The sequence below is a fragment of the Raphanus sativus genome, chromosome 1 (assembly GCF_000801105.2).
Source record: "Raphanus sativus cultivar WK10039 chromosome 1, ASM80110v3, whole genome shotgun sequence".
Taxonomy (NCBI): Eukaryota; Viridiplantae; Streptophyta; class Magnoliopsida; order Brassicales; family Brassicaceae; genus Raphanus; species Raphanus sativus.
Window position 1 is genome coordinate 9,704,995 of NC_079511.1, and position 69,949 is coordinate 9,774,943.

A 69,949-nucleotide genomic window follows, 5' to 3' on the forward strand; every position below is an offset into this window, starting at 1 on the left:
TTTAAATTATATTTCGGGTAGTTGAACATAACTTTGGATAATTTCAGATATTTTTTTGGATATTTGAATATTTTCAGATATTTAAATTATATTTTCTTCCTCTAACCTTAACCAATTTTAAATTTAAAAAAATACAAGTATGTAATTTCTTACTTTACATGTAAAATATATAGAATTTTTTTACATAGGATATGTTTTTAAAACTTAAAAACATGCATATATATAAATTTTATATATTACATAAACTGAGTTTTAAATTTATATAATATTATACATTTGTATAATATAGTTCAATTCTATCTTTGTTTTTGAAACTAAGGCTAGTTCAATTCTATCTTCATATAAGATTATGTTTCATTATGTTATGTTCTTTTTAGAAAATATATAATATAAGTGTAACTCTACTAATTCTCTATCTTTTGATTTGTTGTACTTTATAGTCTTATAAAATTCTCCATTTATACACAAAAATAGAATAATATCATGTACTTACATCATAAACTCTATAGATGATATTCTATAAATTAATAAACACGGTAAAAATAATTTTTTTTGGTTCCAAGTTGGACTGGTCTAAAATATGACATAATTCAATAAAATAATAAGATAATAATATTTATAAAACTCCTATGTAAATATATGGTCTCATTGAAATCAAAAATTAGTAAGTACGATGTAATTTTTTTATATATTCATAAATAAAGTATTTAATTGTTATTAATATTCAAAATGAATTATATCTCTAATTTTATTTTTTATTTATATTCTAGTGTTACTTTATCAAATTACATATGAACCCATTTGTATTCTTCCAAATATATATATTTAACATACATAAAATGTATCAAATAATCTCATAAAATAGATGAAATTTAAATCTATAAAGTATGTAACATTATAAAATAATTTTTTTCTTTCTTTTGACTAGAAATATTTATAAAAATATAAATCTAAAAATATTTTTTAATTAATAAATTATCATATTTTTAATATTATTAATTTATAGAGTTTTAAATGTATATTGATTGAGCTCACTACACATATATTATTATATTCGACACGATCACTTAGAGAAGAAGAAAAATATTTTTTAATAAAAGATTTGTTGTATTTTTTCTGGTTTTCATTTGGTTTTCGATTTGATTCGATTATTTCAGATATATAAATATATCTTGAAAGTTTATCGGATTCCAATTTCGAGTTTTGGTCCAGTTTTTCAGTTCTAGTTTTTTCTTTTTTTGTCCAAACCTTATAGCTATAGGGATTTGATTGGTTTAGCTACAGAAACTAAAGAAATCACCGGCTAATACCGGTTTTCCTCATTAACCCTCGGTTCGAACAGCAGGCGGCGTCTAGCATCAAGTCACCCTGCCGTCTCCACCTATTCAACCGGTAACCCCTTCCATTTAACCATTTTCTCATTATTCATTTTCATTATTCATTAATTTCCCACAAACTCTCCTCTTCCTCCCCATCCATCCATCCGAAGAGATCCGAATTCGATTTCCTCTTGGGTTTTTGATTTTTTTTTAGGGTTTTCTCTCAATTTGGATGGAAAATTCAACCTCTTCACTACCTAACCCTAAAAGAAGCTTCCTTTGTCTCCGCCGCCACACCTCCTCTCACCTCTGTTGCTGTTGATTCCCAAAAAGGAACAAACTTTCGATCATGGACCGTGCAGCTCAATCAGATCTCTCGTTGGGATTCACCAGCAGCTCCCACGCCTTGCCTCCACCTCCCCCGAGAATCCCCATCGCTGACGACTCGATCACGCTCCAAATCGACTCCAGCTTCCGCCCTTCCTCTAACCCCACGCCTCCCGTTCCTCTCCAGCTCCTCGAGCAGAGATTCGACTACGACGCCGGATCATCTCGCGGCCGTGTCGTGATCCATAAAGACGAAGACTTTGAAGCTGATGATGATGATCAGAGGGAAGAGTTCATCTTGTTGGGTCAGTCTCTGAAGCTAAAACGCTGCAGAGGAAGCATCAGCAGCAGCTCGAGCCCAAGCCCTTGTAAGCGATTCGCAGTTGATCCGGAGAGCAGACGAGCTGCAGTCAAAGCCTGGGGTGACCAGCCGCTCCAAGAAGCTGATCCCGTGATTCACGAGATTATGGAGAAGGAGAAACAGAGACAGTTCAGAGGGATCGAGCTCATAGCTTCCGAGAATTTCGTCTGTAGAGCTGTGATGGAAGCTTTGGGAAGCCACTTGACTAATAAGTACTCCGAAGGCATGCCTGGAGCTAGATACTACACAGGGAACCAGTACATTGATCAGATTGAGAATCTCTGCCAAGAACGTGCGCTGCAAGCTTTCGGCCTTGACCGTGACCATTGGGGTGTTAACGTGCAGCCTTACTCCTGCACTTCGGCGAACTTCGCGGTTTTCTCTGGTCTTTTGCTCCCTGGTGAAAGGATCATGGGGTTGGATTCTCCCTCGGGGGGTCATATGAGTCATGGTTACTACACGCCTGGTGGGAAGAAAGTGTCGGGTGCGTCTATCTTCTTTGAGAGCTTTCCGTATAAGGTGGACCCTCGTACGGGGTATATTGATTACGAGAAGCTTGAGGAGAAGGCGCTTGACTATCGTCCCAAGATACTTATCTGTGGAGGGAGTTCGTATCCGAGAGACTGGGACTTTCCTAGGTTTAGGTATGTTGCTGACAAGTGTGGTGCTGTTCTCATGTTTGACATGGCACAGATTAGCGGTCTTGTGGCTGCCAAGGTATAATGTTCATTCTCTCACTCCTTTGAGGCTTAATCATTTAAACTTGAGGCTTTATTGGTTTCTTTAAATGTTTGTAGGAAAGTCCAAATCCGTTTGATTATTGCGATATAGTTACCTCGACGACACACAAGTCTCTCCGTGGACCTAGGGGCGGTATCATATTCTACAGGAGAGGGTTGAAGGGCAAGAAGCAAAGCATAAATCTTAATCACTGTGAGAGCAATATACAGTATGATTACGAAGAGAAGATAAACTTTTCTGTCTTCCCATCGCTGCAAGGAGGTCCTCACAATAACCATATAGCTGCTCTAGCCATTGCCCTCAAGCAGGCAGCTTCACCAGAGTACAAGGCTTACATGCGACAGGTCAAGAAGAATGCTAAGGCTTTAGCATCTGCTTTGATTAGCAAAAACTGCAAGTTGGTAACGAATGGCACCGATAATCATTTGATGCTCTGGGATCTGACCCCTCTGGGCTTGACAGGTATCTGATCAGTCTGAGATCTATAATCAAACTTGTTTGAGATCATAACAAAACTTGTATGTCTGTACAATGCATATGTTTAGTTGTGTGTCCAAAGGCCACTCAGATACTTAAGCTTGTGATTTTCAGGCAAGGTGTATGAGAAAGTATGCGAGATGTGCCATATCACGGTCAACAAAGTCGCCATCTTCAGTGAAAATGGTGTTATTTCCCCTGGAGGTGTGAGAATAGGTAACTTTCAGTACTATAGATTCTAGAATTAGGATTAAACTCGTATCTTTCTTCCCGTGTGACTCATGAGATGGGCTTCATGTAATCTGTGTTTCAGGTAGTCCGGCTATGACTTCGAGGGGTTGTCTGGAACCAGATTTTGAGACAATGGCTGAGTTTCTGTATAGAGCTGCTCTGATAGCAAGTGCTGCACAAAGGGAGCAGGGGAAGTCGCAGAGGGAACCACTCAAAAGCATCTATCACTGTAAAGACATTGCAGATCTTAGGAACCAAGTCGAGGCTTTTGCTTCTCAGTTTGCAATGCCTGCGTTTGAGATTTGAGTCAGCCTGCAAAGAATGTGACAGCACAAACCTCCCTCATTTTTTTGTCGCCAAGGTAATCTAAATCCACCCACCCATTTCTCTATTTTACAGTGTCAAGCTATTTACATTATGCTAAAACTTAGATCAACATTTGTGGGAGAAAAAACAAACTTCCCTGTCTTGCTATGGTTATAAACTTGTAATTCTTCAAGGCTTGTGTACATAGTCATTGGAGGTGTGTTGGGTCTTTAGTGTATCCCTTTATAATCTTTTTAAATGGTAATAATAATGATAGAAAAAGAAAAAAACATACAAAGTCTGGAAAATTAGCTGTAATTTCAAGATGTTTATATGTTGGGGAACACAAATAATGTCTGTAACCAGATGAAAACTTGCTTCTGGCCTCAATCATTGCTTTTTCCTTACGGAAAATCATTACATTCTGAGGAAGAAAGAAAAAAGAAACTGTGACAAAAGGAATAATACATAGTTTTTGTTATGAATATGTTTTGTTATTATCATTGCATTTTGGTAAATTGTAATGTTTATTTGGTAAATCAGCTGAGAAAGTTGGTGTCCTACTTGGGAGGCAAAGCATGGATTTCTGGTGAGAGTCTCTAAAAGCATTTAGATTCTGCATGTTTTTGGTTTTGGATAGTGACTTGTGTCCTCATCTAATATTATATTGATATATATTTCTGTCTTCCATATTGTGTACTTTTAATTTTATTAATGGGGGTTTTCAACCAAATTCTTTTTCAAAATAAATAATTTTATTGTTGCCAATAATCTTGATGATGTTCTTAGAGCTAGTAAGCCTACAGATGAAAATTTTGTTTTTTTTATATTTAGTGATGGAGTTTTCTAGACTCAAACAGGATTTACAAAAATCATGTCGATTCTATTGTGTTTTATGCACTTAGTGAAGTTAGGTTTTTGGGATGATTGTTATTATGGCATATAGAGTAGATGGTTGAGCAATTTTGTAGCCATATATTAAATGCATTGTTTTTGGACTCGTTTTTGACATTATTGGTGTTTGCAATAATATTTCTAGTGGGTTCAACTGTTTTTCACCAAGGAATACCAAGTGAATTGACACTTTTGGTACTTGATTGATGCACATATACCAAGTGGTTCTCAAGGGTTGAGATTTACTCATTGATACAAAAAATGAATATTTTGTCAAAGATGTTCTTTTGTGTAGTAAAAGGAGAAAGCAAAGATGGGTGAATTGTGTGTAAAGCAAATATTAAAATAAGTATTAGAAACTTAAAGAAGTAAAGATGGAGTGTTTTAAAACAGTGTGGGGATGGATTTAGGGTGTGAAATTGGTATTAATCATAATTAATTGACACAAAAGCCACCAAAGGTGTGCAAAGCATATAAACTTAGATGAGAGTGCCAAAGAATCAAAAGGCAAATCTGCTTTAGAAAGGATCCATTTTCATCATTATTATTGACTAACACCAAAATATCACCATTCAAATTAATATCTCTCTACTTCCTCCTCTTTGTGAATCAAATCAAATCAAATTCTAGTTTTGATCATTGGCTCTGTTCACTACTTTTTTCTCGAACTATCTCAAAGAGACAACTACAACAAGCACTCCCTTTTGACTACCTCTTTTTTAACCAATTGTTTTTAATTAAGTTGTGATAGTCCAATGATATATGGTCCTCTTAGTGGATGATCAGAAATTACTCGCTGAACTATCACTCTCAGACATGACTGTTGTAATCTAGTCATATACTTAAATCAACGATGTTTAATATACCGTATTGTAAGATTTTTATATGTATTTGTAAATCATGTTCAAAATATTTTTAAATTTTGTGTTGATTAAAATTTCATATACTTTTATAAATATTCAGTTGTTAATCAAGTCATTTGAAATGATTCATGAATGAAATAATATGCAATAATTATAAAGCATACTATAGCTGTTCATATTACTATATGAATCCCATAATTCCATGACAAGTCTAATAATATTTACAGCTTAAAATGTCTTAGTGTTGTGTGATAAACATCAGACCGCCATCCGGTTATCTTCTCATGAATCCACCTATAAAATTTAAAGGTTTTTAATATCCATTCACCATTCTGCTAACTCGAAACAAAGTTTTTTTTTTGGGTAAGATGTTAAGATAAACTGTAATTTCAGTTTGACTCGAAACAAAGTTGATAAAAGCAATTAAAATAATATTTATCTAGAAGATAAGAATTCATATTTTTATTAAAAATATTAGAAATTTGTTTATTATTGTTGGAACGAGAACAATTAATAGTATACTTATTTTTGAAACAAGATCGGTTTATGATAATGTTTGTCCTTGTTAGTTTCCAATGTAAAAAAAAATCATTAAATTCTCATTATCTTTTGATTGTAATCTTCTACTATGGAATATGTTTTAAATCAGTTTTAATAAAACTAACTGTTAGAAATAAAACAACTCCATCTTTGAGTATATGATTTTGAAAAAGAGCTAACATTGTTTTTTTTAATGTGTTGAACAACAAACATCCCCAACGGGCTGGAACCAAAACTGAAAAGCAGACATTTACTTTAGCTATGATTCAGAGAATAAACTCCATTTCTAGAATTATAAAAATAAACATCAAAATACTAAAATAGAGCAGATTGACGAATTAACATTTTTGTTTTCATAAAAAAGTGTCACAACTTACAACAACTCCTACCAAATGATTCGTCGAAAGCCTAGAGTCTACCCAGTTTTCTTCTTCTTCTTTTTTTTTCTTGATTTTTCCATCTTTATGAAACTGAAAAATGTCAGCTTTTGATATTTTCATCTATGGCTGCAGAAATCCAAAAGCTTTTTCCTCCCTTCAACAATTTCATCAAAGAAATCATCGATTTGCGACACTATACTCTCTGTCCCGTTCCTCAAATTACCAAAATACCCTCTCAGATTCTCCACTCTCTCTCTCAACTCCCTCTCTCCCTCCTCCTCGCTTTCCCCTCCTCCTCCTCCTCCTCTCCGCTCAAGCTCCGCCTTCAGCTCTTCCAACGCCGCCTTGCTCCTCCTGTACTCATGCATCAGTATCCCCTTCCTCATCCCCGTCCTCCCCACCTCAGCCGCAACTCTCTGCTGCAACCGCCCCATCGCTCCGGCGAATCCGCCGACCTGATTCTGCGTCGTCTGCGTTTGCGTTTGCGACAGCGTTGTTGCGTCGCTGGGAACGCAGTAGACGAGACCGTTCATCAGAACCATGAGCAGAAGCGAGCTCATGTTCCTCGTCGCGTACAGTACGCCGCGGAAACCACTGAAACCGTTCTGCAGCTTCGTCGACGACTCCATCACCGTCGCCGCCGTCTGCTCCGACCAAAACGGAAACCTTTGAACTCTGTTCTCCATCAACGCTCTGTTCTCCGCCTCTATCCCGATCGCCTCTCTCCTGCACCCCGTGATCGCTCTTATCACCTGAACCACCGTTAAAACAGAGTAACTTTAAAAACAGAGTAATTGAAAAACAGAGTAACTGAAAAAAAACAGAGTAATTAAAGATTGAGTTTTTACGAGTACCCACCTGACGAGAAAGCTGAGGGGAGAGGCGGCGGTGGTGATAGTGGCCGTCGAGGGTGGAGGCGATTGAAATTCCGGCGGAGGAGAAGTTCTCGATGGAAGAAACGGCGGACTTGATGACGAGGCAAGCTTCCCAAAGCTTGGAGCTTTCGTCCATATACTCATCGAGCCATTTGTCTCCGACGGGGAGGTTGAGTTTCTGGACGAGGAGAGTGAGATGGGAGTGGGAGGTGCGGAGGAGACAGAGAGCTCTCTGTAAGAAGTGTAGGGACATGAAGTTGTTTGAGAGATAAACCCTCTCGAGATCATCCATTGATCTGTTTAGAAATGAATAGTATCCGTTCACTGAGCTTGCAGAGGACGGATCCATGTTAGAAAGATCTGATTTTTTAACTTGTTTGTTTCTTTGGTCGGTCGATGATCAAATTGAGAAGATATTAAGAGAGAGAGAGAGGAGAGGTGAGGAAATTGGAGGAGAGGGAAAAGGGAAAGAGGAGAATCAAAAGGTTATATAGAGAGTGGGAGTATGTATGTATGCATGTATACGTGTCGTATGTATATATGTATGAGTGTAAATGTAAATGAAAGGAAGAAGAAGAAGGAAGGAAGCTGAAGTTTTTGATTCTAAAGGATGAAAGTGATTGTTGGGTACAATGATGAATGTTTCCTACTGAGGAGGGAAGATGATTGGTAATTTTGTATGATTTTTTTGCCTCAGCCATTTTTTTTTTAAAAAGGGAAATATACATGAAGAAGAAAAAAGGTTTTGAGAATTGAAAATGAAAGGAAAAAGGGTATGGAGAAGAAATGTTTTTGAAGAAAACAAGACATATTGGGCAACGTTTCTTTCATGAGATTAATCTAATTTTGTGGGTCTATTGTTTCTTATACTTGAGAAATAAATTGAAAATGGGAGAAGAAATGTTTTTGAAGAAAACAAGAAAGTAAGACATATTGGACAACATTTGTTTTCATGAGATCTATCTAATTTTGTGGGTCTATTGTTTCCTACACTTGAGAAAGATATTGAAAATTTTAATATGTTTGTTCCTCTGTGTAGAAGCTGCTCCATCAGTTCTCCTTTTCGGGTCTTTGGAAAAATTGATTCTTTCTCTGAATAACATTTATAATGGTTCGATATAAACATACAAGAAAATAATGGAGAAAGAAAAGAAAAAAAAATCTTGAGCCCAAATACCTAGTATTTGAATGCATATATGGTTATAGGACTGCATAGTTTTCATTTTTAGTTTCTAATACCCTCTTCAACATCTAGTATTTAGGTTTTGTTATAAAACTCTTGATGTCAAGCAACTTTAAAAGTATGACATTTTGTATCTAATATATCGGATTGTGATGTTTAACCAATTCTTGTATGCTTTTCAGTAATAGTATGGAATACTATTATCACAAATTACATAGACTACAAGGCTGCTTGTTTGTCATTTGTTGAGTTTATGCATTGGAAGTACTTATATATTAAGCTCACTGACTCAAAAGAAATAAAGATAGGGGAACCAAATCTCTCTGTCTATTTGGTGGTTCTTGAGGTCTTTTCAAAAGGCATTTTACATTGACATTGAAATTTCATGGTTAAGTTTATATACTGAGATTCCAACGATCAACATTAAAACATACTACTACTAATTATTAAAGTATATTTGGTCCCTTCCTTTGCTAAAGATTAATATAAGTAAGGAGCCATTGAATATTTAGGGTTTTGAGTGGGGTTTCAATTAATTTTATATATTTTTTACAAATTTTTGTGGGTTTAGTGTTCACCTTTGATGGTGCTTCTTCCCTCTTTTCCTCCCTCGAGCTACTGATTTTGTGGGTTTTTCTCCAAGAATATAGAAATAGGAAAAATGACTAATACTTAATAGTATCATTTTTATTCACCCAATTCGTATTATTTTTCGTCTATGCCTCCTTTTACAAAGTTTGCAACATTTGCCAAAAAAGAATAAATAGGAATGATGAGATTCGTTGTATGTATCCTTTTAGTTTCATGCACATAATCAAAATTCTTTTTAGGACATAGGTCTCTGTGATGTTTGCAAGCCATCATCAGTCTAGAAAAACTTATCCCAGCCATTAATTGTTTATTTTTCCTTAACAAAATAGCTTCTTCAAGTTCAACATAAGACGACGTTCTAGCACCACAATTAGAGATATTAACTGAGTAAACCTTGCTTGGTATATTAAAATATTTACCTTAAGATTGTATTGTAGAAACTAATAAATAAAGATGCCGCACTAGTGACTTAGTTGATCGAGATTGATTATGTAGTAGTACGACGATAGATTCGTTGGGAACTATTTTATTGAAATCATAATTGATTTATATAGAATAAATCATAAACTTTGAAAGTGCCATTTCGGACCCATTTAACGGCGGATATATCAAAAGGAATGTTATCTAATAAATGAGTTGGTGTGCAAATTGTATATATAATAAATGCAAAAGGGAGATTACATAAATTTAATACATCTTTGAATGAACTTTCAGTGTGTAAAAAATGTAAGGTAAGGGTATACGTTTCTTAGTTTTTTTTATTTACGAACTGATTATAATCTATTTTTCGGAAATTAAGCCTTAAAGATTGGCGCTTTACATGAGTAGTGGTCTACAAGCAGTAGTTTTTTTTTGGAGAACTAGTCTACAAGCAGTAGTTGCTAGAGAACCAATGATCAAGTCTTAAAAGGCGCTTTACAAACCGGTTTGACAAATTTCTAAGAGAAAAAACCTCATCGAGACGAGCTTAACTGGATGAAATGAACCCATCCGCATCAAGACTAAAACATGCTTAGTAATTAGTTTATATAAAACATAATGATATGATTAAAAATGAATGATTAGTGTACATAATACAAAGGATGGTGCGAGAGAAATGAGTGGTGGCAGTGGAGGAAGGGGACCATGAAATCTATGGGAAGCGTCGGACAACTCAAAACCTCGGTTTTATTTTATAAAGAGACTTTCCCTTCTTTCTTCAGTTTTAATTAGTCGTTCTTTTTAGATTATTAGTTTTCTTAATTGTCTACCCTTTCATACTCTTACAGAAGGATTTGATAAGATTTTAATTTAAATGTCACCAAAACTTGCATAGAAATTTACCAATTAACATATGAAACATAAAATAAAGTTGAATGGAAGGAGAAACATACTATCTATGTTGATTACTTTTGTCTATGAATGTTTTCGCCTACACGTAAGATAACATTACAGTGAGAAACTGATGTGGAAACTATCCAAAAAGGCTGATGGTGTAACACTTGTAAAACATTCCAGTAGAGAATCATTGAATTTATAACGCTTCTAACCATCTACGGCTATAATAAGCTTTTACATCCGCTTATTCGGCATGTTGATCTCAAGTTTTGCAACCGCCGATTCGTTAGTTTTGTTATTATGGTTAATTTTAGCTATGAATGTTTTAATTTATACAAGATAAGAAATTGAAGTGGGAACTATTCAGACGATGATGGTATATATATTCTCATAAAAAGTTGACATTTCCTTTGTAAAGCCTTCAATCTAACTTTACTCGATTTGTGAAATTTTTTAAAAAGTAATATGGTTGTAGTTTTAGTAAGTTTATAATTCTTTTACTGATCGTACAAATATCACATGATGTCTTTTCATATTTTGATTTTATTTATACGATATCGTGATTTCTTGATAAATCATCAATACTTCAATAGAAGTGATTATGCACTATGGTAGAAAATATTTAAAATCAAAATGAAAGCATATTGGAAAATCCGAGTTGGAGACATAAAAACACAATTTTAAGATTTTAAAACAACTTTCGTTTTTTTAGCATTTCTCTAATTGTTATTAGTAGTAATTCAATGTAGCGACTACGAGTCTACGACTACTGATATTTTTTACCTGTCTACCCAGGAGGAGAACTTATGATTGTTAATTAATTAAGGTGGCAAGCAACTGATAAGTACTGCTTAATCTTTGATTCAGTGATTTCTAATCGGACGGTGGAAAGCGAGAGGTAGAATAATTGATTCTTTTAAGAGGGTCAACTAGCCCCCACTTGAGATCTTGAGATATGCTATTTTCTAAAAAATTCCTTGTTTCCACTATGTAAGTTCGTGATAAGACCTGTTACAGAAAAAAAAAGGGAAATTGCATTGCATACACATAGCAACACAAAAAAAAGTTTATAACCATAACAACTTCTTGGTTATGATATTGTTTGTATAATATGTATAAAGACAAAAAATATCCTTCATTCTACTATTTCAATTTCATTCTCACTTCCATCGTTCATCACTTCATCTTGTTCTTCTGAAACTATTTTTTTCCAGAATGATCTTTATTCTCTTTCTTTTGTCTGATGATCATTTATAAGCTTTATGAAATTCTTGGAAAGTGATACTTCGCATGCTGTGTAATCATCTGATCCAATAACTATGTTTGATCACGTTTCTTCATATATTTGTTTAGGTTTACATTTTTAATACTTTGATATATGTGGATTAAAAACAGAGGATGTGTAAGAACTAATGGAGAAGATGAACAGTAAATGTTGTGTTGTACTATTCCATTTGATAAATATAGAATAGTACAACACAATGTACTATAACATCATCTCCACTCCTCCTCCTCTTTTTCCTCTTCCTCTTACATCATCTCCACTCCTCCTCTTCCCCGTGCACGCAACTCTCACAGAAGCTTTCCTTCGTGTCATAACACATACATTTATGGTGACATTCTCAAGTTGTTATGTTAACTTTGACCCTCTCAATTGGTTAGACACTGTGTACATATTAAAAATAAAAGTTTATGTGGTTGTGTCGAGTATTCTATATTCAAACTATCATATTAACTTTGACACTCCCAATTGGTTAAACTGCTCTAATTTTCTTCATAATCTATATCCCCATATCATACGTCATATATTCTATACTATTTTAAATTACAGTATAGTATGATAAATTTTCTTTTCTCTTCTTTTGTAATTTACATCTCCTTCTCTGCCTCATAATTCTTCTTATTCACTACTTGATCAGTTACACTGTTTTGTTCTCTAACACTGTTGCCACTCATCATCTCTATCTCTAAAGAAACTTTAAAGAATTTCATATATACAAATTTTGTGGGTGTGTCGAGTATTCCATACCATAATATGTATAGTATAGTCACGTAATGGATAAAAGTTTGGGTTTAGGGTTTAGGGTTTAAGATTAGGGTTTGGGTTTAGGGTATATGGTTTGGGTTTAGGGTATATGGTTTGGGTTTAGGGTATATGGTTTGGGTTTAGGGTATATGGTTTGGGTTTAGGGTTCATAGTTTGGATTTAGGGTTTATAGTTCAGGGTTTAGGTTTAGGGTATATGATTTGGGTTTATAATTTTATATTTGGGTTTAGTATATGAATTTGTGTTTGTTTATTTGTCTTTACCTATACTATATGATTTGAGTTTAGATTTAGGATTTCTCTCTCTCTCAATTTATCATATTATACTCTATTTTAAATTACAGTATAGTATGATACGTTTCTTTTTCTCTTATTTTGCACTTTGTATCTCTTTCTCTACCTTCTAATTCTTCTTACTCACTACTTGATCAGTTACATTATTTTGTTTTCCAACACCCATCGCCACTCATCAGCTCTTTCTCTAAAGAAATTTTAGAAAATTTCATATATACAAAGTTTGTGGGTGTGTCGAGTTTTCCATACCATAGTATGTATAATATAGTCATGTAATGATAATGGTTTGAGTTTAGGGTTTAAGATTAGGGCTTGGGTTTAGGGTACATGGTTTGGGTATATGGTTTGGGTTTAGGGTTTTGGTTTGGGTTTACTGTTCAGAATTTGGGTTTAGAGTTTATGGTTTAGTGTTTGGGTTTAGGGTATATGGTTTGGGTTTAGGGTTTAGATTTGGGTTTAAGATTTAGGATTTGGGTTTAGGGTTTAGAGTATATGGTTTGGGTTTAGGGTTTAGGTTTGGGTTTAAGATTTAGGATTTGAGTTTAGGGTTTGGGGTTTACATTTTATGTTTGGAATAATCTATTCTATATCTATATTATATATAGAATAGTATATAATTCGAGCGTTTGATAATACACAGATACGTTTTTCCATGTATGGCTATATTCTTAATTGTCATAATCTTTCGACTATACTATATAACATATAGTATAGTATTACAAATTCAGTTTTAGAGCTTCAAAATCAAACACACGCGCCTAAAAGGAGAGTTTGGTCAAGATTGTGTGCTAATTGTCCCATCCACCATTTGCAACTGTAGAATGGCTATATACTTGAGTTTTTCCTCCCTTATGTACATCTCACAAATTCCCCCAAAAAAAAATGTTCGTGATAAAACTCTATCGTTTTTGGTAGAAGAACAAGTTACGGAAGTGTTGTGATTTATTATTTAAACTGATCGTTGTTTGTGTTACATTTAGTTTACAGAAGAGAAGAGCCCAAAAATTTACATCGTAAATCATCATAAGCAATATGTTTCTGTTAATTGTAAGCATAAAACAAAGGAAGATGTGCTATCACACAACACTTGTAATCTTCGTTCATCAATAAATTATATCGTGATGTTTCACCAATTTGGTAGTGAAACCGTTTTAATTTCAGTAATTAAATATTGTTGGCAAAGAAAAATTGTCAAACAAATATTTTTTTTGATAAAAAAGCGATGTAATATTACTTGTGAAACAATCAATGCTTTTTGTAATCATAAAGAAAATTAGAAAAATGTTGAATTAAAAGTATGAAAGCCAATCATAGCTGTTTTGATGTAGCCAAATATATACATACACCTAAATATTGATCAAATGATAAATGTCAGTTTTGTATACTTATTATGAAGACAGATATGTATATAGGTATGTGGTTATGATACATTCGTACACATAACAAACTGGTTTTCTTTATGTGGTCCTAGCTCATATAGAAACGATTAGAAGTGATGATTTGAGAGTGCTTTATCCATGTACTGTATATGAAAATTGTTCAAGTGTTTGTGTATAATGATTATATATACACAGAACAGTACCCTAAACTTGGTTTGAAAGTAATAGATCAAGACTGTAACTTTTGCTCTAAGCCAAGAAGGATTTCGAACAGAGTGACTGAGTAAGAAATGGTAACCAACAAAATGCATGAACTGGGCTAGACTTACAAGTTTTTTTTTTTTGTTAAAGACTTACAAGTTTTTTTTTATATCAAATAAATATTATTAATCTAAATAGATCAATCATATTGTGGAGAGACAAAGAAGGGTGATTGTTAGAAGAGCGAGAAGGAAGTGGCAGAACAAGTCATATCAGGAAAAGACAGCTGTAGTTTCATAAAGACATCAAGTGGTAGATTGAACTGTGATGCTTAAGGTTGGTAATAATTTTTATATAAAAATTTACTACTTTTCCAAAAGCATCTCTGCTTCTATTTTTGTAGTAGTTGTTGTTGTACTCCTTTGGACTCAATCAAATATCATATTACATCATCAGACGTAGACAAAATCGAGAGAGGCCAGATTTGTCAAAGGAAGTGTAACATTGTTAGAAAAGGATCTTCATTGTTCATATAGAATCCAATTGATGACACAAAACGATAAGTACATTTTGGCAAGAAAAGACAGTGAAATAGCTATTAGCGGCATATATGCTGGTACCATTAACTATAGCTACTCAACTACTTGAGCTCATTCGATACCAGAAAATCACTCATTGGCTACGAGGGAGCTAGAGAAGGAGTTCCAGCTAAGCAGCAGTTCTTCCATACCAACTTAGCTTTTCTGCGTTGTTATTGTCATAACAACCGATAGACAATAGGTTCACCCAACTCAGTCCCTCTTGTTCTTATGATTCGTAATTGGTATCTGAGTTACTAACCAAACAAAGAAAGATAAAGAAACTTCTCTATCAGTCAATAATTGCGTTATCTCTTATGGTTTAGGGTTTATGAGAGAGGAGGTATTGGTTCATTAGTTAATAGGTAAGGGTTTTAGAGGTACACAATATTGGACTTTGGTGCGATTTTATGTTTAAGGGGTGTTAGTATTTATAAATACTTTGCTGATTTTAGAAATTGAGAGATCTGTTAGATTTGAAAGAGTTGCAGAAAGTTTTGTATATTGTAAATTCTCTGAAAATAAATTGATATGATGATTTTAAGAATCTAAACTAAATAGATAATATTCTAAAAATTTTGTGTTATGAGTTAAATAGTGAAAAATACAACTCACAATGGAACAAACTTTAATAGATTTAAAGAATAATTAAAATCTAAACTTTTTGAATAATAAAAGATTATAAATTACTAAATCATCAAACTAATAACATTAAATTCTAATGAGAATCTATAAACCAATAACACTAGATTTTAGAAATTCTAACAATCACTATAAATATAACTCCGACTAAGAGTATTTCCAATTCACCTTTATTTTCACTTCTATAATAGCATTTAGAGATAAAATCACTCATATTCATCTCTATTTTTGCCTCTAAAATACAGATTGCTATTTTTTCTCTATTTATAGAGAAAAAATAACATTTCTCTATATTTTGTTATATTTTGGAAATCTCTATTTTAGAGAATTATATTAGATCAAAATTTATCTCTATTATAGAGTTTCTCTATTTTAATGGTAAAAATAGAGAAAAACATTGGAGATGATCTTTTTGTAGGGTTTATTATGGTATTAGAAACTATTAGAAACATTACATTTACGATATTACATCCGACTATTCTACCTTCTTTACGAGGATTTCACGTCTGACCGCATCACCCTGAGTCGTCCTATGAGATTCATTCTCTAATATTCTGTATAATTCGTTTTCTTTGAAAATTGAAATTCAGCCCTTCTGATGTAGAAATTGTGTCGTCTGAGATTCAAACTCCATATCTAAATATAAAAACTTTTAAATCTTTACCACTAAACCACCGTGTTTTGACGTTGGAGATGGTCTAACACCCCATAAATTAGTAGTCAAAGTTTCCTTTTAGGAGAGTTTACTAACTCTTAAACACAAAAGTAAATTGAGAAAATATCATCATTAGTTATATGGTTTTGAGTGGACCTATCTTCTATATATAAATCAAGGTCGGCCCCTTATCATTCTACTACGACTACGGTCACCAGCTATTTGTCATCATTGTCATTATTCTACCTTACACCTTTTCCTTACCCGCACCAGAACATTAGAAAGATGTAAAATATAACAGATTGCAAGTAAATGGTGAAAAACTAGACTTGCGCTTGTAGATGATGGGAAAGCGTAAGGTGTGGATATGAATAATTTCATGTGGTACTGAGTATACTGTACTAAGTGTTCCTAAAATCATAGCAAAGACTAAGACTTAACTGTAAGATTATCATTCCACTACAAGAAAACAAGGCGATTCTGACGGACATTCCGACGGAAAATGAGATCCTCGGAACATTCCGAGAGATTTCCGAGGAAATTCCGAGGAAACTCAAATTTTGAGTTTCCTCGGAATTTCCTCGGAATATACCGACGGAATTCCGAGGAAACAACATTTCGTCGGTATTTTCTTATGAAATACCGAGGAAACAATATTCCTCGGAAAAAAACCGACGAAAATCTGAGGATATATTATAGCCGTTAGAGAGCCGTTGGGGAATTTTCAAATTACCGAGGAAATTCCGAGGAAGGAGCCGTTGCCGTCGGAATTCCGTCGGAATTTCCTGGGTAATGTCGGCAGCTTCTCATCTATAAATACGAGCACCCCTCATCCTCTCCATTCACTCCATTTCTTCATCCTCTCACATACTATATTTACTCACGAATTTGATTGAAAAAAAGATGTCTTCTTCAAATTATTATCGTTCTTGGATCGATCGACCTCATTTGGATCCGAACACGAGATTGCTTACAGAAGAATACCAACAAGGTATAAACGAATTCATGGGGATAGCTCAACGACAACCGGAAGCAGAAACAGGTAAGTTAAGATGTCCTTGCTCTAATTGTAAAAATAGAAAGGTTATTAAAGAGTGGGATGTTTGGACTCATCTATATTTGAATGGGTTTACGCGGAGTTACAAAATTTGGTATCATCATGGGGAAACTGATTATGAATATGGTAGTACTAGCGAACCTCAGCCTGCGGTTAGGTTAGAAGAACCAATTAGAACGGATGTAGATTATGGTGTAGGTACTGAGCAGATGGTAAATGATCATTTTAGAGGGGAAGATTTACCCAATGCACAAGCTAGGAGATTTTATGATATGTTGGATGCTGGAAAGCAACCCTTGTATGAAGGATGCAGAGATGGTCATTCAGCTTTATCATCTGCAACAAGACTGATGGGCATTAAAACAGATTATAATTTGGCTGAAGACTGTGTGGATGCGATTGCTGATTTTGTAAAAGGTATTCTACCTGAGGATAATGTAGCCCCTGGTTCATACTACGAGGTTCAGAAACTGGTAGCTGGTCTTGGTTTATCGTATCAGGTAATAGATGTATGCAGCGATAACTGCATGATTTATTGGAGGGCTGATGAACAGCGGGTTACATGCAAATTTTGTGGGAAGGCTCGTTATAAAGATACGAGTGGAAGAGTTCCAGTGCCATATAAAAGGATGTGGTATTTGCCTCTGACGGAAAGGTTGCAGAGGTTGTACCAGTCGGAACGCACAGCGCAACCAATGAGATGGCATGCGGAGCATTCAACAGATGGTGAGATTAGACATCCTTCAGATGCAAAAGCGTGGAAGCATTTCCAATCAACATATCCCGACTTTGCGTATGAGAGAAGAAATGTCTACCTTGGATTATGTACTGATGGTTTCAGTCCATTTGGCAAGAGTGGAAGACAATATTCTCTATGGCCAGTCATTCTTACACCATACAACTTACCGCCAAACTTGTGCTTGCGACGAGAGTTTTTGTTTCTCTCCATTCTCGTTCCCGGACCAGAGCATCCTAAGAGATCACTTGATGTGTTTCTTCAGCCACTAATATATGAGTTGAACCAACTATGGGCTCAAGGTGCTGAAACATACGATATTTCGTGTAAAGAAAACTTTCAAATGCGGGCAGTACTTATGTGGACAATTAGTGATTTTCCAGCATATGGTATGTTATCTGGATGGACAACACATGGAAGGCTATCGTGTCCATATTGTCAAGATAACACTGATGCTTTCCAACTAAAACACGGAAGGAAAACATGTTGGTTTGACTGTCACAGGAGATTCCTACCACCTGATCATCCATATCGTAGGAGTAGGAATTTGTTTACGAAGAACAAGAGGGTGTTTGACAGTCCAACACCGGAAATTTGTGGGGCAGATTTGTTGACACAACTAAGAGATTTTGGTGCAGATAGGACGCCAGACGTCGGTGGACACGTGCGTTATCCGGTAGATGCTGTTGGAGAACTACATAACTGGCACAAAAAGAGTATTTTCTGGGATTTGCCATACTGGAAGGATCATCTGCTGAGGCATAATTTAGATGTCATGCATATTGAGAAGAACTTTTTTGACAATCTCATGAACACGATCCTTAACGTTCAAGGTAAAACAAAGGATAATTTGAAGTCAAGACTGGATTTAGTCGATATATGTGCTCGTTCAGAACTTCATGTTGATGAAAATGGTAGGGCTCCTTTTCCCATATACCGACTTGATGCAGAGGGAAAAGATGCATTCTTTGATTGGATTTCAAACGATGTGGAATTTCCAGACGGTTACGCATCTAATTTGCGTAACTGTGTCGATAGAAACGAAGGAAAGTTTATGGGCTTGAAGAGTCACGATTGCCATGTAATGATGCAGCGCCTCCTTCCATTTGCCTTCAAGGAACTATTACCACGGAATGTTCATGAAGCAATTGCAGGGATAAGTGCTTTCTTCCGTGATTTATGCACGAGATCAGTGACTCTTGAAGGTATTGAAAATTTGAAGACTAACATAGCCGTGATTCAGTGCAACCTTGAGAAGATATTTCCTCCATCATTTTTTGATGTTATGGAGCATCTTGTTATTCACCTGGCAAGAGAATTGGAACTTGGTGGTCCTGTGCAGTATAGATGGATGTATCTGTATGAACGGTATATGTTCCATTTGAAGAAGATGGTGAAAAATTTAAGTAAGGTGGAAGGTTCTATAGTTGCACAGATGATCAATGAAGAAACTTCAAACTTTGCCGAGTACTACTTTCCAACAGAAGTGCAGACCAAAAACAGAAGACCTGCTCGGCATGATGATAGAGGCGAACGGGCAACATATCATGTTACGGTTCCAGACATCTTCACAGATGTTGGACGACTTAGCGGAAAACCAAAGGACCGTCGACTTACTGAGCAGGAGCGCAGTCATTTGCAAACATATTTGCTCACCAACTGCGAAGATATTCTTCAATATGAGAGGTAAATAAATTAGCTTACAAATTTTTATTTTAACAAGTTAAAATTTAAATCTTAATTAATTACATTATTGTCATCATATGTACAGGATTTTCATGGCAGAAAAGCGGTTCGAATATAGATACGCCACAGAGGAGGCTCTAGAAGAACTGAAGCAGAGAGAATTTGCTGGATGGATGCTTACTTATGTGAGTGCTTTAAACAAATTAAAATATTATTTATCACATATTTATAGTAATTCACATATATTGATATAGGTGTCTGCTGGTATGGCCAGAGGTGAAACATTTGATGATTGGATACGCGAGATGGTGCGTGGACCAAAGTATGTTGTGAAGTCATATCCGAGATTTTGTACTCGAGGATATGCATTCACAACGCAAAAGAGGAGACGTTCGAGCACGACTTATGATGCTGGCGTTTGTTCTGCATCAGGAGATGATGTATACTACGGAAACATACAAGAGATTATGGAAATCAAGTATCCGGGCATGGTTGGATTGCGTTGTACTGTTTTCTTTTGTGATTGGTACGACAACACTCCAGATCGAGGTGTGAGAACAGATGCATTTGGTGTTACATCAGTACATTCGAGGCGAAAGCTGCAATATTATGATCCTTTCATTCTTGCTTCTCAGGCCGATCAGGTAATTAAATATACATATGTCAATTATTCAGAATGATTCATCATCATGTGTATTATTCAAATTATTTTTAAATGTTACAGGTTTGTTATATCAAGTATCCCCGGGTTAGGAACAGAGATGATCCATGGGTCACCGTTACATCACTCAACCCGAGAGGCCGAGTTCAGGGAAGTTCTGAGCTGGAAGACCCACTACAACCAAGCACATCTGGCAACTTAAGTGCAGCAGAAGATTTAGCTGCAGTTGGCCTTGTAGTCGATTTAACCGATTTCGCAGAGGAAGCCGTCGTTCACGTAGAGGATGAACCAGAGATTGGAGAGTTTCACCAAGATCCATATTCAGAATCATCTGGTGATGATGACTCCGAAACAGAGTAGCATCGCCTTTTTTTTTTTTTTAATATAAGAATACCGAGGAAATTCCGAGGGAATTCCGACGGTTTAGGGTATTTGGTTATAGGGTATCTGTTCCTCGGAAAAGCCTCGGACATTTCCGAGGAAATCCCGAGGAATTGAGGGTTTTGATTATAGGGTTTTCTCTTCCTCGGAAATGCGTCGGAAAATTCCGAGGGAATTCTTAGGAAATACCGAGGAAACATAAGTTTTCCTCGGAATTTCCTCGGAAATTCCGAGGCTTTTCCGAGGAATATAGGTTTTTTTAGTCGAAAACAACATTTTTCGGTTTCAATAACACTTATATAAGCCTTATTAAAATACTTAGACTGAATATGAAGTCAAAAATTGGTGTATCACCCGATAATAAACAGTTTTCGGAATGTATGAACGAAATCCCCACAACATACGAGAAACACTTATACACTTTAATGAATGGTAAAGGGAATACATACAATTCATTTTAGAATTTTGTTATTTCATGATTTAGGATCATATAAACAAACAATTATCATTGGTATGCATTACATTAATATAAAAAATGATATAGGGCAAAAAAATTTGATGTTTTGAAACCACAAACATGTATTCCTCGGAATTTCCTCGGAATATACCGAGGAATTTCCGAGGAATATTCTTTTCCTCAGAATGTTTTCATTTAACCGGGCAAAGGAAACCGCCAAATTTTTCACGAAAATTAAATAATTGATTTCCGAGGAAATTCCGACGGACCGAGGAAATTCCGACGGCCGTTTTTCCGTCGGAAATTCGGTTTTATAAACCCTAAACACTTCTTCTTCCCCATTTCTCTCTTCTTCTTCTCGCGATCTCCGCCGACCACTCTCTTCTCCCGCGGCGATTTCCGGCGAATCCTCCCTAATCCTCTTCAATTTCATCCATAAATCATGTAAGGACCCTATCCCACTCTATTAGATTCGATTTGGTGGGGGTTTAAGTAGATGTGATGATTTTAGAAGTTTTTAGATAGATTTTTTTTAGGGTGATTGGTAGGATTGTGTAATGGGAGTTTGATTGTGATTATTGTTTGTATTGAGTTGATTTAGAAGTTTTTTGAAAGTTTATTCTTAATTTTGTGTTTTTAAAATCGAATTAATAATTATGAAAACGTTTTTTGTATAGAAAATCTATTTTTTGAACTATAAAATCATTTCTATATTTATTAAACATTTTAAATATTTATGAAACCTTTTTATGATTAAAAACTATTTTTTGTAATTATATTTATATTTTTGTGATTAAAATCTATTTTTTAGATTTTTAAAAATCGAAATAATAATTATGAAAACGTTTTTTATATATAAAATCTATTTTTTGAATTATAAAATCATTTCTATACTTATTAAACATTTTTAATATTTTTGAAACCTTTTTTTTATTAAAAACTATTTTTTCTAATTATATTTATATTTTTGTGATTAAAATCTATTTTTAAATATTTTTTCAATTTATATTGACTAAAACTATTTTTGTGATTAAAATCTGTTTTTAAATATTTTTTCAATTTTTATTGACTAAAACTTTTTTTTTTAATTTACAGGTCTACTGGTGATCAGCCCCGGGTTCGACCTCGTCGTTCCGCACCACGAGGTCGTGGTGGTACGGCGAGCCACTCTCGGGGTTCGTCCAGCCACTCTCGGGATTCTTCATCGCCACAGAGCTCTTACCATACATCTCCCTCTCCGGTTTCTGCTCCCGCTGCTGCACACTCTCCTGCTCCTCCAGTGGTTCCGGGAGTGATGACTGTTGAACAGTTGGTTCAACAGCCCGGTCGTGAGCATCTTCCCTATCTTACTCCGGAGCCACGGGGACTCGGTCAAACATGGTAATTAAACGTCTTTTTTTTCTTTCATTAAAATTTCATTCATTATTAATAATTTGTTCCTTATTTTAGGTTCGACCGATCTAAGAACGGGATCAGCGGGTGGATCAACCGTATGATGAAATCGACCCTCGAGAAGGGATATCCGACTTTCACTCACTTCCCTCTCGAGGACCAGCAGATGTGGTTTCGTCAGTTTGCGGTAAGTATTCTAATTTTTTATTTATATTTTTAATCTTTAATATAAAATTTCTACTAATTGTGTTTTTTTCCAGCAAGAGTTCAACTGGCATTCCGATCATACACCCTTTATCCGTAACGCCTTCGTCCATAAAGTTATGGACAACTATGGGAAGCAGATCTACGAGTGGAAGCAGAAGTGGCTCGCCAACGAGGTTTTTTTTATTTATTAAACTATTTTTTTAAAGTTTTTTAAACTATTTTTGAATTTATTTAACTATTTTTTTTATTTATTAAAAGGTCCCGCAGTCGATCAACCCCACCGTCTGGAAGGAGTTGTGTGTGCATTGGAACAAGGAGGAGACGAAAGAAATCTCCTTGACCAACTCCAACAACCGCAAGAGCGATCGTGGCGGGAAGGGCATGTACAAGCACAATTTGGGTGCCCAGACTATTGCCACTCTCAGAGATCGCTTGGTAAGTTCAATTTTTTTTTCTTCCAATTATTTAAATATGTTTATTTTATTTTTTATGCATTTATTCTAATTTCTAACGTTTGTTTAACTTATGTTTATTTCAAGGCGGAAGAAAATGATGGCGAGCCGGTTGATGATCTCCTCCTATATAGGAAGGCGCATACCAACAAGCATACTGGGCTGATTGATGATGGTGTTGTGAGGGATGTGATCGACCTGATCCAAACTCAGAAGGAAGACGAAGAGATCCGTCTATCTCAGCTTCAAACCGACATGGACGCCACTTCGACGGCTTCTACCAACTTGTCCCGGATTCGAATCAACGAAATCGTTGCATCGGTATGTTCTTCTTTAAAAGTTCAATTCATTTATTTTATTTTCATTTATCATCTTTTCTATTATTTAAATTTATTTATTTTCTATTTCAGTCGGTACCGAAGAAGAAGGGACGTTTGGTCGGTTTGGGTCGTCGATCCCAGTCGGTTCCTCCTTGTGCACCATCGTCCTCAGTTGATCCAGCAGTATTTATGGATCAGTTGAAGGACAGGGATGACCGCATTGCTGCGTTGGAGACCAGGATGGCGGATCAACAGGCGGGATGGGAGGAAACGAGGAGGCAGAACGAGAGAATGATGGAAATGATGAAGAGAATGTACCCGAACGAGCAGTTCCCGTAGTTTCTTTTTTTTTTTTTCAAAAACTCTGAATGTTTTATTTTAATTTGTACAACTTTGAATATTATCTAATATGTTTTCTTTCAATTCTAATTCTAATTTTATATTTTCTAATTCCAATTAAAAACAAATTAATTTACAATTTTATAAAAAAAAAATTGGGAAAATTCCGAGGAAGTGTATCCCTCGGAATATTCCGAGGAAAGGGTCGTCGGAATATTCCGAGGGATACACATCCTCGGAAAAGCGTCGGTATATGTCCGAGGACTTTATCGAGGACACAGCCCTCGGAAATTTCCGAGGAAATATTCCCTCGGAAATTTCCGAGGAAAGATTTCCTCGGAAATTTCCGAGGGCATATGTCCTCGAAATGTCCTCGGAAATATACCGACGCATTTCCGAGGAATATTCTATCGGACATATCCGAGGAAATACCGACGAAATGGTCCTCAAAAACGTTCTTCGGAATTTCGTCGGAAACTAGTGTCCTCAGAATTTCCTCGGAAATTTCCGAGGGATTTCCGAGGAATCTGAACTTTCCGACCAAATTTTTCCGACGACGTTTTTCGTCGGTATGTCCTCGGAATACCGTTATTCCGAGGACATACCGAGGAAAATATCCGTCAGAATCACGATGTTTTCTTGTAGTGTTCATGCAAAATGTGGCCCTTTCAAAGTTTCCTTTTCAACACCCAAGCGTGCCTTCCTTGTTCCCTCCAGTTTTTGTCCTTTAATTAAATTAAACCTTAAGCCGTTTTTGTTATCTTGTATGATTTAACAAGACACTGGTTTCATGTTTGTTCTCACGTGCATCATTGAAACAATGTTATTAATTGTCGTGAAAGATGATAATCTTTGGCATTTCAGAGATAAATATTCAAGCTTTTGGACCGTAATGTCTAAGTAGTCTAACTGTAATGGATTCTTCTGGTCACTATTCTTATTATAATGATACTGCCGTATATCAAATTATTTTGTGGATTATGTTTTACTTGACTATTTACTGCTCTATTGCATATATATGCTTGATCCACTAATTTTATTCATCAACTTTAGTTTAATAAATAGTGTTCCATCTTTTTTATTAATAAAAAAAATAATGAACCACTGGTAGTTCAATTATATGAACAAAAGTATGAGACTGCTATTCACAGTAATATACAACAAATTTAGAGTATATCTTATGCATTTGTACTGTTTTATTTTTAATTTGATTATTTAAAATATATATTATTAATTTTAATATTTTGATAGTGTGATTGATTAATGTGTGTGGGTGTGTGTTTCTACTATTTCATATATATAAATATATAAATATATATTATTTTAATTATGTTATATATACTGTTTAAAATAATTATATTTCAAATATAAGTATAATAATATTATGCATTATAAAAGTTATATTTATTGCACTTATAAAGTACATTTTAAATACTTAATTTAAACACATATCCAGAAGCATCAGGGCCTCTAATTAAGGATGCATCAGCTGTCTGGTTCTGGGATACTCTCAAGCTTGGTGGACGCCCTCTCATCCCTACTTCGCATACCACCTCTACCCCGCCTCTGCCTGATGACGTCGATGCATTGAGCCCGACGAGCCTGAAGAAGCGTCAAAAGTGCTTTTGACAACATGGCAATCGAATCATGATTATTATTATTACTATTATTCGAAAACCTGTCTTACTTTCACTATTCTAAATAACCTTTTGACCTGTTTTGAAAACTCGAGTATGTTTTAGCATGTGTTCCTTGGTTGTGTGATTCTGATAACACCTGTTTTAGCATGTGTTCTAAACTCAAAATCATATGCTAACTTCAGAAACTGTGAATCAGTCCAGTTTCTCTTGATGATGATGATCTTTCTTTGTTTTTGTTGGCTACGACATACATTCTTTCATGCATTGAGACAATGCCAATGCGGATGCCTTTAGGTAGGTAATCGCCGGAGACGTATATTAGACGCAACAAAGATGGGTTTATGCCTTTATCAAGATGGTTACCTATATAAGAAAAATCAAATTACATAAACAGAAAGTAGTGTAACTTGTGGAACAAGTATCCTTAGGGTTTATTGAGAAAACAAGACATAAGGTTATGTGCTTACTATTTTAACACCTCTCTTGTCGGCTCCGGAGGTGATCGATCAGAAGTCGTACGACAGAGCTAAGGCGGAATCGTGGTCGTGCGGCATCTTCGGTTACGTTCCTTTCGAGGATTCGAAAGTCGTTAACATGTACCGGAAGATCCAACGAAGAGATTACAAGTTCCCGAACTGGATCTCGAAACCTGCTCGATCCATCATCTACAAGTTACTCGATCCGAATCCAGAAATGAGGATGAGTATCGAAGCTGTAACTGAAACCAAATGGTTCAAAAAGTCCGTTGAAACTCCTCAAAACTACGTGAATCAACAACCACCAGAAAAGACGAGGATGCAAAACCCAATAACCAAAGGTGGTTAAGCACTCCAAAAAGCATTAACTATTATTAGGGCCGTGCCTGAATAGAGGCTGATAAAGCATATGCTTCACGACCGGAGAAGATAATTATTTTAAAGGGCCAATAATTACAGAAATCTTATGTAGTTCAACCGGTTGTGTCGTAACTGGTTTTGATACTCCACAGCTTATTTTTTAGAATTTTTGCAGCTTTTTTAAAGAAATGGGCCAAAAAAAAATTCTGCTTCAGGGCCATTATATCTCAGGTACGGCTTATACCACACAAGAAAGTTTCAAACCATAACAAGTTTAACTAAGTAGTGTCCAAAAAACAAAAAAAAACAATATCCATCACCTTGGCACCATCTAACGCAAAGCTACTAGTAACCTTAATTCTCCAAGCTCAAAATGACAATATAGTCGTCAATGAAGGAGAAGAATAAGAAAAGAGGTTACCTTTCTCAAAGCCGTGGCGAGTTCACCACAAGTGAAGTTGGCAACAGCAGAGGTAATCAAGGGGATCTAGTTTCGGAACTAATACAGAGACACATTCTCCGTAAACTGAACCCTATACAACTTCCCACAACACAAATCAAACCAGGCTCTCAGCTTGCCGCAGTGAGCTTGTGAGGGCCAAGGAGCATGATCTTTTCCTCGTTGTTCTTGTGGACAAGGATACTGTTAACCGCCAATATATCCGCCGCCACTATAGCCATTTCATTACCAACAAGACCGAACATGCACTCCATCTTCTGATGTGTTTGTCGGCAAAATAAAGTTTCTTGAATTCTACACGAGTCAGCGGTATTTTCCACATATGTGATGACAAATAGGAACCTAAATGGATAGTGTTGACATTTCGATTTTCTAAATTTTAAGGATGCAATACAGATTAGTCAAAGTCTAGCGAATTGCTGTAAATTAATACTCCCTCTGTTTTTTAAAGATACATATTCTAAACTTTTCACATATATTAAGAAATCACATTAAAAATGCATTGATTTTTGTGAATAACAATTTTTCATAATCTTTAACCAATAAAAATCCAATAAACACAATTAATTTTCTTGAAGTTAACAGATTTTCATTAAATAATACATTGAAAAATTAAAAAATGTATCCTTATAAAACAAATTTTTTTCCTAGAACATGAATCTTTAAAAAACAGAGGGAGTATTGAATTTCTTCTTATCTCAAAAAAAATTCTTTCTTTTCTAAGTAATGATAATAAGTTTTAGAAACATAACAAAGAAGTTCCGAAAAAATAACTAAGCTTCTACTAGCTTTATTTCCAGATATCTATAAACTTCCCAAGAATCAAACCAGGCTCTCAGCGAACTGCTGTAAATTAATATTGAATTTCTTCAAGAAAAATCTCATCTCAAACAGTTTTTCTATCTTTTCTAAGTAACTGATAATAAGTTTTAAAAACATAACTAAGAAGTTCCAAAAAGAAAAGAAAAAATAACTAAGCTTCCACTAGCTTTATTTCCAGATATCTATCTATATACTTTCAAGGAACCGCTGCTGTATATGTTAACATAACTTTGTAACTTCAGTGGAAACGGCAAAATCACTGTTCTCGGAAATGACCACCACAATCGCGGGACTAGGATTTTCCTTTGTCCAGAATAACATGTCCACAGTCATTCTCTTATTAGTTCCATTTTTGACTCATGAAAATATATAAATAGTTGAGGTATTACTAGCTACAGAATTCACCTAAAGGTACATCTATAAGATCAATGCCCTTCCTCTGGAAAGATTCCTTGTGCTCAGCTTTAATACCGCTGCCATATATGCGGAATGTCACCATAGGATCATAACACTTTTTGTGTTTCGCATCGGCAGAATTAGATATGCGGAAAGAGTCATAATCCCAAAACACACCGGTCTTTTACATTCTCGTATTCCATTGCTAACTGCCACACAAAAACACATTGTAGTTTTTTTTCTTACAGAAAATTTACCGAACACTTATTCGGCAAAACCTAAATTACTCTCTTCAAGACACAATTCTTCGTCTTACTTCCAAAAATAAACAGAAAAAGAACCCCCACTAAACATCTTATTCCTAATTTCAATATCATTGAACAAACAAAAGCCTAAGCTGCTGATTAGAGAATTGTTAAACCAAGAAAGAAAGACATCCAATAAGTAACAGGTATTAAACCACAAACTCACAAATAATCCAGAAATAGAATCAGATGAGAAGAGAAGGAAGATAGAATCACCTCAGGATTGAGTCGGTAGTCGATGGAGATAATTGACTTCTTTGATTGTAAAAACAAGATATTTGTTGCCGTAAACAATAAGAGGATTGGATTTGGTGTCTAAACATCCATGATATGTTGTTGTTTTCTCTAAAGTATACTCATTTCTACTTATTGGTCTTTTATTAGCCCAACTCAATTTTTGGAAAAAAACACTTATAGCTTCAATGGATGAAGTCTTGAAATATCCTTCAAATAAGCCACTGACTCCCCCCCCCCTCCCCTTTTTCAACACCATTCACATCAACCAATCTAGAGATACCATTTATGGATCCATTCATTTTAATTGAGCCATAGAAAAACTTAGGGGGGCTTATTGAACTGGGTGTTTCATAAAATTTTGGGGGTTTCAGATCTTGTAGGATTTGGTTGGTTTTAAAGATTTTGATGGAGATTTTACTGAGAGATTTGATATAATTTAAAACAAACAGTGCTAGGATTTTGAGCTCTGTTTATTTAACTCGAGACATTCGAGTTCGACAATTTCTTTACAATAGAAGAGAAAGACTTTGTAGTATCAAAGCTAAAAACACACTGCATCAAAACAAAAGTTAATTTACACCAAACATGCTACAAATGAAAGGGAAGAACCTTAGCTCAGAAACAAAATCAATGTCGGCGAGATGCCCAATGCACCAATGAACCCATACGACATCAGATCCACAAAACAAATGAGATGAAAAAGATCAGATAGAGAACGTAGATGAGAGACGCTAGAGAACATTACTTGAAGAGGAACACATAAAAAATTAATTGCTTTGTGCGTCTCTGAGCCTCTAGGTGACAAGTTTTCATGTGCAGCATCAAGGAACTGCGCTACAGGCTCAAGAAAATTAACCTAAAATAAAAAGATACAAGTCTATATATAAATGAGATAGAGAAGAACTCCAACCCTAATTTGTAGAAACAAAAGAAACAGATTCACCTTGTTGAAGTACCGTATCAACAGATTCTTGGTGAACCTTCCAATGCCAGATCCAAAACATGCAAATGAGCTGTCTGGAGTTTAATGCAACAATAACTAAACAAAAGACTCTTCAACTGCTGTTGTTTTTTTTTTTTTTTTTTTTTTTTTGCTAAAATTTGGCTCTTCAACTGCTGTTACGAGAGGAGAAAGTGATTGTGTCACTACGAGAGAGAAGATAAGTGTCCCAGTTTTTTTTTTTGTTTTATAAATTCCATCTCTTTAGATGGTATTTGTTTTTGTTGAATTTGTAGTGCAAATCATTTTTTCTAATAATTCAAAGAGTTATTCTTGGGTTCACTCCCTAGGGTGAACTTTTAGGTTCACCAACCAATATAAAATTGTCATTTTGGATTTAGTATCTTTTAATTAAGAAAACAAATAACTTGTCAAATTATATTATTTTTTCAAAATAAAATTTAAAAATAAATAAAAATAGTATATAAAAACGAATTAAAAAAATTAATGTTATCAACTAAACCCTAAACTCTAATACTAAACCCTAAACTCTAATCCTAAACCCTAAACCCTTGGAAAAACACTAAATATGTTGTCAACAAAACACTAAACCCTAAACTCTAATCCTAAACCCTAAACCCTTGGGTAAACCCTAAACCCTTGGGTAAATCCTAAACCCTTGGGTAAACTCTAACACTTAGAAAAACAATAAACATTTGGATAAATTCTAAACTATAAATCTTAAACACTAAACTCTAAATCTTATAAATAAATATTTTTTAAAAATAATATTTTTTAGAACTATTGTTATTTTTATTTATTTAATCTTTTTTTATTTATTTTAAAAGCATAATATAATTTGGCAAGTTATTTTGTTTCCTTAATTAAAAGATAATAGATTTAAAATGACAACTTTCTATTGGTTGGTGAACTTAAAGGTTCACCCTAGAGGGTGAACCCAAGAAAAAATCTAATTCAAAATAATCTTTGATAAAAACTCTGAATGAAATCCATATTTTCCAATAAGGGGAGTTTTGATAGAATTTATACAAATACTATATCCAATAACCATGGATTTGTTAGAACTTTTATAAATGTCATATCCAATAAGAGAGGATTTGTGAAAATCCTAAAATTTAACGAAATCCCCATTTCACTAAGCCCCACTTAGTGTTGCGATCACCGTTCCTGGACCATTTAAATAACACTTTCATTTAAGCATATGCAATAAAGCCAATATAATAAATCATATAAACTTTGGAAATAGTTGGATATATGGTCTGAATTAATAAAATAAAAGGAACATACTATTATTGTGGCATTTTAAGCTGCAAAGAATTAGCTGCTTAAAACTCTTCTTCAACAACGAGGTCCCATTTATGAAACCAAGCTTTATATTCATTGTCCACATTCGTAGACGAGTTTGGACTTTATAAGCAATTGTAGTATTGCAAGGTAATTATCTAGTAGAATACTAAAATGCATGCTCGCACGTTAGGCAGATTAGAACATTTAAAATAAATAGACATATACTTCTAGTATTAAGGATCAATCACAATATTGATTGATTTATGAATCCTTGTGTGATTTTTGTCTTAAGTAGTTTTCCACACTCAAGTTTTTTTAATGAAGTAGATCTTCATGTGGTTCGAAACTTCATCTCCGGAGTCCTTACCAAATTTTAGTGATTCTGATAAAAAAATATATTTTGATCTTTCCCTAATCTCATCTCTAATTATTTTAATTTTTTAAAAGTTATAAATACTTAATCCAGAAAATAATCAATTATTATATTTACAAACATCTAATGGAAGGTTCTGGATTATTTTAGCTTTTTCCTTTATAAAAAGAAAGAAGAAATACATAAGCGTCTTGACTATTTGAGTTTGTCTTTCTAACAAGCTTTTGATAATATAACAACTACAGATTCTGACCATTCTTCCAAGATGAGAACAAACTACTACCTCTTGGATTAGTGATAAATGTTCTTAAACAAAGAAACTAACTGCTGATACAGCTAACATACCCACGAATTAAGTAACTAAAACTAAAACATACTCCCTCCATTTCATATTATTTATCGTTCTAAATCTATGCACACAAATTAAAAAAACCTTTAGTTTTACATATTTCCAAAATAAAACACTATTACCAATACACCTAAGCATATATCAACCAATAGAAAAATAGAATAGAGAATATTATCAATAAATTTTGCATTAAAAACCGAAAAATAACACTTATTTTGAAACAAAATTTTTGCTCTAGAACGACAAATAATTCGAAACGGAAGAAAGAGTTATTTAAAAAGCATTAGACAATTTTTTTCCCGGTACTATCCACGGTCCTCACTGAGTTCAATATGATGATTTGTTTGCCACAGATCCATGCAAGCCGCAGAGATCTGAACACACCATTTAAAAGGCAAAATTGATTTTGTAAATAAATGGGGAAATCGGTAGAGATCTGAACACACCGCCTAAGCTTCGTTCGGTAGAGTTTGAAACTCTCACTTCCATCATCCCACCTGAACCACCAGATCCTCCAGACTCGTTCTTTGTCCTTGTTCATCGTCTTCGGTGTTTGGCCTCGTTCTTCAGTGTCTCCCATTGCGTCTCTCTCCGAACACATACCCAAGCTTGGGATTTCAAGTCTCCTCTTTCAGATCTGGCGATTAATTCCATTGGTAAGGTTGCTTCTTCTGGACCATTGGATCTCTCCAACAAGCTCTGTGAAGGTATTGTCTATGTACCTCTTTGGAACAAGTTGTTTTTGAGGAAAGTTCATTGTGCTGTCTGCCTGTTGAAACTCTATTTACCTCAGTGTGAGGATGTTTTTCTATCTCTTAGGATGAGATCCAGTTTACCTCTGTATGAGGATGATAAACTCCTTGTTAGCCTGATGATAGAGATCTGCCCTAGCTAACTTCTCTCTCGGGCACGGAGTCCAAGACAGCCGCACAGCTAATTCCTCCACCAGAATGAAGGTCTCCCTCCGGTGCAGCTCCTCCTTGGTTTAACCACAGCCGCTCCGTCGACGTCTCGTTCACCATCCCGAAGCTTTTCCTCTTCACCAACAATGGAGTCTTCTGCAACTATTTCATCTGGGTCTCTCCTACAGCCTGAACCACCAGATCCGGATTTTGACATGGTATTTCCAATGGATTCTCCAGTCCGTCCAGTCCCTCCCGAACCTCCACCGGTTCTCTGTTTCAAACTCACGCTCTATATTTGGTGGGGCCCGTCGCTCTTGGATCTGAATCCTCGACTTCTGGTTGAGCCTCCAGACCCACCGGATCGAACCACCCCTTCACAATCCAAAACCTTCAACATCATCATCCAACAGTTCTTCCCTCACCCCGTTTTGGTAGACACAAAGAACCTTCTGATTCTTTCGGTCTCTCACTCCTCGTGGGCTCCTTCGTGTGACGTCGTCAACCTCTTCGTTTCAACAATACTCAAGCCGAGGACTCTTGACATTTTTGTTGTCTCGTTTGATTTAAAACGACATCTTGAAGATCCATGTTTTCAACCACCGCAAACATACCTTCTCTCACAACTAGTTATCATTTTGGCGTCCGATGTAAGTGGGAATCCACTCCGGCATCCAGCTTTGAGCTATTTGTTTGTCAATCTGGCATACGATGTAGGTGGGAATCCACTCCGGTGTCCAGCCTTGAGCCATTTGTTTGTGAATCTGGTGTCCAATATAGGTGGGAATCCACTCCGGCATCAAGCTTTGAGCCTTTTGTTTGTGATTCTGGTGTTCGATGTAGGTGGGAATCCACCTCCGGCATCCAGCTCTGAGCCATCAAAAGCAAGGAAGGTCAGGTTGTCCGCGCACAACTCTCACCTTCTCCTCTATTGTGGAGAGTACTTCACTATCATGTCTCCTTTCTATGAATGGAGAAAATCTCTCGGATTCTTGTTCGAGCTTAGTTTCAGTTTACTCATCGGTTTGTTACCTTGTGGAGCGGTCTGTACGGGGCCTGAAGGTGCAATCGAGATTACTTCGGTTTTTCTCGTTGGTGGGGACTGTCTCTCAACGTCACTTGTGACTATCTCTCAGCTGTCCGACTTTGTTGTGGAAGCTTTATCGACGCATTCAAACCTGGTGTTGAATTCGCTGTCAACTTCATATGAAGTTTTATCATGCTTGTTTCTGTTGAGTAATGTAGTTTATGAATTGTATTCAAGAGGATGTTCAATTCCCTCGTGGCTATGTAGTCCTTGAATTTGAGTTTAATGAAAGTTTGTGTTTCAAAAAAAAAAAAAAACTCCTTGTTAGCCCTCTGTTACCTCGTTATGAGGATGTTCTTCGGACTAATATCCTATTGTCATTGTTTCATGACGGTTCAGCTTTATGGAGTTTAGGATTGATAAGTCTGAGTTTGTCTCCCTTCCCATTGTGGCTTATTGGAAAGAAAAACCATAACGTTGGTTTTCTGGTTTCTTTAGTCTATTATAGACTTGAGTTCTCCTTTATGGAGCTTGCTCTCTTTCCAAAACTTCAACCTGCTTTGAGTGGTGTTGTTACAGGTGACTTGGTGTTGAAGATGGTTCTCTCAGATGCAGAAACTATGACCTCACTCGCTTCCTTTTCAGCAATCTTTGACACTGATCTCTTGAACATGACGGCCTTTGAGACTTTATTGGCTTTCTCTTGTAAAATTGTCTGGAACTGTCAAGATGCAAATGAAGCTTCTCGAGCGTTGGTGGGTTCTGCACTCATGGTTGAAGCCTTGAAGCTTTGCTCAGCTCTTCTCAAGGCTAAGGAAATAAACCTCCTTAGTTTTCATACATTCTCAGACTCTCAAGTCTTCATATCTACCCTGTGCTTAGGGTCGGTTTTGAACGAGATCGCAGGTGTTCTCCATGACGGTAGAAGCCTTGCTACTCTCTTCAATCCTCTATCTTTTAGTTTCATTCCATGTATTGATAATGTTCAGGTTTTTTCTCTGGCAAAGTTTAGCCTTGAATGTATGAATGTTATAACTTTTGTGTTTTAAGTTGAATGAAAGAAATAGTTGACAAAAAAAAAAAATAAATGGGGAAATAACAGTTGTAGGATTTGCAGAAAAAGAATTGTTGGTTGGATATTCAACATACCACACTAGATATCTTCATGAGCCATTGAGGCTTTTGTAAAATCACAACGTTCCCAATAATCAATCCAAAGACGACTCCAAGTGCTAAGCCAATGACAGCTGCAGTCCAGCTCAATACTTCTTCTTCTTCTTCGTCTTCTTCTTCGGTGGTTTCGGGTTCTTCTGATTTCCCTGTGTCTGTGACTCCGCATGTTATGTTGAGAGGATGACCGCAAAGTCCCACGTTACCTTCAAAAGATGAAGCATCTTGCGTCTGAAACTGTGTGCTTTGAGGTATCGGACCAACGAGCTGGTTGTGGGAAACCGTAATGTTTGAAAGACTTGTTAGGTCTCCAAGAGAAGGTGGAATTTGGCCTGAAAGTTTGTTATTGGACAAGTCCAGAGACTCGAGTGTAGTCAGATTTGCCAAAGATGAAGGAATGTGTCCACTGAAACCATTGCTTGACAGATTGAGTACAATAAGATTCTTCACTTGGCCAATGGATTTAGGGATGTTTCCTTGGAGCATATTTCCCGAAATATCAATGGCCGTTAAGAGCGTGAGGATCCTTCTGTACTTGATCTTTAGTCCTTTATTCATCAAAGCCAACGAGTCTTGATCATAGTAACGATCTCCAACGTAATTCAATTCTGAATGGTTTCCCTTTGAGAAAATTGCTCTCCAATACATGAAAAAATCAGGTGGTAAAGTTCCAGCGAAGTAATTATATGATATGTCAATTATTCGCAACTGAGGGAACCAAGGAGTAACGTTCGGTCCGTTCGGATGATATTGTAACAACCCATGAAACTCATTAGAGTGGAGGACCAGCACTTGTAGATTTCTTAAGGATTCCAACCAAAATGGAAAAGTGTCATTAATTCTGTTGTGTTCTAAGTTTAGAACCTCCAAAGACGAACAGCTAGACAAAGATCTCGGAAGTTTTCCCACTAATTGGTTATTACCAAGATGGAGGAACCTTAGGTTGTTGCTATTGAAAAATATTTCAGGCAGTTTTCCGCTGAAGCGGTTATTACCAAGGTGGACTCTCACAAGGCTGGCCGATTGAAAAATGGAAATGGGGATTGGTCCTATGAAGTTGTTACTGTCTATGTATAACTCTTTTAGTTTAGATGATGGGTATATATTATTGAAAGAAGGAAGCACGCCTGAAAACAGATTGTTGGAGAGGAATAAAATAGACAGTTTTGTCAGATTTAGTAGTGCAAGAGGGAAGCTACCACTAAGTTTATTGGACTCAACATCTAAGAAGGCCAAGTGGCTCAAGCTGCCAAAAGAAGGCGGTATTTCACCAAAAAAACTGTTATGAGAAAGGATGAGATTTTTGAGATAAAAAAGATTTCCAAGAGAGGATGGAATTTCACCAGTAAAATAGTTAAAAGAGAGGGTGAGATAGGTAAGATGAGAAATATTTCCTAGTGAAGATGGAATTTCACCAGAAAAATTATTATAATGGAGGTAGAGAAAAACAAGATTAGAAAGATTTCCAAGCGAAGATGGGATTTCACCAACAATATTGTTAACAGAGAGGTCAAGAAAGTTGAGATGAGAAAGATTTCCAAGTGAAGATGGAAGTTTACCCTCAAAGTTATTATCAAAGAGGTTAAGAGAAATGAGATTAGAGAGATTTCCAAATGAAAATGGGACCTCTCCAAAAAAACTATTATTTGAGAGGTCCAGAGAGGTGAGGTGCAATAGACTTCCAAGTGAAGATGGGATTTTACTAACAAATTTGTTACGAGAGAGGTCAAGAAAATGGAGATTAGGAATGTCTCCAATGGACGGAGGAATTGAACCACTAAAAGAATTTCTGGAAACATCGAGTCTGGTAAGATGAGACAATTTTTGAACTGAAAATGGTATTTGGCCACTGAAATTGTTACGTGAAAGGTCGAGACCACGAAGGCTTTGAACCTTTAAAATCTTGCTATCAGAATGAAACCGGCCACGGACGCTGCTGCAACTAAGGTTTAGCTCAATAACTTCCCCGGACTTAGCATCACACTTGATACCATCCCAATAACAACAATCACTGTTATTCACCCATGACAATGTCTTCGGATGAGCAATGATACAGAAAGGAGAAGGTTTGCCAATCTCAAACTCATTTTTGAACTCCAGAAGTGCATCTCTCTGATTTGGACGACACAAGATTCTTGTAGCAGCGGAAAATAGTTTCTGAGAATTAAAAATAAATAAGAGCAAAGAAAGAGTAATGGGAATGATACTCATTGAATTCCAAGAGCGCTTTTGCAGTCGTTCTTTTTTATTTTTGATAAAACTGGAAATTGTGATAGTTAAATGGTTTAATAGTCATCTCTTTATATACAAAACAATTATACATATTGCGACACCTCAAAGATAAATCCACCACGCTGCTTTGACTCCGTTACCATTCTTCACGTCTAATGCAAAGAATAAAAGTCAATGAATATATCAGTCGTACGAGCCAAGAAAGTAAGAAAACAACTAACCGTTCTTCACGTTGAAGAGTTAAAGGTCACGGTATTTAACTAGTCAGTTTCTATACATTTTTGGTTTTACTAGTAGAAAAAAGTATTTATTCGTCCAATCCATTCTATATGCTAACTTTTAAAAGAAGGCAAGACAGATGTGTAGGACTTTCTAGATTATCACTGACATCTAGAATGATGATAACTAAAAACCATTGTAATCTAAATGAGAAGTGCATGTCTTTTTGGGCTGATCTAATTAATGAATATTTACAAGTTAATAATTTTTTGCTGGTGAAATTTTGCAGTTAGTAATGTTGTGGGTCTTGACCTGGCATCTGAAATGATTGATGTTATGCGTTGACAATTCATGATTGTCTGGAAAGACGACGAGAATCTACAGGGATGCCAATTTCGTAGAAAGCCGAGCTATCAAAACACCATGGGAAGCAATCGTCTATTGGAACAACATATGTCGTATTTACTAATCAAATTCATATTGAAGAGTTTACATCATTCGGAAAGGACGTCCGCGTTAATGAGATGGCATGTCAAAAATTTGGTAGAAGATGTTGAGGTTACACATCTCTCATATGCTAAGGCATGAAAAAAATTTCAAACTGTTTATTATGACTTTGCGAGCAAGCGTAGAAATGTTTATCTTGATCTACGCAGTGATGTATTTAGTCAATTTGAAACAATGGGGGGAGCTGGATATGAGAAATTAGAAAAAACAGTAACTTAAAGTTTCTGTTAACAGGATTAAATATACATCTGTCCGTTAACTGTATACACCTAATGTATTTTAACTGTATAAATCAAATTCTTTTGATCGTATTGTATAAATGAATTTTATCCTCCCAAATTCTATATATGAAATTTAGTTTCGCATAATACTGCATGGGTATGATCCTCAATCTCAGAACCAAATTGGATCAACTTCATCTGGATTAGTTCCCAAAACGACAGTTAAATGAGGACAGACCATAAATAAAACAGGAAGAGTGTGTAGTATGTGTATCTTGTGTCCAAAGGTAGCTCACGGAGTTGAGAAGACATAAAGATGATGATGATAAGTAAAGTAAAGTATTTGGTGTTTTGAGTGTTTTAGGCAGAGTTTTTTTTTTTTTTTTTTTTTTTGCTAAAATTTTAGTCAGAGTTTGTGGGGATGGTATATGTAGATAATCTCAAGTGTATGCTGTTCAGTTCTTAATTATGTCACAAATGCCGGACATAATTGTCCTTAATTCGTTAAAAAATCCATAGTAAAGCGTTTTAAAATTACTGAATATTTTATTGATTAAACGTCACTGCTTATTTCTACAGTATAATATAATCTGAATCAAATTAGTTCGAAAGACAACAACATTGAAGGCTGTCTACACTAGGATTAGGTATACACAAAGCATTTTCAGGTTTGCCTCCGCACGTCCCCAAACAATCGCTTTTTTTATCTGGCAGGGTCCTTTGAATTCGCATTCTGGAAACTTATCATCCATTACTCCTGTTAAATCAATCATATTATAAAAATAAACTCAGTATTAGAATCATAATTTTGTTAGTAGCTTATAAAGTGAATATGATAACTACACATCAATATAACCTAATACGTATAAGCAATTGATTTTGTTTTTGTTGTCATATTAAAATGATAGAGATGATGGAAGAGATCTTACGAGTTGACTGTCCATTGTTAGCAAGAAGTGCAACAATGATCAGAAGAACAACAAAGTGAAGTTTGGATGATGACATTTTTTCTTATATAATTTGTTTGTGTTTACTTTATATATTTCTCCACGATTATATGAAGAAGAGCTAAGACACAATAAACTATTTATATAGATTAATATCAAAAATAACTATACATAATCAATTCAAAAGATAACCGTACCTTTTACGAGTGATTGATTTTATTCATTATGAAGTTTATTTTTGAGAAAAGAATCATACACAGTATCAACCACAATTAATATACATATACTTCTTTTGCCTCAGAAAGAAATCATGTAAACTGATATCATGCAAGTTAGTTTACTCTTTAGTTCAAAAAAAAGTTAGTTTACTATTCCAGTATTCTTCTACTATATATACTATAATAAAGTATAAATTTAAATATTTAACCAAGAACATTTATTTTATTTTGTTAGTTATCTATATGTACAAAGTAAAACTGATCTATCTTCATGATGCTACCTCATCAATTGTTTTACAATAATTTAACACATCCTCAAAAAAATTTAAAATTTGTAAATGCTCCACATATTTAATATTACTATTATTTAAACCAAATATCTTAATAGAACAGCTAATATTCTACAAATATTTTTATAGTAATGGATGTTTCAACTAAATAACTTTTAACATTGATGTATCCGCTAAAAGTAATGTACAGCAATTATAGAATTAAAGAAGAATATATATATATATATATATATTATAATTGTCACTATTATAATGATACTGCCATAAATAAAAGAGTGAATTTGGTCAAAACCCTATAAGAATCAACTAATTATTTGGTGCATTAGATTTTACTTGACTATTTACTGTTCTACTAGGTGGTTTACCCGCACATGCAGACATAATTGTTTTTCAAATATTTATTGTTGTATATTTATTAATTCAAAAATCATCATAATAAGTATTATTTATGTTTTAAAAAAATCTAAATTAAACATCAAACTTTTATATATGATCAAATTTTTTGATAAAAATATATATTTATTATTGTGTTAGAATTTTTAAAACACTCATATACTTGAAACATTTTAGAAAATATATTTATACAAATGTTTTTAATTGAATATTTAATTGTAAATTGTTTTATATCTTAATTTTTAAATTTTATAATTAAAAGATAATTTTTCAGATAACAATAAAATATATAAGAATTATCTTTTTATTTCTGAAAATATTAATTTATAATCTAGTATAATATATAAATATAATATTATTAACTTAAATTTTGTTTTTTAACTTTTAAACTGAACAAATTATTTTCAGATACAACATAATAATAAGAATTATTTTTGTCAATATTATATAAGAATTATTATTTTTATTTTTACAATACTAATTTATAATGTAATATAACATATAAATATAATATTATTAACTTAAAATTCGTTTTTAACTTTTAAATTAAGAAATATTATTTTCAGATGACAACATAATATATATAAGCATTATCTTTATATTTTTAAAATAATTAATTTATAATCTAATATAACATATAAATAATAATATTATTAACTTAAAATTCGTTTTTTAACTTTTAAATTAAAAAAATATTATTTTCGGATAACAACATAATTAAATAATAATATTATTAACTTAAAATTCGTTTTTAATCATATAATAATTATATACGAAATCATTAAGGGTAACAAAGACATTATTTTCAGATAATAACATAATATATATATAAGAATTATCTTTATATTTTCAAAATATTAATTTATAATCTAATATAACATATAAATAATAATATTATTAACTAAATTTTTTAAAAAATTTTAAATAAAAAAAAATATTTTTCAGATAACAACATAATATATATACGAATTATCTTTATATTTTTGAAAATATTAATTTATAATCTAATATAACATATAGATAATAATATTATTAAGTTAAAATTATATAATAAATTATATATAAAATCATTAAGGGTAACATAGACATTAACCGCTCTAACTTTTAATGTGGGAGCTCCGTTGTGAAAAATCACTTCGCAAATAATAGTATGGATTGCATATACACTCATGACTGAACACAATTCTTCAAATATTGATTTTTTAATATGGAATAGAATAATCAGGTTGTGTGTAATCTATGGTAGATGTCATTGTTTTTATCTTTGGGGGGGGGGGGTGTTCATAGCTATGTGACTATGTCCTACTTGATCAGTGCTCAGTGCTCGGGCATTGAAACAATGTTTTTATGTTCATAGCTATTAACTTGACACCAAATAAGAGTTCGACTCAGTGATTTGTGTCCTAGTTGATTAGTTCTCGTCATTTGAAACAATGTTTTTTTATGTTCTATGAACTGATCAAACAATATTCTCATTTTAGTTGAAAACAGAAGAATATTCAAGCTTTTGTATCTTTTATCCATCCTCAACTTTGGTACAAGCTATATAGAGATTTGTGTTCCTTGCGAGTGAGTGCAGAAAGTAGAAATTTACTTAGCCCAACCAAGAAGTGCCCGAACACGTTTAATCGGATGTTCCGAGCAAAAAAAAAAGATGTCAAAAAGCAAAAATCTCATGAGTAGCCAGTGCATCAAGAAGTATATAACACAAAGAGAACCACGTGCTTTAGGCAGTAGGCTCAGAGCTTGCTTAGAAGAAGATACACTATCTACTGCTTATGATACTACATCAAATGGATAATGCTACAAGGAAATGAAGTTACAAATGCTTGAGAAAAAGAACAATGTATATCCTTAGTTTTCGGTTTTAACCTTTAAGCAATGTAAATTTTTTTTTTATAAGCAACTTAAACAGACTCGTATAAATTTTACAAATCAAACTAATACATTCGTATAAACGATAGACGACAACTTTTTTTTTGCACGCACCATTTATTCAATAGCTTGTTATTTCATTCACCACAAAATAATTTTTAATTTCACCGATTGTTAAAATTCATTCAACAACAATAATAACTAACAATAAAAACTATAATAATAAACAAATACTAATAATTTGACCCAAAAAAAAAATCAACAAAAAGTTAATGTTAATTTTGTTGACTTTGGAAGAAGAATTTAGTTGACTTTCTAGAAGAAGCAGACCAAATTACCTAAAAATCCGATCCACTTACACATCATCTCATCAATCCAACGGCCACCATTAAATGACACACACTCCCCCAAAAAAAAGAAAAAAAAATCGTGCGATCGAATGATTCAACTACCCACAAAAACAAAAAAACAATCTTCAATCCAAAAAAGACAATTCCGAAAACATGCGTGTGGTTCGGAGAGATCTCAAGATTCTTCCATCCTAACTCCCTCGATCTCTCTCTCTCTCTCGTGTCGGTAAGTGATTCTCTCATCTCAAGTCTCAAGTTAAGATGATCCCAAAAGGTTCTTATCGTTGTATTCAATTCGTCTCCTTGATCTCTCTCAACCCCTCACTAATTATGTAATTAGCCTTTGTGGGTTACTTTCTTAATTGTAAAGTTGTGCTTTTGATTGTAAAGTTGGTTCCTTTTAAACGTAAAGTTTGGTTCTTTGTTCTGCAGAGACTGTTGATTGATTGCTCTCAAATGGGTTCTGTAATGAGCTTGAGCTGTTCCAAGAGGAAAGCAACCAGTCTAACTCAAGACGACGAACCTTCAAACTCATCTCGCAAAAGACGAAAGACATCATCATCATCATCATCCTCAGACAACTACTACTACTGCAACAGATTGATTCCCAATCTCCCCGACGAGCTATCCATACAGATCCTCGCCAGACTCCCGAGAATCTCCTACTCGAGCGTCCGGTTAGTCTCACGGAGGTGGAGATCAGCTGTGTCCACCTCCGAGGTCTACGCTCTGAGGAGAGAGCTCGGCATCACAGAGGAGTGGCTCTACGTGCTGACCAAAGGACAAGAGGATAAGCTTTTGTGGTACGCTCTTGATCCCGTCTCCACTAGATGGCAGAGGTTGCCTCCGATGCCTGTGATCGTCTACGAAGAGGAGTCTAGAAAGAGTCTGTGGAGTCTCGTTAGCCGTGAGATCGTAAAGAGCTTGCTCTTCGGTAAGAAAGACGCTTCTGAGCAGATGCCCTTTTGTGGATGCGCTATTGGTTCCGTGGACGGGTGTCTCTACGTTCTCGGAGGTCTCTCGCGGTCTAAGACCGTGAGCTGTGTGTGGAGGTTCGATCCGGTTGTTAACTCGTGGAGTGAAGTCAGCTCTATGCTGGCGAACCGTGCTTACTCCAAAACAGGTGTGTTGGATAAGAAGCTTTACGTCGTTGGAGGTGTTGATCGCGGAAGAGGAGGTTTGTCTCCTCTTCAGACAGCTGAGGTTTACGATCCGACCACTGATCTCTGGTCCGAAGTCCCCAGCATGCCTTTCACTAAAGCGCAGGTGTTGCCTAACGCGTTCTTGGCTGACTTGCTGAAGCCTATCGCCACGGGGATGACTTGTTACAACGGAAGGTTGTGCGTGCCTCAGAGTCTGTACTCGTGGCCTTTCTTTGTTGACGTTGGAGGAGAGGTTTATGACCCCGAGACGAAGCTCTGGGCCGAGATGCCGTCTGGTATGGGTGAAGGTTGGCCCGCGAGGCAGGCGGGGACGAAGCTCAGCGTTGTGGTGGATGGGGAGTTGTATGCTTTTGATCCTTCTTCGTCGATGGAGAACGGGAAGATTAAGGTTTATGATCAGAAGGAAGATGCTTGGAAAGTTGTTATAGGGGAAGTGCCTATTTATGACATGACGGATTCGGAGTCTCCTTATTTGCTTGCTGGGTTTCATGGGAAGCTTCATTTTATTACTAAAGATCCTAATCGTAATGTTACAGTGTTGAGAGCTGATGTACCTGACGTCATATCAGGCTCTTCATCATCGTCGGGTAGCTCTAGCTCTAAGTCTGTTTTGGGTTCATGTTCTTTTAAGGAGAAGGGCAATGTAGCTAACAAGTCAGACACTGTTATTTGGAAAGTCATTGCGAGCAAGGACTTAGGTGCTGCTGAGCTTGTTAGCTGCCAAGTTATAGATATATGAAAAAAGAAGCAAAGAGACTTTGCTCATTGACCGACACTGAGAAAATTCTGTGTGTACAGCCAAAGTTTGAAGCTCTATGATGTTATTCCCAAAGATATTTATAAAAGAATATTACTATAATTCTTCCATGATGATATACAGATTCTGTATACTTCTTCTTCTGGCTTTGGCTGTGTCATGTAAGCTTGAGCAATAAAAAAAGTTGTGTAACAATATATAGTATGGGCCTCTGTTTTATGGATTTCATGTGTGCAAGTCTACACGAGCAGTTCCTGGAAGTAATAAAGAATTTTTCAGTTATTGATCAGTTTGATTAACCGGAAGTGTCGGTTCGGTTTAGAATCTGTTTTTGGTTATTTGCTTGGTTCTTCTATTATAGTGGTGGACCTAAGGACCTAAGAGCAAGATTATTGGTAGTCCTTAGGATTAGGTCCTTAATACACATATATATGTATGTATATATTATATAAGCGTATATATATATATGTTAAGGACTTTACGGAAACCAAAACCGAAAATTTCTTAAATAAGGACTTTCGGCTTTGGTTTCCATAAAGTCCTTAGCAAACATATATATACGCTTATATAATATATACATATACATATATGTATATTAAGGACCTAATTCTAAGGATTACCAATAATGATGCTCTAACAACACTATGGATGTTGCAGGCAGAGAAGAAGAAAACAGGTAAAAAGAAAGAATGATAATTATCGTTAATGCCTTGGAATAAAGAACGTATCATATTCATATTGCTCATAAAAGCTATGAAACCATCTTCTCTGATCCTCATCTCAACACTTCACCCTCTCTTTTTATCTTCCTTTTCTTTAATAACGAAAGTTGGTTCTTGGTTTATTTCAACGAATCTATTCTGTGTTTAATTTCGTATTACTTTAATATGATGTGAATGAAAAGGTCTTTTTTTTCTTCTTCTTCTGAATGCATATATATATATATAAATATATCAATAGGCTGTTATTTATCTAATATGTATTGGTGTTTTGTGGAATGCACGAACGAATTTTTCCTTCATAACTTGTACTGTTTGGTTGGCGTTTAGGATGAAATTTGAAAATCGAACCGAATCTAATCGGAATCAAACCATGTTCCATCGGTTTTCTATCCCCACATTGAATTAATTTACTTAACAACATACAGATTATGCCAATTTTTATTATGAATTTATTATTTACAGGTTGGTGTACATTTGGCTCCATGACTTGCAAAAATATAAAGAAGAATTTAGTTCTACCTGGTTAACATTTTTCTGGACCATAAAATGTTCATTACAAAATACCACTTAATTTTATATCTAGATCACTTAAATTACAAAATACCACTTTGTATATCATGCTACATGTAAGGATTGCATCTATTAAGAAGCATCACAACTCAAAGTAAGGTAGAAGAGATATCTTGAAAGTCTAAACTCCACATAAAGAAAAGAATCAACAATAAACTATTGGCATATCATGAGTTAGGCTTTATGTTACTAAATACAATCTGTATATTGGTTAACTAGTTAGGCTTCTATAGTTGGTGGCTGCCATTTTCTAACCATTCCTAAATTCCAAAATTGTCCCTTGTTACAAATCACAAAATTTAAAATTTCGGCATATATGCCCATTGTATTAAATGACCAAAATGCTATAAATAATAGAGCGAGATGACATGGAGGGAACCCACAAAGAAGCCCAATATCTTTCTTTAGAAAAAACAAAGAGTATCAATACCCACTTAACATAAAATCAAATAATTGAGAAATCCACTAGTACATTTTGATATTGTACAACATGGCCAGAAAGTTTAGACTTAATAATAGTAAATTTGGTAGAAACCCAAAGAAGAATAGGATATTAGCAAAATGCCTTTGATGTGACAACTTTCTTTCCAGGAAGAGAGGCACCATTGGGGGGAATTTAGGGTATAGACTTAATTAGGAGAAAAGTCTAGTGTATGGAGTGCAATTTTCCTTAATAATATCTGCATTATATACATATAGAAAATATCTTCTCATTGTCGTTAATATATATATCACCATCAAACAAATCTAGGTTAATTATAGATTTTATTCTTTGATAAATTAAAAGAAAAAGTCAGCATAATTGTGTGTGGTTAACCGAGGGTAGAAAAGTCAAAATGACGAAGAATCTCACTTAGAGAAAGAAAGAAATTAAAATCTGTGCTCCGCTGCTCAAAGACACAGCCTTTCAACCCCAAAGCGTCTCTCTTCATCTTCTTTCTCTTTCATTTTTTTCTTAAAATCGAAAAACCCTTCAATTATAATTGGATCTGTCCTTCTTCCTCTTCATAAACCGTCCCAAAGAGGATAAAGTCTGTTTCTTTCTGCAGTTAATCCTCCTTCAGCAACTGGGTTTTGAAGTTCTCTACGAAACTTGATTTGGGTTGAATTTGGTGAAAAAGGGCCTATCTTGTGTTCGATGATATTCCCCAGAGAGAGAAAAGGCGAAGACTTTTGATTCTTTTTTGTGTGTTGTTTTGTGGGAATAGAGAGAGAGAGATGGCAGGTGAAGATTGGATAGAACTCAAGTTTAGACTCGCAGATGGCACTGACATAGGTCCCACCAAGTACAATCAATCTATGACTGTTTCTTCTCTCAAAGAGAAGATCATCTCTCAATGGCCTAAAGGTAACATATGTTTCTTCTGCCTTTCCATCATTTTGTTTGATTGTACAAAAAAAAAACTTTCATATTCTTTAATTCTTGTTTCTGCCTTTCAATCATTTTCTTTGATTCTGTGATTGATTTAATGTACACCGAACGTTTTATTAGCCTAAGTTTAGGTACTAAGTTTGAGAATTTAACAGATAAAAGGTAGGTTTATACTGTGGCAAGAAGATTAATGACTGAAGCTGTGTATTGCTTTTCGTTTTGCTAACTCATGGCCTTGTTTAGAATCTTCTTGTTACTTTTAAGGGTTGTGTTGGAACTGAAGTTTTCAAGTGTTTTATCTCTGTTTTTGACAGACTCAGAAAACATTCCAAAGACTGTAAATGATGTGAAGCTCATTAATGCCGGGAAGATACTAGACAACAATAGGACACTTGCTGAATCCAGGCTTCCCGTTGGCGAACTTCCAGGAATGGTCATCACTATGCATGTTGTTCTTCGCCCTCCTACTTTAGACAAAAAGAGCGGTAAACTGTTTCTTTTTACCTTCCTATACTAATATAAAAGTAGGCTTCCCTTTGATTCTTTTGTTGCTTGTGATTATTGTATTCAGATTCCAAACTTCCATGTTTTGCAAATGGCTTTTGAGATCATCGGGTCATTGTCATATCATCTTATTGTATGTTTTTTTTTTGCTCTGTTACACAGAAAAACTGCAGAATGATCCTCCCATGAAGAATCGATGCGCATGCACCATTTTGTAGCTGCAAGTAAATTGGATCATATAGAGAGATTTTAATCCTTCATGATAAAATAGCACTGGGTTGTGATGCTCCATGGAACAGCTGAGAAAGTTCCCTTACTGGCATAGACGTGAAAAAAAAAGAAACAAAGGATCTTCACTACAGAACTTGTTTACATTTGTGTGGTTGATAATTTATTTTTCATCTTTTCTTCATTGTTTATCCAAAGTGGCTCAAGAAAATGTACTACAATTCTTGAAGGATGTTTGTTTTTAAATATATATACAATACGTGCAGACACACAGTTTGAAAGACACAACATAAAAGGAGTTTACTTGTTCATCTATGTTCTTTTTCTTAACTAGACTTTTGATTCTCTGAGTTGAACAATATGGGTTTCTGTACACATTACAGAGAAGACATCACTTTGAGAACCCATAATTTTTTGAATAAAGAACATTTATATTAAGCTATCTATAATTGGAGACAACTGTTAGAACTTGGACTTATTATTCAACATCCTTGGGACATATATACATAGTAGTAACATCTGTGCATTAATGTTCACCAAGAGTTGCTGAAGATGAACGGTTTAATAGCATTCCTTTCTTGGACGCTCTTACGTTCTTCAGAGTCATCATCAGCTTTTGTCTCTCTCCTTCAACCTCTGCAAACTTGAGGCTTAGCTGAGAGTAACGGTCATGCATCTCCTTGAGCTCTGTCTCGATAGATGCATACCGGCCTTTGGTCTCCAGCATTTCCTCGATTAGGTCGTTTATGTCTCTGAAACTCTGGAAGATTGCTTCGTTATCGGTGTGTTGCTTCAAGAAAGCGCTGCAATTTCAGGCAAAAAAGGGTGTAAGTTCAGTGTTTAGTATAGTTCTTTCCAGTTCCTGCAGGATCATGTACCTCTGAAAATGGATGGTTGACTGTTTTTGCTTTCCACGTAATGCTTCAGCAAGTTCTATTTCCAGTGCAAGAACCCTTTCCAACGCGTTCCCGCAGCTGAAATTCTCGTGAGATAAAGGGAAGATACTTTGAAGTTCTTGTTTTGCCTGTTAGAAAAGATGATCATAAGACTTGTTGACACACATGCTTCAATACATTACAATCTGTAAAAGGTAAGCTTCCGCACCTGACGCAACTGCATCAGCTCTTGTTCCAAACCCGGAAATCTGGTGTCTGAATCATTATCATCTTGAGATTCAAGTAAATTCTCGTTCTTCATCCTTTCTAGCTGTAAAGAAGAGAAGAAAAAAAGAGGATTCAGTAGGCTCTAACATATTAAAATGTTTGTAGATACAAAAGCAGCTAGTAAGCTAGTGCTATGCATCTCTCCAATTATTTTGACTCCACTCTTTAGACATTTCAACCAACTATGCAAATATTACCTCATTGTTTAAGTGATCCAAGCTAGACCTTAAAGTCTCTGTCCTAAAATTATCATTGATCAAAGCTAGGCTTTCTTCACTCTTGTCGTCCACTGCTCCAGAAGGTAATTGGTCTCCGTTTTCATTTACACCCCTCGATTGAATAGCACCCTGATGCACAAAAAACATAATCGAAAGGTATATAAATTGAATAAGTACCCTGATGAACAACAAACACACGTTAAAAGGTACTAAACACTTACTACTTTTTCGCTTTCATTGCTTAAATCCAGCTTTAAAGATATTTACAGAAAACATTGAATAACCTTAGTAGTTACCAATTTGATTAATCACGTCAATTAGTTATGCATAGCTTTTCATAAAGAAGGTGCAGCAGATTGTTAAAATGAAAGCTAGGAGCAAAACTAGTTTTAACATGAGGTGTATGATCCTATAAAATAACTTCCTGATCCAAACGGGACCTAACAGAAGTTTACCTGAATTTTTGGCCTGGGGCTTGCATTGTCAGCCAACTCTGTTACACCATCTTCCATCTGAATCTGTTTATGAGAGCCGCAACGTTGTACTAATTCTCTCAACGATTCTAGCTCTTTAGACATTTTCAGTATCTCCTCTTTAGATTCCTGCAGAAAATCTTCAAGCCTCTGTTTTTCTTCTTTGCAGCACTCAAGGCTTAGCAATGAACAATCCAGCTCAGCCTTCATCATGTCATAATCTGTTGTTTTCTCACGTCTATCGTATGTAGCAGATTGCAAGTCAGCCTCCAGTTCCGATATTTTTTCTTCCAGCTCTTTGGTTCTCTTTAAATAGCTGGATTCTGCCTTCTTCATTGCTTCGTTCTCATCAATGGAATCTTGTAACTTCATCAGTATTCCTTCACTATGCTTCTTGGACATGGTCAGTTGATGTTGGAGCTCCTGCAGCTTGGTTTCATACTGTTCTTTGATGAAAATGATTCTCAACGACTCCTGCTGTGGAGTTAGCGGGGCTTGGTAGTCCGTCTTTTCACGAGCACGAGTGCATTCGGCTTCAGCATTGTCCTTGAGCTCTTTCAAATGGGTGGACAAGCTTTTGAACTCTTCTGTTTTCAGAATCTGCTCAGAGAGCTTCTGAGTGAGATCACCACACCTATTGTGCAGTTTTGCAAGCTCACTGGCACCTTTTCCAGACAGCTCAGCTAGTTTATCCTTTAGTACCTCGACTGTAATTTCCGCCTCAGCCTTTAACACCATCAGTTTTTCTGTTTCTTCTTCATGATCAACCAACAAAAATTTCAATTGCTCAACCTCATTAGCACATAGGCTTCTCTCAGAGTAACTTCTTTCTGCATTCTCATCCCTATTTGTGTACTCTTCAAGCTCAACTGACATTTCATCATTTCTATCGGCAAGAGCTCTGCTTTTAGCCATGGAAGACTCAAGCTCAGACTTCAAGACTTCAAGACTAATCAATAATTGACTGTTTTCTTCCATATACCGCTTCTCGTTGACTTGGCAATGGTTGAGGGCAGATTCTATATCAGCGTGCTTCTTTTGAGACTCAAGATGGCTCTTAGAGCAGCAGCTAAGTTGTTCTGCAAGGTCATTGATGTATGTCTCAGACTGGATTTTTGTAACAACATGCTGAACATCTCCAGCTATCAGACACAGAAAAACTTCTTCAATTAAAGAAGACTCTCGCTGAGCATTTCTACCATACTCCAAACTTTGAGAAGACTTTTCAGATTCCAGTTCAGCTACCATCTTCTCCAGAAGTTTCACTTGAGATTTCTGCAAATCAAAGTTATCCAACAGCAGGTGCTTTTCGTCTAACTCAGACGCAAGTTCTTCGATTCTGCTGTCTAATTTGTTTCTTAAACTTCTCTCAGTTTCCAGTTCTGATTTTAGAGAGTCGAGATCTGTCAATAGCTTTATATTATTATCCATATACTGAGCTTCTACATTACGAGAGCCATTGAGAGCAGTCAGTACCTCATGATGTTCCTTATGCTGCTCCTCAGCATAAGTCTCCCACTCAGATCTTGTGAAAAGTATCTGGATGTCTGCTGCTACTGAAAATTCCATCATTTCAAGTAACTGAGATTCCAGATCAGAAATATATGATGAATCACGGTTCAAGCTACTCAGAGATGTTTCATATCCTGACAAAAGATGAGTGTGATTTGCCTTCTCCAACTCCAAATCCGAAACCATTTGCTTCAGATGGACTAACTCAGAAGTAAGATCTTCCATTTTAATTTCCAGTTCCTGCCTTAAGCTTTTTTCAAGTCTCAACTCTTGATCAAACGTTGTCCTTAAATTCTCAACCTCACGCACAAGACCCAACGTTTCCTGAGATTTATCCAGAAGAGAAACCAGAAGACCTTTTTTCTCTTCAACTAGTTCTTCCACAAGCAGCTTGGTTCTTCCATGTTCAACAGTTACAGAGCTTAGTTCTGAGATCTCTTGGCCAAGCGCCTCATTCTTAGCCACGAGCAGAGGCATTTCATTCTCAAAATAATCAAAACGAGAAACAAATTCGGTGTGACAGCTCTGATAGTTCTGTTCAGCTTCGGTAATGGCCTTCATTCTTTCCATGATAGACTCAGTTTGCAACTGAAGCTTCTCGAGGAGGACAGTGGAAGCTTCAAGTTTAGCAACCAAACACTGTACACTATTCTCATGCTTCTGTTTGACCTCAGTAATGCCAGCCTCTGCAGCCCTCAAATTAAACTCCGTCTTGGATTTTTCCTGTACCAGATCTTTATTTTCTTTCAAAAGTACAAGACTCTGGTCACATATCTTACACAAGAATTTATCAAGCTGATCTGCTAAATCAGCGGACTCCAAATCAAGATCCACTCCCCCTTCCCACAGAGGCATGGAAATGAGCTTTTCACTGTAGCGACCTAATGTGTTGATCAACTTCTCCTTCAGATCACTGACATTATTCTGCAGATTTTCATTTGCAGTAGCCATATTATCAAACTTATCTCTCAGAGCATCAAACTCAGCCTGCATTGTAGCAAACTGTGTCTGAAGATGAACTTTTTCAAGCGCTTCTTTCTCCACAAGCTCTGCGAGCTCTTTTTTCTCACAAATGCATGTCTCATAACTGTTTTTCCAATTCTCAGACTCCAACACTACAGATTCCAGTTCATCAATCTTTTGCAGAAGGATGAGGTTTTCTTGAGTAATACTCTGCAGATTTGCCTCTAAACTTTGATTCTGAAAAGCTACAGCATTCCATTTGGCAATGCATGTGGTTTTCTCCTCATTCAGAGAGGAAACCTCGTCCAACGTAATATCCAGCCTCTGTTTCAACATTTCCTTGGCCTCTGTTGAAAGCTCAAGCTGCCATCCAAGTTCATCAATTTTCCCTTTCATGGTTCTTATGTCGAAACTTGCTTGAAGGAAAGTCTCCTGTAGGATTTTCGAGAATACTTCCAGATATAAGTTCCTTGAGTGCATCTCATAAAGTTCTTCTTCAACTTTTTGATATAGGCTTTCTTGCACATGAAGAGATCTCTGCAAATTTTCTAGAAGAATATCACCCTTTAGGGGCCGTTCCTTCATCCCCTTCTTCTCATTGTGTAACTGTGTGAGTTTTACATCACGAGTGTTCTGCTTCTCAGGCTTTGCATCACCTGTCGACTCGTCAAAGCTTTGTGGAGGGTCTGGAAAAGCTTGCTTGATGAGTTTTTCATTGGTCTCAAACATAGATACAACCTGAGAGGAAAGCAATTCAAGATCCTTCTGCAAATGGTTGACAGCAATAGAATAATTTAAGCGGGCCCTTTTAAGTGCTGCCTCTGCAGCCGTAGCTCGTTTATCCAGTTCTTCATTCACAGAAACCAAAGCTTTCTTCTCCTCAGAAAATCTGAGTGCTTGCTCATTCACATCTTGGCGCAACGTCTCCATCTCAGCATTAGCGCCAGTGATACTATAGATGCATGTGGAATGTTCAGTCCTTAGATTCTGTAACTCTACTAGCAACTGCCTCTGAGTTTCCTCCAGCTCCTGGACCAGAGATTCGTAATAGCACTCCATCTGATCCATTTTCTTGGTAAGGCTATCACGTTCAGCTTTAGACTCGTCCAGCCCTCGTACAAGCTCTAGTATTTTATCTCTCATGGCATTTACAGAATCTGCTGAATTGGGTTCACGAGATGCAAGATCAGGCATACCAAGATATTGAAGGGGATCAAGCTCTGGTTGATAAATCTCAGTGTCCAACTGAGAACCTGATATGCTTCTCTCATTTTTCTCCGGTAAGGTGGTGGTTTTCTCAGATGGTACTGTGCTAATCTGCCTTTTAAAATCCAGTAGAACTCCCAGCAGAGATTCAAAGTCTGAGAGGAACAAGCGTAAGTCCCTGTCATGGTAGCTATAGCAAACTTTGTTTTGAATTTCTCTGATGTTATCCTCAACAACTGAAAGACCCTGCAGCCATCTTAGCTGTAGGTTGTGGGAAACATTATCTTGGTCTTTGCTGTTGTTATATCCAACATGTGTTTTGACGCTACGTAAGCGCTCCATCTCTTCTTTTAATTTTGAGCACTCTGATTTCAACACAGATACTTCCCTGACCAACCTATCCCCAGAACTAATCTCTGAGATAAGTATTTGAGAAAACTCTTGAGCTTTGGAACCTATATCATCTGCATGGCACTGCAGCGAGCTCACTTCGATCTTAATCTCATTAACGGATGATTCCATGTCCTCCACAAAGCCTTTAAGCTTAATGTTCTCATCTATGGCATTGCCCAAATCGCTGTTCTTATTAAGATACTCCGAACCCCAGCCATTGTGCCACTCGCGAGCGTCTTTCTCTGTCTGAGGGCTCTGAGCAAGTCCACTCAGATCTCCAGATACCATACTTTTGAGGCTGTCAATTTCATTTGTGCTGGATATATCATGCTTGTCTGCGTTGAGGCTTCCTGATGTGTTTGAAGAGACATCAAACCCCAATGATGATGAATCAGGGTCGTTTGGCCTCACGGCTTCTTCCACCAAAGAATCATCTCGGAACTTCTCTCTGAAACTCCCTTTTATATTGGTCTGCAGAATAACATATTACTTAGCAGTATATTGTGCAATCATGGATCCAATACTAGCAATGTCAATTTTGATGTAAGAACCAGAAAGACACATTTTATGAAGCTTAATAGAAAAAATAAAGAACATACTTTGTCAGCATGACTAAGAGACTCATCAGAAGGTGAAGTTCTGGAACGGGAAGATTCGTCAGGACTGCTATGGTCAGGGGTCGTGGAGGGTCCCCTTTCCCTGAGTTCTCTCTGCTGTTCAAACTCTCTAAAACCTGTTTTTGAAGTTAACAGCTGTACAGTGACCTGAAAATAACAACAACAAAAGTTGAGCAACCAGTCTCTGTGTGAGAAATGGAGAAAAGATACTAAAAAATGTTACATACATGTAAGATAGGTCCTGAATCAGAGCCCTGCAAGGGCAATGCAACCGCAAAAGGCTTTAAGGCGTCAGCATATTCAGCAAGGTTGATCATAGCCTCTCCGAGGATACTAGATCTAGAAGTACCCTGATCTCATAAGAACGGGAAGCATAAAATTAAATATCAGAAAATCAACAAAGATAAAAGGGAAAACAAAGAAGATATAGAATGGGATACCATAGCCACAATGATCTTATAGAGTTTCTCATCAAACTGCTTGGTCCTTGTATCCTGAAGCAGCCTTGTAGTTTCATAAATGGGATCACCCCACTTGCAAGTCCCATTTCTGACAAGTGCTTTTGTTGTCTTTGCTGTAGCTTTTAGAGAGTCAGCAGGGATAAAGGATATGAACAGCTTGTCCCATCCCGCTTGTGGAACCTTTTTTAATTTAAAAAAAAAAAAAACAAAATCCATCAGATCACACAACGTTCACATTCCCCAATCAACATGTTATGAAACTACTTTAGATGAGTATCTGATTTTGTGTTAATTCTTGACTTACATGAGTAGCGTGAAACTGCAATCGAAAGACCACTTTGACTTTGGCTTTCTCCAGCTTCCATTTCGCAAGTCTCGACATTACTCAAAACAAAAGAAAAAAAAATCAAAAGAGCCTCCTCACCTGAAATACACACATGAGAAATTAGCTCAATTTTTTTTATCTTATATTAAAAACATAGTAGAAACAAGAGATGAAAGAAGACTAAAGACAGAACATTGACTAAAACTATTTGAATCCTCTTCAATTCCAAGAAAGGAAAGAGCTTTCTTTCAAAAATGGAAACAAAAATCTAAAAGTTGCACATTGCTAAGCTAAATCCTCAGATCCAAAAGCAAAGCCCCAAACTTTAAGTCAACCTGAAACCCAAAAAAAAACTGAGAGCAAAGAGATCCGATTTCAACTGACATACTTAGCTAAGAACACTCTGTATGACTCTTATGACCAGATTTAGAAAACGAAACAGAAACAACAAAAACAAATAAGAAAAAGATTGGTTTTGGTTGTGCATTAATTAATTAGATAATGAGAGGATAGATCTGTCACCTTGTGTCCGGATCTGAAGTGGAGGGGGGGGGGGGGGGGGGGGGGGGGGGAAGGGTACTTATGTCGGAAGCAAGCAATAACGCCGACCAATGGAGAATCTCTTCAACCACGATATCTCTCTCACTTCATCTTCTCCAGCTTTTTTCTTTCCCACTATAAATAATAATAATAATATTTTGGAAAGTGTGTGAATTTGAAATTGGGGATAGACTTAAGAATCTGTGGGATTAAGGTGCATTTTACGGATCTAGAGATTTAGGAGGAGATTAGGTTTTTAGGGTTTGATTAAATGACAAGTGTTGTTGGTGAAATATCATAAGGAGAGTTGATTGATTACAGTCTCTCACAACACACAACACAGTGTTTGTTTGTGTTTGGGGTTTTAAGTAAAAGAGAAGGATTAATTAAGAAACAGAGACATCCCGCCAAAGCCACTTATTAATCCCCTTCCTTAATTCAATATTTAATTAATTTAATTAATTCGCATGGTCCCATTTTATTTTTTATTTTTTTCCATGTAGTATATAACAAATGCAGATTTATTATGTCGGACTACATTTTCATTTTTTTTTCTTTTGAGGTGATCACCAATTTCGTATTTATTTATATTTAATTTTATTTATACCTGAAATTTAATGAAGATTTTTTTTATATAAAACGAGCAACCAAATGTGTAAAATCGAAATGTTGTTTGAAACCCGCAAAGATTTGACTAATCTACTTCCCCAAAAGTGCTTTTTAAATTCATGACATTTAATGACTACAACGTTAGTATCATCATAATATAACATCCCTTATATATTATTTTAGGAGCATTAGAAATAAGTAACTTTTAATTCATGTGTGATTTACCAGTGTGCCATTTCCTAGGTGTCATCACCATAAGTTCTCTCACAACCTAATTTCAAAAACTCTTAATTAACTAGACTAATCACAATAATTGTCATTAGTCATTAGATTGTTACTTAACTAATATAATCTAAGTTTTTACTTATTGACTAAACAAATAAATCATGTCTATGATTCATGTTCTTGCATTATTATTTACCATATTTTGAGTCACGGATTATATGTTGGATGCATTCGATTATTATTTACATGGTTCTCTCATTATTTGTTACTATGGATTGAAATATGGTTTCATACGATATTTTGTCTCAGTCTTACCAGATCGAAATCAAAATACAAACTAAAATACAAATGCCCTATCGTATGTACTATATTCACAATCTTCATCACAAGCATGGTCTTTATAAATTTTACTTTATATATTTAAATTGAAGAGACCGAAAAATCTGAGTCTTCTCTTGGTTTCTACAAGTCTTCATCATATAATATTTTATATATAATTCTCAACGCCATCTAATTATTTTATCAATGCAATCTAATCATTTTATCAGACTTTTGATACATATATATTATTTTATCATGATAGTTTTGATGGTTTTTACAAGTCTTCATTATATATAATTATCGTATATATTATAAATATATAATTATCGTATATATCTAATCATTTTATAAACGTAATCTAATCATTTTATCTCAAAAGTTTGATACATATAAATTATTTTATCATGATAGTTTTGATACATACAAATCATTTTTCATGATAGTTTTGATACATATAAATCAACACAAAGTATTATTGTACTTTATATATGATAACAATAACAATAATGTCTTCTTAAAAATCCATCAGACATAGCAAAACTCTATACGTAAAACCAGGACCCTATATTCAAACTTATCGTAATCAATTTAAAAATACAAATTCAAATCAAGGTGACATTAAATAAAAGGTTATTTTCTCAATGATCAACCGGGCACTTCATTATTGAAAGGAAACTTCTAATAACTTTGATATTATTAGATTTACGATTTTGGAAACATTTACTTATTTCGAGAACCATAATTATGGGTTACTAATGCCAAACGGTATTTGATTCCTTGATTTTTCTGGTAATTATAGGAACTCAATTAAGGTCAGACTCTTTTAATATTATTTGATTGTTGTATATAAGGAAGTATAAATTATTTATTTCAAATTATTGAATCAATTATGCATCGACCTTGATGTCGTTTCCTTTAATTTTGTCATATAAAGAGAAATTACATTATTACGTTGACTAATAAATTAAAGACGATCGTAGCTCATGTAATTGGTGGGCATGTTATTTTATATTAAATAATATTTTACTTTAGTTACGGCTTTATCATATCAAGGTTTCGTTCAACCCTACACGGGTTTGACGTCTTAATATAAATATATTTCTACAATTCAAAAGACTCACCACAATCTTCTTCCCGACACACTATTTATCAAAGTTCTCTCTCAAGTAAATTCATGGCTGGATTTACAAACGTGTCCGATTCGAAACCTTTCAAGACAATGTGAAAGGTTAGGGTGAATATTGTCAGGATAGAGTACCATTTCTTTTTCTCCTGACCTTATTATTATTTTTTAGTACTTTATTTAAAGCATATGAGATCATATAAGTGTATTGTTATGTGCATAATTACTGCCGCTGGATTTATTTTGATAAACTAATCCTTAGTTATTTCTATTTATAGGAGTGCAAATCAGGAGTTCTGAAGAATTTTTGTGACTTTTTTGCTTTATCAGTTTATTTTGTTTCTTTATAATTTATTTCTTGCGTATTTTTTATTACCAGTGTTTCTTATAATATTATAATCATAAATTTTATTATGAAAATAATACTTCTATTTCATATGTTTTGATTTGTCTTAAATCCATAATAAATGGACTAAAGTTATTGCATACTGTTATATATTTCATTTTAATAAAATAAATCTGACACATAACCAATTACAAAAGTTTTTTCTTAAAAACCATTAATCTTACATTATATAAACATGCACCCTTTCGAAGATGGCTACCATTAGATCTAATATGTGTGCTTATAACTTTAAAATTTTTAATATCTATAAATTAAAAATAAAAATTTTCTTTTGGTCATTCACCCTGCGCAAGGCGCAGGTTATCACCTAGTTATACATTAAAAAGTTCACTTTTTGTCTTCAAATTAATTTTAAACAAGAAAAATCAAGGGGAATTTTCAAAAAATACCACTTTTAAGATACCACTATTCATCTTTACCACCACTAAATACACATTTCAAAAATACCTTATTTATTAAAAGGTTAAAGGTTCTTATATCTTTGTTTTTATTTGCTTTTCAAAATTCTAATTATAAACTCTAAATCCTAAACCTCCAACTCTAAACCCTAAACCCTAAATCCTCAACAATAAACCCTAAACTCTAAACTATATACCCTAAATTCAATACTCTAAACCTTAAACCCTAAAACCTCAATTATAAACCTTAAATTATCAATTATAAACCTTAAATCTTCAACTCTAAACCCTAAACTATATACCCTAAACCCTAAAACATCAAATCTAAACCCTAAATCTTAAACCTTCAAATCTAAACCCTTCATTAAAAGTGGTGGTAAAAGTAGTTAGTGTAAACATGAAAAGTGGTACTATGAAAATGGTATTTTTGGTAATTTCTTAAAAATCAATACAATTTAATAACCTTCAAAATTAAATCTAGATCCACTAATATAAGACTTAACAATGGTTATATCTCTTAAAAGTTTTCTCACCATATCTCTTAACGTTTCAAAATATATGTTTTCTTGAGCATAATATTTTAAAATATAAAATATCAAATATCAGCAGTTAATCATACCGTGGATTATGGATATTGATTAGTGATATAATTGTATTATGTTATCCAGATGTAAAAATGCATATATGTGATTAACGAATACCCCCTCCGTTTCATTTTAATTGTCGTTTTAGGTTTATACATACAGATTAAGAAAACATATGATTTTATATATTTCCAAGATAAAAACACAATTATCTATACGTCTAACCATATTTTAACCAAGCATTGAAAATCGAAAACGACACTTATTTTGAAACGAAATTTTTTTTCTATAACGACAATTAAATCGAAACGGAAGGAGTAATAGTTTAAGTTTAAGAAGGTAAAATAAAGGGGAATTTTCAAAAATACCACTTTCAAGGTACCATTATTCATCTTTACCACCACTAAAGACATATTTTCAAAAATACCTTATTTATTATAATGGTAAAGACTATTATATCTTTGTTTTTATATGCTTTTCAAAATTGTAATCCCAAATTTTAAATCCTAAACTTCTAATTCTAAACCCTAAACCCCAAATCTTCAACTCTAAACCCTAAACCCTAAACTATATACCCTAAATTCAATATCCTAAACCCTAAACCCTAAAATCTAAACTATAAACCCTAAATCCTCAACTCTAAACCCTAAATCCTCAACTCTAAACCCTAAACTATATACCTTAAACTCTAAAACATCAAATCTAAACCCTAAATCCTAAACCTTCAAATCTAAACCCTTCATTAAAAGTAGTGGTAAAAGTGGTTAGTGTAAACATGAAAAGTGGTACTATGAAAATGGTATTTTTGGCAATTTCTCTAAAATAAATGGTAACTAGGTTTTGAATAGGGTTTATTTTTTATTTTTTTTATAAATTTTGAATAAGTTTGTGAAATGAAATATTTTCATTTATTTTTATTGTATTGTTTTATTTTTATTTATTGTATAAATGGGTATTTCTGTTTAAAATTGAACTTGAATTTTTTCAAAAATTTGAAGTGATATTTTAGTTTTTTTCAATCAATTTTCACTTTTATGTACTGAATTTTTGAAAGATATAATTTTTAACAGATTTAACTTGTGAATAAATTAATATTATATTCTTTTAATAATTTTAAGTCTTTCATTATCAATATTAAAATATTTTCAGAAAGTTTTAATTATATTGAGAAAAATAAATAATAATAATTATATGTAAATATTTGTTAATATCAATATTAGAACTTGGCCTAAATGGCCCAAATGAAAACTGTAAACTTAGATAAATATTAAAATCGGTTCAAATGGCCCAAAACCGTAAAACTAAAGAAAAAAAAAGTTTGGGCCTATAACTAAAAGACCCATTAATTAAAAATGATACAAAATAACAGAAATATCCTTAATGAAACTTGCGACTTCCTTATAATAGAATGAATAGGTTTAGGTAAAAATTCAAATAGGATCATGCTTTAATAGTACAGATGGTAGGTCCCAAAACGGCGATGGAGAATGGACCAGGGAGCACGTGGGCTTCAAATTCGACCGGTCTCTTTTTCTCCGGGTCGCACAGCTAACCAAGCTATTTACGCTGTAGCATGTGACCCATTCATCTTTATCATGTGTATCATCGTTGCACGTGGCACTGATCCGAGTGTACACAATTCGATGTGGCCGGCTTCGAGTTATAACGGGCTCTTTCGGGCCTATACCCAAATTAGCTGAGTATGACAGATGAGTGACTAACCTGAATAAATTGTTCGTTAAATAAAAGAAGGAAAAATAAAATAGTCTAATATATAATAACTAAAATATGATAAATTAATAAATAAGATAAACTAATAAATTTCATCAGTTTGAAATTGATCACTGTAATATATGATATAGTTTGGTATGATAATAAAGTTTTGGAAAGTTTTATGGAGATATATATTAATGATATAATCATAAACCATACCTCCTCTGTTTTTTAAAGATATATATCTAGACTTTTCACATATATTAAGAAATCACATTAAAAATGCATTGATTTTTGTGAATAACAATTTTCCATAACCTTTAACCAATAAAAATCTAATAAATACAATTTTTTTTTAAGTTAACAGATTTTCATTAAATAATACATTAAAAAGTAAAAAATGTATCTTTTAAAACAAATTTTTTTCCTAGAACATGGATCTTTAAAAAACAGAGGGGTAATATATAATTTTTGTCAACTCATTATATATTTTATATTCAAATAATAATGTAGTGTATAGTTTTATGTTATGGATAGTGAAAACTATTTTTAAGTTTTTAGAATACTTCAAATTAAATATTTTGATGTCGTTTTGTTATTTTGCACTTGAAAATATATATTTACAGTATATATTTTCTATATATCACATAACCGAATACAAAGCATAACATTTTCAACTATAAAATTTAATCATGTATACTGTAATACATTTTTATTTTTATTTTTATTTTTATTTTTATTTTTATGTAAACATATTTCAGAATATATAACGTACAAACGAAAGTTTTCTGTAAATTGATAACTTAAAAAAAAATATTATGGCTTTAGTACTACGTATATGGACCAAAAGGCTTAAATAAATTCTCAAAATCTATGAGCTAAAAGAACAAACGCATTATAGTTATTTTTATCCTGATTTTCTAAAAGTACTCAAGTATAGATTATGTGTAGTAGGGATTGACAAATAGATAACTTCTTCCAGAATATCTGATAAACGTTTTATGATACCGACCAATTCACACTCAAGTTGCCAATGTGCAGTGGATATATATTATATATTAAACTAAATATTATTACAAAGACAAAAGAATTATAGTTACCGAAAGATCCGGTCTAAATATCACATTGAAAGTTAGACAAATCAAAGTCTAATATATAAAAAGATATACTACTCTAATTACTATGAGATTTTTCGAGATGGAATCCAAAAATAAATCTATCCAGATCTTCTAAAATTTAAATTGGACAATATTATATTAATCGGACAATTTTTATTATACTAATTGAAACGCGAAAGATGTCACAACTAGGGACTCACAACATATCTGATCCTTGTAGAATTCAATCTTATTATGCATTTACAATAAGTTTATAGGGTTGGCTGTCAGTAACGTTATTTTATATATGGTTAAAATTAGTATAAACTTAGGATAAATGCATAATAAGATTGAATTCTATAAGGATCAGATATGTAATGTTGTGAGTCCCTAGTTGTGGCATCTTTCGCTTCAATTAGTATAATAAAAATTGTTAACCCCTATATAAAATAATGTTACTGACGGTCAACCCTATAAACTTAAGGTAAATGCATAATAAGATTGAATTCTGTAAGAGCATCTCCATTGGTGAACCCCTTCTTGGGGTTCACCTTTTCAATTTTTAATTATTAAATTTTTTTACTTTTTTTTTTGATTTTTCTTTTAAAAAAAAAAAAAAAAAAAAAAATAGACCAATCGTGGGCCGCCACGATACGTGGGACCCACGCTACAGTGATGAACCTCAGGAGAGGGGTTTACCGGGAAGAACTTTGCAAGAGAGAGGTTCACAAAATTTGCTTATTTTAATATATTTTTTTTTTGAAAAATGTGTGAACCCCCCTTAAGAGTTTTCAATGGAGATGCTCTAAGTCCCTAGTTGTGACATCTTTAGCTTCAATTAATATAATAAAAATTGTATAGAAGTCTCTACGACTCATTGACTGATATATCGTTAATTTAGTTATTGAGTTTTAACCTATATATAATAATAATGTTACTAACATTCAACCCTATAAACTTAGGAAATGCATAATAGTATTCTAAAGATTGAATTCTGTAAGGATCAGATATGTTGTAACATCTTTCGCTTCAATTAGTATATTAAAACTGTATATAGAAGTCTCTATTCTCAGGATAGAGGAATTATACTGGAGACACCACTACATATGAAATGAACAACAGCGCTAATATTTCCGATTCGCCACTATTATTATACACGTTAATAGTAAGTGGGAAACAGAGAAAATACATTCAACAAAAATGGACCCACAAATTCATCTATATATTCAGCCCAACCCCTCCCCAACCTCCAAACAAGACACATCTTTCACTAAAGTCTTTAACATTTATAAATCTCTTTGTTCTATTTTCGTCTCTTTTCATTATTAAATTATATTATTCCAAAAAACTTGTTTCCTGTGATTTTCTAGATTGATCGAACATGTCGCTAGACGGATCAGGACTAGGAGGGATGGCTATGGCGGAGGCTTACACGGCAAGGAAGTTTCACAGAGAAAACATGAAGATTAATTTAACGGCAAGCACAGCCACAACGGTCGGTGGAGGAATAGGAGACACCGGTGGAGGATATTGCCGGTGGTTCTGGGGAAAGCTGAGCACCAAGAAAAACTCGCCCAAAGTTTGTGATCTTATAACTATAGAATAGTAAGCTAAGATGGTCACATCCAATATTAATCTAAGAAATAAAAATTTAGGTCTTTCTTTTTATATCGGTCTTTGTTTTACGTTTTTTCTGCTTTATGTTTGGTAAGACTATCATATGAATTTATTTATGAATGTTGGTTTTACGAAAATATTTAGAGTGGAGGTTTTTTATAAATTTGGACGTAGTTTTCTTCTATAAATATTCAGAGTGGAGGTTTCTGTAAAGCTATGAAATTTTCTTTAACTTCTGTAGCTCGTTGCCATGTGTTGTTTTAGTGATGAAACAAAGAAACATGCACTCATATTCTCTAATACAGCTAGCCTTTTATTTCTCAAATACAACTTTAAAGGAAACTTTGACAAAAACTTCAGGTTATTTAGGTAAGAAAAAATATGTGAGTAGATTGCTAACTATCTCCCCAAAAAATGAAATTTAATTAATCTCGAGAGGTATATATTTCATTTTTTATTTATTTGAAGGTATTTCAGATTTATAAAAAATGTTCAACTAATTTTAAAGAGATCATATGCAGATGAAATTTCTTTTGAAATATTCAAATAATATCTAAAACATGGTTTCACATCCGTGTGGTCATACAGATTTAACGTTAAAAGAATTACTTTAAATCTAGATCGAGTACTTCCTACCATTAGACCATCTATGTATGGTTAAAGTATATATTTCACATTAAACAATGAATAAGAAACAAGTATATGTAATGATAGACAGACTGTTCGAAATGCCATTCTAGCAAGGAGGAACAGAAAGAAATTTCGAAACCTCATGTTACAATGGTTAACTTACGACTGAAACTCTTTTTGTGGGTTTAGTTAGCTTTTTTTTTTTGTCATCTGATAATATAATTACCGAGCTCAACCGAGCAAAGAGTTTGGTTACAACCATGCTTACAAAGAAGCAGAGCACTACAAGGTCAGTACTGATCACGACCATATATACCCAAAAAATTAAGCCATTAACCCCCAAACTTAAACCAGTTAACGCTGTAACCCAAAAAAACCAACGCGTAAGTCACTAAGCCCCAACAGCAAAAGAGGACAGCCTTTCTTCATTCTCAAAGAGATCCTTAAGCCAAAAAGGAGCACCTGAAGCTACATAAGATTGCATATAGCCATCTTTAAGGACACTTTGAGCTATGATGAAAGCTCCTCTATTAGTTGATCTTTCTTCACTTAACAGTCTCCACCAATCTATCTTCTCCAATTTCTTCATAATCTCAGCATGTTGGTATTTGAAATTCGGCCAAACTTTTGGTCTTGTGACAACTTGGGGCAAAGTAGTATCTTCTAATGCAATGATGATACGGTTTAGGTGGTGAGAACCAAAGCTTTCCAGAGCCCATAAGAGCGTCTGGAATTTTGCCTCATCGAGCGAGCGAACATTGAATATTGCTCGTCGACTATGCATTAATACCTTCCCCGTTTCATCTCGAACCACCCAAGCTGCACCGCATTTAGCCTTGGTTTTGTTCCAATGTACCCCAATGTTTCCTTTCAACCAACCACTCGGTGGAACTGACCATGACTTCATTCTAACCGTCACTGCCTCAATTTCCTCCTTCTCCCATTTCAAATCATTTTTCCTCGCCAACAACCAGAAATCTGCCTCCTCCAATGCTTTAGCAGCTACATCTGAAGGTGTTCTGTCCCTTGTCTCAAAAAGAATGCCATTTCTAAATTTCCACAGATACCAAACCAACCATGGTATCGCATTTCTAACCTCCTCAGGAATGTCACCGTTTTTCATCATCAACATGAGGGCATGAAAGTTAGAAAAGTGAGATACCTCATCAAATCCCTGCTCTAAATGTGGCACGTTGGCCAGAGCCCACACTTGTCTTGCAACCGTGCACTGGAAAATGATGTGGTTGATTGATTCACCTTGATATCCACAAGCTTGACACACAGGGTCCATCTTGATCCCTCTCTTCACCAGTAGCTCTCCCACCGGGATCGCATTGCTCACTGCTCTCCAAATAAAGGTTTTTATTTTCGGAGCAGTTTGAATTTTCCAAACTTCAGCTTTCAGATCATTCAAAGATGGGCGAGATTCTGCCGCTCTGATCTCCTCTCTGCGGGCGTAACTGTTGATGAACCAGTACCCCGACTTAACAGTATAGCTCCCATGTTTGTTATGCAACCAAACCCAATAATCCTCTTGATCAAAAACTGTCTTCATGGCTAGGATTCTACCAACATCCTCCTCGAAGAACAGTTCTCTGAGCTTGTCCAAACGCCAGACTTTATTATGGGAGTCTATGAGATCACTGACCTTAAGCTCAAGGTCTACAAAGATATTCTTCATCAAAGGCGCTCTTCTCCTATCTCCTTCTATCCAGCGTTCAGTCCACACTGACATCGTTGTACCATTACCCAGTTGTTTCCTCAAGCCCCGGCTCAGTAGCTCTTTCCCAAACTGGATACTCCTCCATGCGTATGAGGGTCTTGATCCGTTTTTAGCCGATAGGAAATCTCCATTCTCGAAGTATCTACTTTTGAAAACTCTTGCAAACAGAGATTCAGGGTCGTTGATGATCCTCCATGCCTGTTTGGCCAGCAGAGCCTGATTGAAGTTCTGGATGTCTTTAAACCCTAATCCACCGTGTTTTTTTGCAAGGCATAATGTTGTCCAGCTCAGCCAGTGCATTTTCCTTTTGTGCTCAAGAGAATTCCACCAAAAGTCAGCCATAGCTTTGGTGAGGTTCTCACAAGATTTCTTTGTCAACTTGAAGCATGACATTGCGTACACCGGCATTGCCATCGCAATCGCCTTGATTAAAACCTCCTTCCCTCCCAACGACAAGAGTTTAGTAAACCAGCCTGACAGTCTTTCCTTTAGCCTATCATAGATATAAGCTAGGATCTCAGTTTTGGAACCACTGAAGCACTCAGGTAGGCCTAAATACGAACCCGTACCTCCCTCTTTGTAAATCCCAGTAAAGCCTTGGATAAGAAGCTTTGTGGTTTCATCAACTTTCGCGCCAAAGGTGATTGCCGACTTCGCCACATTGATCAGTTGACCAGTCGCCTTCTCATAGACTTTGAGGATGTTCATTAGATCCTGAGCTTGAACCTCTGTTGCTCTGCATATTAGTAGACTGTCGTCCGCAAACATCATATGGTGAATCATTGGTCCGTCTGCCGATAACTGAATTCCTTGGATTTTTCCGGTATCCACAGCCCTTTGGATCAGATGTATCAGCCCTTCAGTGCACAAGACAAAGAGAAAAGGAGACAAGGGGTCTCCCTGTCTCAATCCTCTCTCCGGTTTTATCCATCCAAAAGGTTGGTCGTTGATGAGCGTTGCATACTTCACCGTGGAGACACAAAACATAATTGTATCAATCCACCGATTTTCAAAGCCAAGAGCCTCCAACAGAGCACGCAAATAACCCCATTCCACACGGTCATACGCCTTAGACATGTCGGATTTGATAGCCATGAAGTCTTTGGATATTTTGTCGTTCGTCTTTAAGGCGTGGATGATCTCGTGAGCAATTAGAATATTATCTGTGATGAGCCTCTCTTCTACAAATGCAGACTGCGTGGGGGATACTATCTTCGGCATCAATGGCTTCAACCTGGTGACCAAGATGTTGGATATGATCTTGTATAATACCGAACATAGGCTGATAGGTCTTAGATCAGACATGAGGACTGGATCATCAATCTTTGGTAGCAAGCACAGGTAGGTTAAATTCCACTCAGCAGGGAATATACCAGACGAAAAGAAATCACGCACTTCTTTCGTTACCTCTGCTCCTATTATATCCCAGTACCTCTGAAAAAAGAGGCCAGTCATCCCGTCAGGCCCAGGTGCACTTCCTGCCTTGATCGCAAATACAGCTATTTTGACCTCCTCAATACTGACTTCTCTGGCAAGCTTCTCATTCATTTCCCCCGAGACTTTTTTGGAGAATCCCTCAAACAATTCAGAGTAGTCCCCGCTGGTCGTAGACTTGAAAAGATTTGAGAAGTATTCTTTCGCAACTTCACCCTTAGCCTCTTCGTCAAAATGTTGTCTGCCCCTCTCATCCATCAACTTGATGAGTTTCTTCCTTGCTCTGTTGCTCTTCACTGATGCATGATAGAACTTGGTATTCATATCCCCTTTGACAGCCCATCTTTCTTTGCATCTCTGTTTCCAGTACAGGTCCTCCTCTTTGTATGCTTGGACTAATTCTGCTTTGAGGAAATTAATTCTCACCGTTGTTGGCACCAAAGCCGATTGTTCCAACTCCAAAGCACACTGGATTTGCTTTATCTTGTCTCTAGAATTCAGATTTTCTTTCTTTTTCCAGTTGCTGAGGGCCTTTCTGCATCTCTTGATTCTATCAGACACTTTAGTTTCGAACAGGGGATGGTTGGTCAACCAGGCTTTCTTGATCTCTTCTCTCACTCCATTTTTATGGAGAAATCTGCCATCAAATCTAAAGGATCCTCTGCGAGTAGATGAAGCCGCTAAGAGATTCACCAAAGCAGGTCTATGATCAGAGCCTCTTTTATCCATGAAGACCTGATTGGAAGCTGGGAACACTTGGAACCACCTCTTGTTACCAAAACATCTGTCTAGTTTGGATTGGATAGAGAGAGAGCCTCTGGTTCCTCCCCAAGTGAAACTGTCCCCAGAGCTTTGCAACTCCACCATCTCTCCTATCTCCAGCATGTCATTGAAGGGTTGAAAAGATATTTCACTCCTTCTCGGACCTCCAATTTTCTCGTCATTGTTTCTGATGTCGTTGAAATCACCCATCATACACCAGGGTTCTTTTCTATAGACACCAATACGCGAAATCCTCTCCCATAATTTAGGTCGGTTACCTCGAATGGGTTCACCGTAAATACATGAAACAAAGAAGCTGGAAGATCCATACTGTACATGAAAATCCAAAAGGTTCTTATTTACATACTTGAAATCTAGATACACCGAGCTCTTCCACATTAAAGCTAGGCCTCCGCTGTACCCAATAGGATTGACTGTCATGATCCTATCGTAGCCTAACCATGTCTGAAGATCCACCAAAACATCTCTGTTGTGCTTGGTTTCCATTAAAAACAAAATGTCTGGGAAATGATCTTGCTTCATCTCCCACAGTCTTGGAATCACCAGGTCCTGTGCACGGCCCAATCCCTGGCAATTCCAGCTCAGCATCGTCATTTAGATATTGGACGGTCCCTCACTTGGGACCACCAATGGTTTCTTAAACCTTGCAGAGCTTTGAGATGGCTCGACATCATCTTTTGCCTTCCTCTTCGAAATGGTCATCACACCTTCACCAATCTTCTTGCATGTATCCTTATCTTCTTTTAGGACTGCTTTGCCATTGTTTCTCCTCTTGAAAGTTCCAGGTCTTTTTCTAGCTCTACCCTTCTTCAGATTAGTCCCGGACATACTAGTTTCAAAGAAACCAGTAGTGAAACCCGTAGAACTTTTCTGTGAGATAAGAGAGAAGGTAGAGCTAGTGAGATCATCTGGTTCCAGCATTGCAGTCACCACTTTCCCCGATTGTAGGATACAAGCACCTGCTGTGATAGCTGACGCCATCAACTTATCTGTAGAGATTGGGCCCTTGCTTTGCTTACTGAAATCGAAAACCACACCCTTTCCTTTGTCTAGATCCTTTGTGATTCTTGGTTCTGGTTCCAGCATAAGCGCAGTTTTTCTTCCAATGGGGTCATTCTCCAGATCCAGAAGGGATTTCTTTACCCGTTCAACTCGAGCCTCTCTTTCAGGACCCTCCACTACGGCTAAGTATGTTCTCATCCCTTCCATCACATCTTCATTAATCTTCGGTTTGCCTGAGACTGCATCCCTCCCAAGCAGAGTCTCCGGAATGATTCCACATAAGGGATCATTTTCATCTAAGCGTTCCAAGGCCTCCAGCTTCTTACTCTCAGCAGACGATGCTCCAGCATTTTCAAGGTCCTCCTTTTTCTTGAGGAAGAAGGGACAATCGTCTCGCTCATGAGTAAGTCTTTGACAAGTGTAGCACCTTTTCTGAAGCCTTTCATAGTCATACCTGATCTTGATTTCCTCTCCTCCAGGAGTAGTAACAGTTTTAAACCTCCTTAGAGGTCTTGCAACATTGAACTTGACCAACACTCTAATGTAGTCCTTGACCTGCGGTTTCTCCGGGTCGAAAGCTACCTCCACCACTTGGCCTGCAAAATCTCCCAGAGCCCAGAGCGCCTTCTTGGTGTAGTGATTAACTGGTATGTTTCTCATCTGGACCCAAACCATTATGTGTTGCAGATAATCTTCAGGGGGCTTTTCAACCCATCTCTCCATCACCAAAGGCCAGAGCTTGAAAGTATGAACTCCCCTATTTAGGATATCCAGTAGGTCATGTTCATACTTGAATATGAACTGGAATCTTTCTCTTGAGAGCGCAACACCTCTGACTCTATCATAGAGTTGCCATTTCCTAGGCATATCCAGTATGAGATCAGACATCTTTTGGTAGGACGGATTAAGCAATCTTCCAACCAGACTCAGCGAGTTCCTTCCGGCCGAACAATACTCCGGCGTATCTGGTAGTAGAAACGGAACATCTTCTTCTTCCTCCAACGAGAGATCCAACAGAGCTTTATCGAGTTGAGACGACATCACCTCTGCTTGAGTTCTCCTTAGTAGACGATTATCTCAGAGAAAACTTCAATCACCGACGAAATCTCCGGATTTACTAAGCTTCCACAGATGAACTTCAAAGAACAAACCCTAGAAACCAGCCTGGATTTGTGTCGAAAACAGGGAAAAT

The 69,949-nt window shown here is 35.3% G+C and overlaps 10 protein-coding genes across 13 annotated transcripts; 6 read left to right on the forward strand and 4 right to left on the reverse strand.

The window, feature by feature from the left end:
* The first annotated feature begins 1,453 nt into the window (after positions 1 to 1,453).
* On the forward strand, positions 1,454 to 4,978 carry LOC108811258 (serine hydroxymethyltransferase 6). 3 transcript variants are annotated; one of them, XR_001943265.2, is made up of 6 exons: positions 1,454 to 2,724; positions 2,805 to 3,210; positions 3,340 to 3,441; positions 3,539 to 3,817; positions 4,306 to 4,351; positions 4,802 to 4,978. XR_001943265.2 is itself a non-coding variant. In XM_018583306.2 (4 exons), exons 1-4 carry the CDS (start codon positions 1,669 to 1,671, stop codon positions 3,760 to 3,762), a joined length of 1,788 nt encoding a protein of 595 aa, XP_018438808.2. In that variant the 5' UTR covers positions 1,454 to 1,668; the 3' UTR covers positions 3,763 to 3,955. The 3 variants fall into 3 exon arrangements, 1 of the variants encoding a protein (XP_018438808.2); XR_001943263.2 differs by lacking the exon at positions 4,802 to 4,978 and having other exon boundaries at positions 4,306 to 4,495; XM_018583306.2 differs by lacking the exons at positions 4,306 to 4,351; positions 4,802 to 4,978 and having other exon boundaries at positions 3,539 to 3,955.
* A 1,317-nt stretch (positions 4,979 to 6,295) lies between these two features.
* LOC108840244 (uncharacterized) lies at positions 6,296 to 7,957 on the reverse strand. The gene is made up of 2 exons (XM_018613085.2): positions 7,298 to 7,957; positions 6,296 to 7,191 (listed from the first exon to the last, which is right to left on the reverse strand). The coding sequence occupies exons 1-2, from the start codon at positions 7,661 to 7,663 to the stop codon at positions 6,556 to 6,558; spliced, it is 1,002 nt and encodes a 333-aa protein (XP_018468587.2). The 5' UTR covers positions 7,664 to 7,957; the 3' UTR covers positions 6,296 to 6,555.
* Positions 7,958 to 16,676: 8,719 nt separating this feature from the next.
* On the forward strand, positions 16,677 to 20,905 carry LOC130512013 (uncharacterized). Its single transcript, XM_057010063.1, has 3 exons — positions 16,677 to 19,679; positions 19,765 to 19,864; positions 19,934 to 20,905. The coding sequence occupies exons 1-3, from the start codon at positions 17,104 to 17,106 to the stop codon at positions 20,357 to 20,359; spliced, it is 3,102 nt and encodes a 1,033-aa protein (XP_056866043.1). The 5' UTR covers positions 16,677 to 17,103; the 3' UTR covers positions 20,360 to 20,905.
* Positions 20,906 to 31,978: 11,073 nt separating this feature from the next.
* LOC108861464 (uncharacterized) lies at positions 31,979 to 34,605 on the forward strand. Its single transcript, XM_057010075.1, has 2 exons — positions 31,979 to 32,261; positions 34,063 to 34,605. The coding sequence occupies exon 2, from the start codon at positions 34,080 to 34,082 to the stop codon at positions 34,530 to 34,532; it is 453 nt and encodes a 150-aa protein (XP_056866055.1). The 5' UTR covers positions 31,979 to 32,261; positions 34,063 to 34,079; the 3' UTR covers positions 34,533 to 34,605.
* Positions 34,605 to 37,023, reverse strand: LOC108861454 (receptor-like protein 43). Its single transcript, XM_018635322.2, has one exon. The coding sequence runs from the start codon at positions 36,862 to 36,864 to the stop codon at positions 34,624 to 34,626; it is 2,241 nt and encodes a 746-aa protein (XP_018490824.2). The 5' UTR covers positions 36,865 to 37,023; the 3' UTR covers positions 34,605 to 34,623.
* Positions 37,024 to 41,970: 4,947 nt separating this feature from the next.
* LOC108854566 (F-box/kelch-repeat protein At1g22040) lies at positions 41,971 to 44,048 on the forward strand. Of its 2 annotated transcripts, none has more exons than XM_018628167.2 (2): positions 41,971 to 42,131; positions 42,338 to 44,048. In XM_018628167.2, the coding sequence occupies exon 2, from the start codon at positions 42,362 to 42,364 to the stop codon at positions 43,805 to 43,807; it is 1,446 nt and encodes a 481-aa protein (XP_018483669.1). In that variant the 5' UTR covers positions 41,971 to 42,131; positions 42,338 to 42,361; the 3' UTR covers positions 43,808 to 44,048. The 2 variants fall into 2 exon arrangements, with proteins under 2 accessions (XP_018483669.1, XP_056866059.1); XM_057010079.1 differs by lacking the exon at positions 41,971 to 42,131 and adding an exon at positions 42,135 to 42,237.
* Positions 44,049 to 45,880: 1,832 nt separating this feature from the next.
* On the forward strand, positions 45,881 to 47,532 carry LOC108854586 (membrane-anchored ubiquitin-fold protein 6). Its single transcript, XM_018628189.2, has 3 exons — positions 45,881 to 46,465; positions 46,804 to 46,974; positions 47,156 to 47,532. The coding sequence occupies exons 1-3, from the start codon at positions 46,336 to 46,338 to the stop codon at positions 47,209 to 47,211; spliced, it is 357 nt and encodes a 118-aa protein (XP_018483691.1). The 5' UTR covers positions 45,881 to 46,335; the 3' UTR covers positions 47,212 to 47,532.
* A 149-nt stretch (positions 47,533 to 47,681) lies between these two features.
* On the reverse strand, positions 47,682 to 55,428 carry LOC108854537 (uncharacterized). The gene is made up of 10 exons (XM_018628132.2): positions 55,075 to 55,428; positions 54,532 to 54,651; positions 54,207 to 54,407; positions 53,994 to 54,116; positions 53,749 to 53,913; positions 49,058 to 53,620; positions 48,582 to 48,731; positions 48,326 to 48,427; positions 48,100 to 48,245; positions 47,682 to 48,024 (listed from the first exon to the last, which is right to left on the reverse strand). The coding sequence occupies exons 2-10, from the start codon at positions 54,607 to 54,609 to the stop codon at positions 47,748 to 47,750; spliced, it is 5,805 nt and encodes a 1,934-aa protein (XP_018483634.1). The 5' UTR covers positions 54,610 to 54,651; positions 55,075 to 55,428; the 3' UTR covers positions 47,682 to 47,747.
* A 7,377-nt stretch (positions 55,429 to 62,805) lies between these two features.
* LOC108853732 (uncharacterized) lies at positions 62,806 to 63,326 on the forward strand. The gene has a single exon (XM_018627170.2). The coding sequence runs from the start codon at positions 62,950 to 62,952 to the stop codon at positions 63,172 to 63,174; it is 225 nt and encodes a 74-aa protein (XP_018482672.1). The 5' UTR covers positions 62,806 to 62,949; the 3' UTR covers positions 63,175 to 63,326.
* A 5,023-nt stretch (positions 63,327 to 68,349) lies between these two features.
* Positions 68,350 to 69,798, reverse strand: LOC108844853 (uncharacterized). The gene has a single exon (XM_018618145.2). It carries the CDS (start codon positions 69,796 to 69,798, stop codon positions 68,350 to 68,352), a length of 1,449 nt encoding a protein of 482 aa, XP_018473647.2.
* Between the last annotated feature and the right edge of the window lie 151 nt (positions 69,799 to 69,949).

Excerpts from the sequence above, each read along its gene's own strand:
- LOC108861464 (XM_057010075.1), top strand. The coding sequence starts at position 34,080 with ATGGTTCTCTCAGATGCAGAAACTATGACCTCACTCGCTTCCTTTTCA.
- LOC108854566 (XM_018628167.2), top strand. The coding sequence starts at position 42,362 with ATGGGTTCTGTAATGAGCTTGAGCTGTTCCAAGAGGAAAGCAACCAGT.
- LOC108861454 (XM_018635322.2), bottom strand. The coding sequence starts at position 36,864 with ATGAGTATCATTCCCATTACTCTTTCTTTGCTCTTATTTATTTTTAAT.
- LOC108844853 (XM_018618145.2), bottom strand. The coding sequence starts at position 69,798 with ATGTCGTCTCAACTCGATAAAGCTCTGTTGGATCTCTCGTTGGAGGAA.
- LOC108811258 (XM_018583306.2), top strand. The coding sequence starts at position 1,669 with ATGGACCGTGCAGCTCAATCAGATCTCTCGTTGGGATTCACCAGCAGC. Across the intron at positions 3,211-3,339 it reads GACCCCTCTGGGCTTGACAG|GCAAGGTGTATGAGAAAGTA; the intron begins GTATCTGATCAG and ends TGTGATTTTCAG. Across the intron at positions 3,442-3,538 it reads CCCTGGAGGTGTGAGAATAG|GTAGTCCGGCTATGACTTCG; the intron begins GTAACTTTCAGT and ends TCTGTGTTTCAG.
- LOC108854586 (XM_018628189.2), top strand. The coding sequence starts at position 46,336 with ATGGCAGGTGAAGATTGGATAGAACTCAAGTTTAGACTCGCAGATGGC. Across the intron at positions 46,466-46,803 it reads CATCTCTCAATGGCCTAAAG|ACTCAGAAAACATTCCAAAG; the intron begins GTAACATATGTT and ends TGTTTTTGACAG. Across the intron at positions 46,975-47,155 it reads TACTTTAGACAAAAAGAGCG|AAAAACTGCAGAATGATCCT; the intron begins GTAAACTGTTTC and ends TCTGTTACACAG.
- LOC108840244 (XM_018613085.2), bottom strand. The coding sequence starts at position 7,663 with ATGGATCCGTCCTCTGCAAGCTCAGTGAACGGATACTATTCATTTCTA. Across the intron at positions 7,192-7,297 it reads CCCCTCAGCTTTCTCGTCAG|GTGATAAGAGCGATCACGGG; the intron begins GTGGGTACTCGT and ends ACGGTGGTTCAG.
- LOC108854537 (XM_018628132.2), bottom strand. The coding sequence starts at position 54,609 with ATGTCGAGACTTGCGAAATGGAAGCTGGAGAAAGCCAAAGTCAAAGTG. Across the intron at positions 48,732-49,057 it reads GCCCCAGGCCAAAAATTCAG|GGTGCTATTCAATCGAGGGG; the intron begins GTAAACTTCTGT and ends TTTGTGCATCAG. Across the intron at positions 48,246-48,325 it reads AGCTGATGCAGTTGCGTCAG|GCAAAACAAGAACTTCAAAG; the intron begins GTGCGGAAGCTT and ends CTTTTCTAACAG.
- LOC108853732 (XM_018627170.2), top strand. The coding sequence starts at position 62,950 with ATGTCGCTAGACGGATCAGGACTAGGAGGGATGGCTATGGCGGAGGCT.
- LOC130512013 (XM_057010063.1), top strand. The coding sequence starts at position 17,104 with ATGTCTTCTTCAAATTATTATCGTTCTTGGATCGATCGACCTCATTTG. Across the intron at positions 19,680-19,764 it reads GATATTCTTCAATATGAGAG|GATTTTCATGGCAGAAAAGC; the intron begins GTAAATAAATTA and ends TCATATGTACAG. Across the intron at positions 19,865-19,933 it reads CTGGATGGATGCTTACTTAT|GTGTCTGCTGGTATGGCCAG; the intron begins GTGAGTGCTTTA and ends ATATTGATATAG.